The sequence below is a fragment of the Quercus lobata genome, chromosome 11 (assembly GCF_001633185.2).
Source record: "Quercus lobata isolate SW786 chromosome 11, ValleyOak3.0 Primary Assembly, whole genome shotgun sequence".
Lineage (NCBI taxonomy): Eukaryota > Viridiplantae > Streptophyta > Magnoliopsida > Fagales > Fagaceae > Quercus > Quercus lobata.
In genome coordinates, this window is record NC_044914.1 from 53,760,320 (window position 1) to 53,832,408 (window position 72,089).

The 72,089-nt window shown below is 32.0% G+C and overlaps 3 protein-coding genes and 1 pseudogene across 7 annotated transcripts; 3 read left to right on the forward strand and 1 right to left on the reverse strand.

The window, feature by feature from the left end:
* Positions 1 to 6,643: 6,643 nt before the first annotated feature.
* LOC115967769 (F-box/kelch-repeat protein At3g23880-like) lies at positions 6,644 to 13,664 on the forward strand. 5 transcript variants are annotated; one of them, XM_031086909.1, is made up of 3 exons: positions 6,644 to 9,806; positions 12,126 to 12,274; positions 12,386 to 13,664. In XM_031086909.1, the coding sequence occupies exon 1, from the start codon at positions 6,790 to 6,792 to the stop codon at positions 7,939 to 7,941; it is 1,152 nt and encodes a 383-aa protein (XP_030942769.1). In that variant the 5' UTR covers positions 6,644 to 6,789; the 3' UTR covers positions 7,942 to 9,806; positions 12,126 to 12,274; positions 12,386 to 13,664. The 5 variants fall into 4 exon arrangements, with proteins under 5 accessions (XP_030942769.1, XP_030942772.1, XP_030942768.1 ...); XM_031086912.1 differs by having other exon boundaries at positions 6,644 to 6,890; positions 7,347 to 9,806; positions 12,126 to 13,664; XM_031086908.1 differs by having other exon boundaries at positions 12,126 to 13,664.
* On the forward strand, positions 12,555 to 13,432 carry LOC115967154. Its single transcript, XM_031086226.1, has 2 exons — positions 12,555 to 12,864; positions 12,981 to 13,432. The coding sequence occupies exons 1-2, from the start codon at positions 12,555 to 12,557 to the stop codon at positions 13,430 to 13,432; spliced, it is 762 nt and encodes a 253-aa protein (XP_030942086.1).
* Positions 13,665 to 16,367: 2,703 nt separating the features above from the next.
* LOC115967155 lies at positions 16,368 to 24,483 on the reverse strand (annotated as a pseudogene).
* A 36,273-nt stretch (positions 24,484 to 60,756) lies between these two features.
* LOC115967771 (cycloartenol-C-24-methyltransferase-like) lies at positions 60,757 to 68,106 on the forward strand. Its single transcript, XM_031086913.1, has 14 exons — positions 60,757 to 60,837; positions 60,962 to 61,066; positions 64,175 to 64,241; positions 64,722 to 64,795; positions 64,882 to 64,966; positions 65,050 to 65,105; positions 65,671 to 65,725; positions 65,984 to 66,031; positions 66,315 to 66,398; positions 66,538 to 66,654; positions 66,789 to 66,872; positions 66,956 to 67,081; positions 67,257 to 67,353; positions 67,742 to 68,106. The coding sequence occupies exons 2-13, from the start codon at positions 60,984 to 60,986 to the stop codon at positions 67,308 to 67,310; spliced, it is 933 nt and encodes a 310-aa protein (XP_030942773.1). The 5' UTR covers positions 60,757 to 60,837; positions 60,962 to 60,983; the 3' UTR covers positions 67,311 to 67,353; positions 67,742 to 68,106.
* The last annotated feature ends 3,983 nt before the right edge of the window (positions 68,107 to 72,089 follow it).

Genomic DNA, 72,089 nt, shown 5'->3' on the forward strand with positions numbered 1-72,089 from the left:
CAACTAGTGTGCGGAAAATGAACAAAAACTATAAACTGAATTGGTAAACAATTTAAGCCAATTAAAATCACAACCACAGCAGATAATAAAAGGTAAAGATAAAAAAGGAAGGAAGATGCAAACATAAGGACAACACACGATGTGTTATTGAAGAGGAAACCGAAGCCCTCGGCGTAAAACCTCTCCGCCGCCCTCCAAGCGGTAAGTAATCCACTAGAAAATGTAGTTGGGATACATTAACAGAAATAGACCCTCCAAGCCTAATCTACCCAGTGTACCTAAGCCCTCCAAGCTTCTTGCTCTAATGAGGTTGCGCCGAACCTATTTTTTTTTTAGCTTCCTGAATTCCGCTACTTGACCATAGCATCAACCAATGTAGATTGGTTCCTTCCTAACTACTTCCTAGAACACCAAACAACCTTCTCACAGTAATGGATATGGTATGAAAAAGTTTTGGTAAAAAGACCTCTCAAGGGTTTAACAATGGAGAGGAAGAGAGTTGAAGAATTTGAAGAGTCTCTTATGTGAAGATTGTGGATGAATCAATCTTGTTTTACTCTAGAGTTTCTCTCTCAAAATTCTCTTTGGAAGTTCTCTTTCTTTTGTGGGTATAAGGGGTATTTATACTGGGGTGAGAATGGAATGTGAAGAGTCAGGATTTTCAAAACAGGGCTGGCTCGCGGCTTGACTGAGTCGCGAGATCCAATCGCGAGATTATAGAACGGCCAATTGTCCTATTTTGTCCTGTAGTGCTCTAGCTAGCATGACGCTTCAACTTCTGGCATGCTTGGCACATGTGTTGCTTTTGGCAGCGAGTCACCTGCGAGATCCAGTTGCGAGTCTCTGTTTTCTTGCACACTCTTGAACATTTCAACACTCTATCTCACTCACTACCCTTACAACAATCCCACCTAAATACAGGGTTACTAAATGCTGAAATACAAGCAAATTTGGCACAGAATAAAGCTAACAAGATGATTGATTAAATTCAACCTTACAAATAGGTTATGCTTACTTCACTATTTTTAACTGCTTGCATTGAACTTCACTTGGACAATGATCTTGCTACAAATATAAAACCTTGGTTTTCTTTCTTGATTTATTTCTCTCTTAGTTTTTCTTTTACAACATCGGCTACTTACATGTGGAGCCTTCATGGCACTATTATCATTGATTAAAACAATTTCAGAATTCAGATGGCTCTAGTGGCATGTTAAACTCATATAAGATCCATATAGAGCTTGGTTTTTCTTGCTTCTATCTGATCTTATAGAATTCTCAACTACTGCTTCACAAAATTAGTTGCACCAACTTCATTGAGTTCGTATAATACTACCCTAATATATGTACATTTACTACATATGCTTTGTAATTGTAGAAATTCGGTAGGATGTAATTATGCTTTTATTTTTTGTCATCCTCAACTAGTTTTGGGACTTGAATGGACAAACACTTAAATCCTAAATTGGAATGAAAAGAAAAAATTGACAAAGAAAAACAAAAAGGCCTTTTGAGTTTTGAGTGTCTAGTAGTTACTTTTTTCTTGGTTGGTGTTGAACATGTGGCTATGACTCTTAAGTAAAGGTGGCCCTAAATTTTATCATAGTTTCAAAATAGATGGCCTTAAATTTGAACCCAGTCTTTAGAATCTCCACTCTACTTCCCATGTAAGAAAGATGAGTGATGTTATAATTCTTAAGGAGAATTTAAAATTAGCAACCCAAGTTTAATTACGACAGCACTCCCATGTATATTATCACTTGTCACGGTATTGTTTTTTACTCATTTCAATACAACTATTTTGGATGGAAATAATAACCTAATGATTTTTATTTCCCCATATTTTTTCTGGGAATAACATTGTGACCAAACAATATATTTTGTCTTTTCAGTTTTGAAAACTTGTTTTCCAAATCGGTTCTTAAAAAAAAAAAAAAAAATTTGTGTTTTGAAAAAAAAAAAATTCAAATACAAATTTTAAATAACAGTTCTAATATTAGCAAACGAAAAACAAGGCTCTAAAATGTCTGTGGTTGGATATTAAACTTGGGTTGGGCTGATGATGGATGGTAATAGGAGACTGTCCTATTTTGTAGATATTTTAAGTGGAGTTAGAGAAATATTTTTACCAGGTTGTCTTCAAAAATTTTTCTTTATTAAACATAAGGTTTAAAAGTATTTCTGGACTATATAAAAGTCCAGTCCAAAGAGAAGAATTCTTTTATAAATAGTATAGATATCACAATCAATTATATTGCAAAAAATTTCAATATTATGAAATCAAAATCACCCACTCTTTACAATCCAACCTATAACATTTCAATCAATGTGGCTTGAAAATTCTAATTTTACAATATACACTCCTGCCACAATCAAAATCCACTTAAACCACTACATTGGGCTATATACCATAGGCTTCTTAATCTTAATTACTTTTTAGGCCCAGAACACCACAGATCAAAGGCCATGAATTTTCAACTTTGGGGAAATTAAAAAAAAAAAAAAAAAAACCCTGGTTGGGCTTTCTGGTCAGGCTTAGGTTATAGGTTTCCACTGACCAAATCTCCATCCTATTTATAACCTTAAAAACCCTAATCCTTTATCTTTTCCAAACATAGTAAGACACTGATGTCTCTCAAGCGTGACTGAGTTCCAGATTTGGAAACGCACTTGAATCGGCTAACTGTGAAAAAAAAATCCTTGAATCCGATTCGGGTGCGTTTCTAAATCTGGTAACTCAATCACCACCAATCCCATTTTCATTAACAAACACTTCAACCTCAACCTTAACCTATCCGAATCATTAACTTCCACTAACACTTGTGCTTATTTTTTTCACTATGTTTCCTTTCATTTCGTAATAATGATTAGCTTTTATTTGTTTGTTTGCCTGATTTCTTTCTGTATTGGGTTTGTTTAGAGTCTCAAATGTTAGCTGTTTTGCTGTGTTTTAGCACTGTATAATGTATATAGAAAGGAGGATTAATTGTTTAGCTGTTTTTGTCTGGGTTTTGGTGAAAGTAATTGTGGGTATCAAATGGGGTTTGGGGAAATTTTCATTGAGTACCATCTACTTGTTTTGTGTAGATCTGGTTATTATTGCCTGGAATATCTAGAAATTTTGTGTATATTGTAGGTGTTATCAATGTTACAAGTAGCAACTAGATCAGCAACTAGATCGGGGACGGAGCTAGGATTTCGAGTGAGGGGTGCGAGATACACTCAAACCCAAATGCATATAAAATTTGTTATAGCCTAAACCTTCATATTGTAGCTCTAGATTAACCAAAGACAACCATGTTTTTTTTTTATCCGAATTACTTATAAAAGAATATTTATGTGTGTGTTTGCTTCTTTGGGGAATTTCATCAAACACTTAAGCTGCAATTGGGGAATTTCATCAAACACTTAAGCTGCAATTATCCTGTGATAATGTTTTAAGATAAATTTTCATAAATAATTTAGAGCCCAGACAAAAACTCGCAAAAAGAATCAAAATTGAATGAAAATGAAAGTGTACTTTTTGTGAAAACATGAAAGTATTGAACAAAAATATAGCAGGACATTTCTAGCCTAGTATGCAAGCATTTTGTGAAGTTATTGAGTTCAGCATTTGATATTGAATTTGTTCCTTAGAATCTGTAATAAAATTATGCCTTACTCTGTGCTACTGAGCTGAATATGGACTTTGTGCCATGCCATTTCAGAGTGTGAAATGGAAGAAAAGCCCTCAGGTTGTCCTATTTTGATACATGGATACTCTTTCCTGTATGAGTAGCAAAAAACTTGGTTGGGGCTCCACTTGTAAACAGCTTTTTAGTCTTTTTGGTCAGTTGTTTATAACTTTATAAGACGGAATCAAAGCCTGGTTAAATTTATTTGGTTCAAATCACGCGAAACCCCTACTGGGGATGTCTTTGGTCTATGTGTGCAAGACTCATAATTCGTTCTCGACTTTAAAGTAAACCATTGTTTTTGTAGAGCAATTGGCAGATGGTTTAAGCACCAAAACAAGCAGAATAAATCTTGTTGATCTAGCTGGTTCAGAGCAACAAAAGTTAACTGGTGCAGCAGGGCCAAGTTCAAAGCAAGCTAGGAATATTAGTAGATCACTTTAACAGCTTGGGTATGGTCAAACGTATATATATTCTTTCATGTGAAAATGCATTTTCTTTGCAGTTTACCAATTGGTCAATATTGCTGTATGTACAAACCTGTCAAAAATGTCTATGATCAATTAGGTTTAATATGGCATAGCACATGTTTGAGTTCTCTATTTGAAGTCATCATATGATTGATACATCCACCTTTATAATTATTTCAGTAATCCTATTGATACAGAATGGGTGAATGGAGTTTGATATTATGTTATTTGAATGCTACATTGAATGAGATGAGACGTCAAAGGAATGGAAAATAATGGAGAAGAAAGATTAAAAACTTCTAATGATATAATTTTTTGTTCTACCAAAAAAAAAAAAAAAAAATTTTGAAAATAAAAATGAAACAGTGTAGAAAGAAGGTAACACATTAAAGTGTAAGCTCTAAAAGATGAAGTGAATAGTGCAAAACCTCCTGAATTTTCGGTCAAAACAAAACTTAACACTAGCTTCTAATTTGAGAAATACCCAAATTGATCCTTAATTTAAGGATCTAAATCTAAGGATTGAAGTGCATATGGAATAGGTTCAGCTCATTGCACTCTTTTCAAGATTTATGCAGTTGCCCATTCAAGTCTCATAATTAATTCAGGATATCAAAAAATAAAAGAAAAGTGAATTCCTCTAAATACAGGGGAAAATACAAGGTGTTTCTGGAGCATGCATCCTCCCACTTACATAAGGGTGGGTCCCATACTTGTGGGGTCTACTCTCATGTGAGTGTAAGGATGCATGCATCTGAAACACCTAATACCACCCCTAAATACAGAGCAAATGTGGTGAATGCATTATATGACTCATTGAAGTTGGTGCAATTGAATTTGTACAGTAGGAGCATTGAGAATTCTATAAGATCAGATAGTTGTAAGAAAAACCATGATCTGTATGAATCTTAAATGAGTTTGACATGCAAGTCATCAGAATTTGTTTTAGTTAATGATAGTTTCATGCAGACTCCACATGTAAGTAGTGGGTATTTTAGAACAAAAACTAATATATATCAAGTTAAAAAATCAAGAGAAAATTTTTTTTTTTTTTTTTTTGAGAGAGAAATATATTTAGAATATAAAAGCGTTATATTTATGGCAGGACCATTAATGGTCCTGCCATTAAATGAGGGATGAAAGGAAAAAATTGTCTCCAGGTGAATATCAATGCAAGCAGTAAATGGGGGATGAAAGGAAAAAATTGTCAAAGAAAAGCAAAATTCTTTTGTGTTTTCCAATACACAAAATTGAACATGTGGGTATGACTTGAAGTAAATGAATCAACAAAATGAATTAGGTAGAGTTAAAACAAATGACTACAACTCCCATGACTCAAATGGAGGTCTCTTAGAGTCATGATTCATGACATTACGTAATGTCGAGAATTATTAAGGAGAAATATATTCTTAGCTCATCAAATGGAAGTCATTGAGGTCAAGAAATATTTTCTTAGCTCATCTATGCATAAATTTCTAAACAATTACCAAGCAAAAATGTGAGGGATAATTCGGCAAACAAGGAAAGAGCTTGTTTTTGATGGAGTTTCTGCTGCCATGTCCAATTATATGCCTTTGGCCATTTTTAGCAAAATCATATCCCGTGGGGTATTATTTTTCCTTTTGCCATCTGGAATCTTTGGAAACATTGTCATAGAGTCATGTTTGATAATGCTCCCCTTAATCTCAATCTTCATAGCTATTGTCTTGCCCAAGTTGTGGAGTTTTTTTGTTGTGTTGGTACTATGAGGAAAGCTAAACAGAGAACTATTGTACAGGTGAAATGGTTCAAGCTCCCTGTTGGATGGTTTAAACTAAATTCGGATGGGGCTTCATATGGAAATCTAGGCAAAGCGAGAGGTGGTGGTATTATAAGGGATTGCAATGGGTTGTGGATTAAAGTGTATGCGAGATCTATTGGATACGCTACCAACATTACTACTGAGTTTTGGGCATTAAGAGATGGGTTGAAGCTTGCCTTGAATGAAGGAATCCAGCGATTGATTATGGAGTTAGATGCGAAAGTGGTGGTGGACCTTATTAAATCTAATGCAACCACTAATAAGCCATATACCCCTCTCTTATATGATTGCAGGTGCTTGCTGACAAGGTTCATTTAGGTTCAAGTGGTTCATGTGTATAGAGAAGGTAATCGTTGTGCAGATGCACTTGCGAGATGGGGTAGCAACATGGCGAAAGTTTTTGCTGTTTTTGATAATCTACCAAGTCCTGATGTTGTGTATTTAGTCAATATGGATAATGTTGGCATGTTTGTTAATAGGATAACTGAACTTGATCTTGACTCTACTCTGAGATAGTTTGTTATTTGTATTTCCCCTTAACCAAAAAAAAAAAAAAAAAAAAAGAGCTTGTGTCAAAAAAATATCATTGGGCTTTTGGGTAAGGCTTAGCCGCCTAGGCCCAGGACACCACAGATCAAATGCCATAGATTCACTTATCCTTATTATGTCTTCATTCTTCTCCTCCCTATGTATGACAACATAACATAAACCCTTGTTCTCAAAAAGGGAAAACAGACAGAAAATCCTAAAACCTTAAACCCTAAAACTCTTCGTGAATAAGAATAATTCACGTGGGGTATTTGGGCTTTAAACTAAAATCGTGGTCCCTTCGTGAATCTTCCTGATGTCTCAGAACAGTACAACATCAACATGTGAGCTTCTTCCAGAAGACGTCCTGGAAGACATCCTGGGTCATCTACCAGTGAAATCCTTAACCCGCTTCAGGTGCGTTTCTAAATCTTGTGACTCCATCATCACTGACCCCACTTTCATTACCAAACACTTGAAGCTAAACCTTAACCAATCCGAATCATTAATATCCAGAAACACTCACAGTGGGTATTTGCTATACACTACAGAGGATAAGAATAATTCACCATCTTCCAAACAATTGTGTACGGTTGATTGCAACAACGACCGCACATTGACCCAGGTTTCTAGGTTTGAAATGCCCTCTTGTTTTGACGAATGCTACATAGTTGGTTGCTGTAATGGCTTGTTCTGCATTGCTGACGATGATCTTAGTCACATTATATATCTGTGGAACCCAAGTATTAGAATATTTAAGAAGCTTCTAGCTACTCCCTTTACTGATGAGTACACCACCTCCGTTATTGGACTTGCTTATAATTCTCAAAATAATGACTTCAAGATTCTTAGAATTGTGTCTTTTTATTGTAGACAAGAGGCGAAAGCCGAGATTTACAGCTTGAGTACAGATTCGTGGAGAAAGGTTGTAATATCGATGGAGTCCTTAAGAGGGTATGAACCCAAGTTTTGTACTATTGCTTATGTTGAGCCACCCTGTATATTTTTGAATGGAGCTTTGCACACAGTAGCAATCACTAGTCGCCACCGTTTCATTCTGTCCTTTGACGTCAATGATGAGAGCTTCCGTGAGATAATGTTGCCTCCTAATCACTTGGATGGAGTGCCTGTAAATTTCGCCCAGCTTGCAGTGTTCAAGGGATCCCTGGCTGTTTTCGTTTTTGTTCATGGTAGTCGGGGTATCTTATGCCACATATGGGTTATGGAGGAGTATGGTGTGGCTGAATCTTGGACTAGAAAATATATGGTACCAATGATTTGGGTTTGGGAAGGTTATTTCTTTGGCTGCACTGATAACGGTGAACTTCTAATTGAGAATGCTACTGGGCTGGTTTCAATTGACCCTGAGAGTCCAAATCAGAACATTCTTGCAATTGAAGATGCTGATTGGATGGGTTTTGCAGCTAATTCAATGGAGAGCTTGATTTTACTTGATGGGGGAAAGTAAATGTGAAACTTAACTTTAGCTATTATATCGCTTACAGAGCTGAGAGCTTCAGTTTTTCCATCATCATTGTGAAAATTAACTTTATCTATTATAGTTTTATATGTATTTAAGTCTATGGAAACTCAAAGCTTTTGATGCTGAAACTAAGGTTGTAATTGTTTCCATCCTTGCGTTCAAGAAATATGTCAATATGAATGGGTGAAGTTGGCTGAGTTACATTTAAGGATTGATAGTTCAAAGTGCTCAATTGAAGTGAATCTTATTAGTTTTGTTTTTCTCTTTTCAATGTGCATTTCTTATAAGCAAATTACAGCTTGAGAATGCTATGCTTAGGGTCTTTGGCCCTGTTCTAATATTCCTAGGTGATTTCAACCCTGGAGTTAAAACTAACACTTTTGCTTATTTTTCGTTGTTTCTTTTCTTTTCCTTAGATTTTTTAGCAACCAAACAGTGACTCTGATTAATTAGGATTGTGGAGACAAATTCAATAATGATTAGCTTTTTTTTGTTTCCTTGATTTCGTTCTGTACTGGCTTTGTTTAGAGTCTCATTTTGTTTGGTTCTTTTTTCCCTTTTAAGCCTCTGGTAGGTTGCTAGAAAAATGGAAGGAAAATGATTGTTAAGTCAGTGTTAATATTAGTTTTTGCCCTACCATTTTTCAAATTAACATCAGTAGTGGCTAGAGAGAATGCAATGATTTCAAATAGTAATAGTTCTGCTGTGTTTTTGTACTATATAATGTATATAGGAAGGAGGATTATTTAGCTGTTTGTGCCTGTGTTTGGTGAAAGTAATTGTGGGTGGCAATGCGTATTTAGGTTTGGGGAAATTTTCATTGAGTGCCATCTACTTATTTTATACAGATTTGGTTATTATTGCTAGGAATATCCAGAAATTTTGTGTATATTATAGGTGTTATCAATGTTGCTAGTAGCAACAAGATGCTTTAAGAGTATTCCATAGTAGTATAGTGCTTAGCAAATCCGAAATGTGCTCAAACAATTGTGTACAGTTGTTTGCAACAACGACCGCACATTGACACAAATTCCACTCTTTGTTTGACGAGTGCTACATAGTTGGTTGCTGTAATGGCTTGTTCTGCATGGCTGACTATGGTCTTAGTCACATTATATATCTGTGGAACCCAAGTATTAGAATGTTGGACTTGCTTCTAGCTACTCCCTCTACTGACGAGGACACCAGGTCCGTTATTGGACTTGCTTATAATTCTCAAAATAATGATTTCAAGATTCTTAGACTTTTGTCTTTTTTTTGGGGACAAGAAGCCGAAGCCGAAGCCGAGATTTACAGCTTGAGTACAGATTCGTGGAGAAATGTTGTAATAACGATGGAGTCCTTAAGAGGGTATGAACCCAACTTTGGAACTATTGGTCAGTTTGATCCACCCTGTATAATTTTTAATGGAGCTTTGCACAGTGTAGCAATCACTAATCGCCACCGTTTCATTCTGTCCTTCAACGTCAATGATGAGAGCTTCCATGAGATAATGTTGCCTCCTAATGACTTGGATGGAGTGCATGTATGTTGCACTGAACTTGCAGTGTTCAAGGGATCCCTGGCTGTTTTCATTTACACTGATGATCATTGGGGTGTCTTATGTCACATATGGGTTATGGAGGAGTATGGTGTGGCCGAGTCTTGGATTAGAAAATATATGGTACCAACGATTTTGAATAGTCATTTCTATGGCTGCACTGATAATGGTGAACTTCTGATTAAGACTGCCACTGGGCTGGTTTCAATTGACCCTGAGAGTCGAAATCAGAGCATTCTTGCAATTGAAGATGCTGATTGGGTGGGTTGCACCGCTAATTCAATGGAGAGCTTGATTTTACTCGATGGCGGTAAGTAAATGTGAAAATTCACTATAGCTATTCTATCACTCTCAGTTTTGCCACCATCATTGTGAAAATTAACTTTAGCTAGTATTGCTTAATTTGTATATAACTTTAACTAGTAATTTTGGTCCTGAAACTAAGGTTGTAATTGTTTCCATCCTTGAGTTTAAGAAATTTCTCAATATGAATGGGTGAAGTTAGCTAAATTACGTTTGAGGAATGATCAAATGGGGATTTCAGATGGCTAAGCCATTCTGTTCTATTGTGCTTTTGCCATTGACCATACCAAAACCCTTTAGTCTAATTGGCCTGCTTAGCAATATTTAGTTCCATGGCTATTTGTGATAGAATATAGTTGTCACTTGTTCTCAAGTCCAACAACTAGCAGTAGCTGAAATTTTGCTTCCTTTCCGACGTTTAAAAGTCCAATATGCATGTGTTGGACTTCAGATATAAAAGTGGCCTCTCATTTGAAGTATCTCTCATGGCTGGAGATGTATCCAATACGGTCTCCAAAGAGTATCTGGAGATTATAAAATGTTATAAATTTTGGATACTGTCTGATATGTTGTGGATGCAATCAAAGACACAGCCTTGATACAATCTTGATTCGAGAGTTGCTTAAATTGGGGAAAAAAAAAACTAGTTGGTTTCACTTTGATCGAGTCAAAACCCTTCTCTTGTTTTTCAATAGACTCTCTCTCTCTCTCTCTTAGACACACACACATACACTTCGATCTTATACCACTCATCAATTGATCATGATTTCCTGGTCATGGGGGTTGATGAATATTGTTTTTAGGAGTTGCCATTTCTCTGTATGCTTACTGTATCTTGTGTTGGTATTGATGCTACCTTAGATTAATCTGAATCCTGGTGCTGATTGTCATTAAGTTTTGTATGGGTGAATGCTGCCTTAAAATTCTACTCCTGCACCCTAAATTACCTATTAACAATAGGAAAAAAAAGGGGGAAAGAATTGACTGAAGTTAGGGAATTGAACATGGTGATTCAAGGTTCTTATCCCTGATTAAGGAGTTGTATTGATGCAGAATATTGCTGTAGTGTTATGTTAAGAAGCTTAATACTTAAGATTTATATTAATTAAAAAGAGGTAGTGGAGATCTCAGGGTTTATTTTTGATGATATTAAGTTAGTTTTAGACCCAAGGGGGAGGGGAAAGAATGTCAAAATTTTGATTGGAAGGTTGTTTTTTTTTAAAAAAAAAACATATCTTTGCTTCATCACTTTGAGACATTGAAGGATAAAAACTTAAAGTGCCCTAGGCCCCAAGCTTTTAAGTGCTCGAATGTCCAGGTGTAGGGCTCAAGCATCTTAAGCCATAAGCTATATTTCATAGAATAGATTAAAACATAAAAATAAGGTTAGGTTAACATCATGTCTCACATTTGGATTCTTTACTCTTCTATGAGGTTTATGCATAAGGCTTGCCATTTGCGGGATTAATTAAAAAAAGAGTTGTTATTTAGAAAGAGTATTTGAAGCTAATAGCTCCTACTTTTCATAACTTGTTCCAATTATTCTCAAAGATTGTATTAATGTTAGGATTAATGGTTAGAGTTCCTGCTCACATGCTATTTTTACTTTTGTTGAATCCTGATGCAAGTTAAATGCTATCCATGTTTGAGAATTATAGATGATTGGGTCATTAATTGCTATTTGCTATTTTTTGGCGTATGAGTCAGATTTTTTTATTTTTTTATTTTTTCTGTTAGAGGGCTTAAAATGTAGATTTATAAAATATGAAAACATGGGGCTTTTCTAGCCTAGTAAGCAGGCATTTTGTGAAGTTATTTAGTTCAGCATTTGATAATGAACTTGTTACTTAGAATGTCAGAATGTATAACAAAATTCTTCCAAACACTGTTTGGTGCTATTGAGCTGGGAATGTGCTTTGTGCCACGCAGCTTCAGAGAGTGAAACTAAGGAAAAGCCTTCGGTCATCAATTTTTGGTACATGGATACTCTTTCCTGTCTGACTTGAAAAACTTGGTTGGCCTACTTTCAAACACCTTTTTTCTTTTTGGTTACTTGTTTGTTAAAATGGAATCAGAGCCTAGTTAGATGTCTTTGGTTCAAATTATGTGAAATCTCTAGTAGGGGTGTCTTTTGGTCTATCTGTGGAAGACTTATAATTTGGCCTCGGTTGTTAGGCAGGCCAGCCTGGAAGGGGGTGTGTTACATCACCCTAATTAGCATATATTTTGTACCCACTATCTTACTTATGTGTATTTTGGATTGGATGCTTTAACAAACCAAACAAACTGTAAATACCTCTGTTTCTTTGTTGTTTCTATGCCACAGACTAGCAAGGCTGATGGTTTAAGCACCTGCAAAACAAGCAGAATAAATCTTGTTGATCTAGCTGGTTCGGAGCAACAAAAGTTAACTGATGCAGCAGGGCCTCATTTAAAGCAAGCTGGGAATATTAGTAGATCACTTTCACAGCATGGGTATGGTGAAGCATATCTTCTTTATTGTCTTTAACGTGAAGGTGCATTTTTGTTATAGTTTACCAATGAAATCCTGGGTCAGCTACCACTGAAATCCTTAACCTGCTTCAGGTGCGTTTCTAAATCTCGCGACTCCATCATCACCAACCCCACTTTCATTACCAAACACTTCAAGCTCAACCTTAACCAATCCGAATCATTAATGTCCACAAACACTCACAGTGGGTATTTGGTATATACTACAAAGGATAAGAATAGTTCATCTTCTAAATAATTGTGTATGGTTGTTTGCAACAACGTCCGCACATTGTCCCAGATTTCAAGGTTTGAAATCCCCTCACTTTTTGAGAAATATAGTATAGTTGGTTTCTGTAAAGGCTTGTTCTGTCTAGCTAGTCGTGACAATGATCTTAATCACATTATATATTTGTGGAACCCAAGTGTTAGAATGTTTAAGAAGCTTCTAGCTACTTCCTTTACTGACAAGGACACCACCTCCATTATTGGACTTGCTTATGATTCTCAAAACAATGACTTCAAGATTCTTAGACTTGTGTCTTTGGACAAGAGGCCGAAGCTGAGAATTACAGGTTGAGTACAGATTCGTGGAGAAAGGTTGTAGTATTGATGGAGTCCTTAAGAGGGTATGAACCCAACTTTGGAACTATTGCTGATGTTGAGTGACCCTGTATATTTTTTAATGGAGCTTTGCACACTGTAGCAATCACTTGTTGCCACAGTTTTATTCTGTCCTTTGACATCAGTGATGAGAGCTTCCGTGAGATAGTGTTGCCTCCTAATCACTTGGATAGATTGCCTGTAAATTTTGCTGAACTTGCAGTGTTCAAGGGATCACTGGCTGTTTTCGTTTTCGTTCATGGTCGTCGTGGTATCTTATGCCACATATGGGTTATGGAGGAGTATGGTGTGGCCGAATCTTGGACTAGAAAATATATGGTACCAATGACTTGGGTTTGGGATGGTTATTTCTTTGGCTGCACTGATGACGGTGAACTTCTAATTAAGAATGCCACTGGGCCGGTTTCAATTGACCCTGAGAGTCCAAATCAGAACATTCTTGCAATTGAAGATGCTGATTGGATGGGTTTCACAGCTAATTCAATGGAGAGCCTGATTTTACTTGATGGGGGAAAGTAAATGTGAAACTTAACTTTAGCTATTATATCGCTTACGGAGCTGAGAGCTTCAGTTTTTCCATCATCATTGTGAAAATTAACTTTATCTATTATAGTTTTATATGTATTTTAGTCTATATAAACTCAAAGCTTTTGATGCTGAAACTAAGGTTGTAATTGTTTCCATCCTTGAGTTCAAGAAATATGTCAATATGAATGGGTGAAGTTAGCTAAGTTACATTTGAGGATTGATAGTTCAAAGTGTTGAAATGAAGTGAATCTTATTAGTTTTGTTTTTCTCTTTTCAATGTGCATTTCTTATAAGCAAATTACAGCTTGAGAATGCTATGCTTAGGGTCTTTGGCCCTGTTCTAATCTTCCTAGGTGATTTCAACCCTGGAGTTAGAACTATCACTTATGCTTATTTTTCGTTGTTTCTTTTCTTTTCCTTAGATTTTTTAGCAACCAAACAGTGACTCTGATTAATTAGGATTGTGGAGACAAAATTCAATAATGATTAGCTTTTTTTTTGTTTCCTTGACTGCGTTTTGTATTGGCTTTGTTTAGAGTCTCATTTTGTTTGGTTCCTTTTTCTTTCTTTTTTCCCTTTTAAGCCTCTGGCTGTTTGCTAGAAAAATGGATGGAAAATGATTGTTAAGTCAGTGTTAATATTAGTTTTTGCCCTACTAGTTTTCAAATTAACATTAATAGTGGCTAGAGAGAATTCGATGGTTTCAAATAGAAATAGTTTTGCTGTGTTTTTGTACTATATAATGTATATAGGAAGAAGGATTATTTAGCTGTTTGTGCGTTGTGCCTGTGTTTGGTGAAAGTAATTGTGGGTGGCAATGCGTATTGAGGTTTGGGGGAATTTTCGTTGAGTGCTATCTACTTATTTTTGTACAGATTTGGTTATTATTGCCAGGAATTTCCTGCAATTTTGTGTATATTATAGGTATTATCAATGTTGCAAGTAGCAACAAGATGCTTTTAAGAGTATTCCATAGTAGTATAGTACTTAGCAACTCCGAAATGTGCTTTTGTAGTATCTGTTCTATCGTGCTTTCGCCATGACTAAACCAAAATCCTTTAGTGTAATTGGCTCGCTTAGCAATATTTAATTCCATTGTTATTTGTGATAGAATATAGTGGTCAGTTGTTCTCAAGTCCAACAACTAGCAATTGCTGAAATTTTGCTTCCTTTAAGTTCAAAACAATGGAATCCTGTTTGACCATAATTAACAGTGTCAAAAATAAAAAATTGCATTAATTTCACTAGTAAGTGTTGATGTAAGAATGAAGTAGGACAGATTTGAAGTACCTCCCATATGAATGTGTTGGACTCTATTATTATTATCAGCAGTCGGCAGCCGCCACCACAGCGGTTGGCATCATCAGCAGCGGCAGCAAGGAACTGTGGGGTAGCAGTATATCATTTGATAAGTAAAGAACTATTTTAGTGCAACAAGACTACATTATTTACAAAAGACATATAAGTATAAAGAAATACAGAACGTTAATAGTAATATGAAATTCGTAATGAGATGCTGTTAGTGAAACACCATGCCAGAGATTAATCAAATAAAGAACTAGTAAACATAGCTAACAATTGGGGTCATGGCAGTGACAATTCCACCAAAATCAACATATCGTAGGCTTGAGTTTGGTAATCAACCTCTCCCAAAATAATTGGGGATAAGACTGCTTGCTAATCACCTCTCTAAGTTTTTTGTATAGTAGGTATGACATTTTTTTTTTTTTTTTGGTTAAGTGTAGTAGGTATGACCTTTTATAAAGGTTTTAAAGGGGTGAGAAGGGATGTTATTTGGGAGACAGAGAAGAAGAGATATTTTTTCTCATAACCTAAGCCCTAGGGTTTGGGCTTTTGTTCCATTTTTTTCAATTACCGAGATGATTTGGATCTACTTATGTGTTAGTTTACTGATTGAGAAAGTGTAAAACTGGTATAGTCATGCATTTTCTTCATGTTTTTGAATTTACTACATTTTTTCGGAAGTTGAATATAGTAACATTAAAATCTTCACTGGTTTGTGGATAATCTTGTGACAGACAACAATGCGCTATAAATACAATCATACAACAAATTTCACAATTTGTTGAGTTAGTAGATAGTGATCAGTATAACATCATTTTCATTGGGACCACCACTAACATCACTATTATTATTGTATACCAAATTACCAATCACAACCTTATACCTCATCAATTGTGAAAAATGCAATTAAATTTGTTGTGGCATTAGATTAATTGTGTGACAAAATGATTAGGTAATAGTTTGAAATGTGGTCACCACCCAAGGACAGGAATGGAGGTGATCTGACAATTAAGATGATTTCAAGTAATTCATTATCAATTAAGGGATGACCCTATGAATTTATTTGACTTAGTTGCTGACATTGAAGCAACAGGCGAAATCCCTATCAATATGATTGTTTTCAGGTTGGAATTGAATGATTGTTGGTAAATGCTAAATAAATATATCTTATTTGCAGGAAGATAATATCTTCCAGCTTGTAGGAGAGAGACCCTTGTTGAAAATTATTTGGCTTGATTCAATAGTTCTGTCTTTTTATATGGACAGGTATTGTTTAGATTGCTTTTGTTTCTTTTCTATTTTGTTAGACAGGAAGCAAAAATACTTAAACCATTTGGGGTCTGGCCAATACCTTGTTGGAAAAAAAAAAATTATCCAATGATCAAGGCTTAATCCCTTGTGTTTTTGAGAGACTCTTTGCCCGTACAAATGAATCTCTTATGTATTGATCTCATTGAAGCTTATATCATTTTATTGAACTATAGTTCAATTTTTTATTTTGTTTTTATTTTGTATCATATTATTGAACTATCAAATGTCACAATCAAATATATTACAAAAATTATCAAAATTTAGGAGTTAGAATAACTTACTCCTTACTATCCAACCTATAATATTTCAATTAGTGTGGCTTGAAAAATCTCACCTCAATACCAGTGACAATTACAAAATACACTCCTGGCACAATCAAAATCCCCCTTAGAGCCATTCCAAACAACCCTCGTGTCGAATTAAACCACCACATTGGGCTATATGCCTCTGGTTTCATAATCTTAATCTACATAAAACATGGAAGAGCTAAAGTTAGAGGTAATGAGAAGCCTCCACTAAGACATTGAAGTTGGCTTCCATAAAATGAGATGGTGACGGCTGAAAAGAAGCAGAAGAACCCAAAAATGACTCAGGAAATTGCTCAAAACCACCATGGACATGGCTGCTTCATCCTGCTTGTGTATATATACTCTATGCCATCAAATATTGGCATGCCATAGAGTTGGAAGGAGCTTAGAACACTAAGTATGAGCAATATGCTTAGTTAATCCTACAACAAGTTCTGAAGTTTCATGCCGGTGGAACTTGAACAAAGGCTATTAACATGCCCCCTTGTTTTGGTATCTGTCACCGTGATCGAAAATTTAATTCTTTAGTAAATATACTTAAGAAAATTAATTGAAGAGAAGGGAAAAACTGGGATTCAAAGAAAGATTGTTAGTATAAATTACTAGATATAAATTTAACACATAATGATTTGAGTTTGAAGATTTTTCTCAAATAAAACACTTGCGATATTATGAATTTTAAATAATATCTTACTTTTAATCATTTCGAATCCACAAATCAATAAAACTTAATTTTATCCATAAATTTCATCAATAGAAAAAAAAATTGTCATTTCATCTTAACTTGAAGTTATTTAACTAAAAATTGAAATCTATATCTTTCTCTTTAAATAACCATTGATGAACTGTTAAGGTGTAGAACAATCTGAGAATTTTGATTTTGTAAAACAATTATAGGGATATATGAAACAGAGAAAATAAATAGTACCATATTTCCATAAGACCAATAGCCTCCGATTGCAAGGGGAAATAAGCACATTACAATTAGAAGATACGCTGATTTGACACCCTTCCACATTGGCACTTGTTATGGATTCTTTTCACTTGAAGGCATGGAAGCCTGAAAAAATTCCAATTAAAAAAAAAAGTCCATTTTCCCACAGATATACATTTAAGCCCAATAATATCTGTGTGTGTGTGTATGTGTGTTGTAAGTCGACTCATCAATTTAAAAGACTTTTATGAAGTAAAATTTATGGTATCGGTAGCGTCATAATATGTGTATCTCTAGTATAAGATTGTGACCTCTAAAGGCCAAAGCAATGAACCCAAACGCATTAACAACACCCAAAATCCTAGAAATTTTGGGTATATGGGCTTGATATCTACTGTAAGTGGTTCTGTACTTCTGTCTCTGCTCAAGATATCTACTGCCATTGAATAAACCATAGAAGTACCTTTAAAATACTAATGAGATATAAAAAATAGTTATATATCTCATTAGTATTTTGTGAGTTTGGCAAAGTCTTTTCGGCTTATACACTATACAGCATGGAATGCTTACCAAATGTAGCTCGGCAAAGATGAAAGTATCGATCTACTGTAACTTCCAGTTTTAGCTGATTCATGGAGTTGTACTAGCAAATAGATGGTGTAAAGTTGCCACATGAATATTAGAGTCAAGCATATGATACCCCATGTCCTGTACCACCAAATACAAAACAATAAGCCAGACAACTTTTTTTTTTACTCCACAGTTTGAGTTGAGTTGGTAAGTTATCAATAGTAGGCAATAAAATGGTGACCCGGCAAATATGAAAATCAATAACAATTTATCAACTAAGCAAGTTTTAAAAAGGTCGTGTCACTAGCATTACACCATAATTATGTAAAACACTTCTTCAGAAAGTTTGTTTTGAAAAGGTTTGGATTTAGATAGCTCTTGTGACCCCTTGATCAAGTATGCTATACCAAACTTATGCACCAAATATTTGCTTACCACCCAAGGTCTATGAAGCCAATAGGCAGCATAAGGGCTTGAATTCCAGTTCCAGAACATAGAGTATGGAAAGCAGCATAGTAAGCATTTCCATTTCTTGACTCAGTAATTGGAAGCCAAGCATCTTGGGGGTTTAGCTCCATAAAGTGCACAGCCCTGCGGTTTACTCTCTTTTGTTGCCCGGAGTTTTTCAAGTTGGGATCTCGTTTGTGTACTTGAAAAATACTCAAATTAAAAGCTAAATGAAAAACGAATTGGAGAACATGAGACATGCATCAATTGACTACCCCTACTTCTAATCCAGACTTTTTTTAGGAGTAAAAAATAAGCTTTGGCAAAAAAAAATTAAAAATAAATAAATAAATGAACCTGCTCGATGGGACTCAGTACATGCTTGCACAATATCTTAACAGTCCAAATTCACACACAAATCTACACAATATGAGGGTATAAGATTTTCTAATGCTAAAATATATTTGGCGTCTTTGTTAAAACTTATTGATGCTTGTTTTGGAATCCCAGTAGCAGGAATAAGCCCAACAATATGGGCAGAGTAGAGTTAGTGGATTAATAGAAAAAAACTATTAAGCCTGAATGGCAGGAACAATAGATTATAAAAAGGTCATGTCACTAGCATTACACCATAATTTTGTAAAACACTTCTTCAGAAAGTTTGTTTTGAAAAGGTTTGGATTTAGATAGTTCTTGTGACCCCTTGATCAAGTATGCTATACCAAACTTATGCACCAAATATTTGCTTACCACCCAAGGTCAATGGAATGCAGAATAATGGAGAAGAAGAACATTAATTTCAAATAATAAATTTTTTTTTTTTGAAAATAAAAAATAAAACAGTTGAGAAGGAAGTTGGTAAGAAGGTAACACATTTAAGTACAAGCTATAAAAAACAAAGAGAATGCTGCAAAAAACATCCTGAAATTTATGTCAAAATCAACCTAAACCCCTAATCTTCTAATTTGAAATTAGAAGCCACCGAACTTTGAGAAACACCCAAGATGCTCCTTAATTTAAGGATCTAAATCTAAGTATTGAAGTGGTTATGGAATAGGTTCAGCTCATTGCACTCTTTTTAATTGCTTGCACTGATTCTCAAAAAAAAAAAAAAAAAAACAAAATTTCTTGCATTGATGTTCACTTGGACCATGGTCCTACCACAAATAAAAGTCTTTATTTACTAACTCAATATATTTCTCTCTTGATTTTCTAACTCGATATATATTAGTTTTTTTTTTCTTCTACAATACCCACTACCTACATGCGGTGTCTAGATGAAACTATTATCATTGACTAAAACAATTTTAGATGGCTTCAGTGGCATGTCAAACTCATTTAAGATTCATACAAATCATGGTTTTTCTTGCATTTTCTTGCATGTATCTGATCCTATAGAATTCTCAATTGCTGTGGCGGCCCAACAAACTTGGAGGCATAAGACGATATATTTAAATGATGCATTTTTGTTATTACTTAAATAATATTTAACTAATATTTAATATTATAATTTTTTTATAACATAAATCCTTTTTTTTTTTTTTTTTTTGTGTGGTAATATGCTTTTTCCTTTTGAAAAAAATGCTAAAGTTGTAACAAATTTTACTGAATGTGATTAGTAAAATTTCAAGAAGATAATAAACAAATATTTGAATGGATGATGTTAGGGATATAAATTTTATTACATAAGGCTTGTATCACCAATCACAAAGAGTAATTTAAAAATACATTTAATAGGTTGTTGACTTTCACAAATCATATTAATTAGCAAATCAATTTATAAAAGTTTTGAAATAAAATTTATAGTATTTCTAGCATTTTCTTATATGAATTATTTCTTGTGATTAGTGACAAATATTTGTAAGATTCATGTATTTAAAGTTGTATTATCTCTAGCATTACTCAATTTTTTGAGACTTCGTAAAATTAGAGAGAGAAAAAAAATGTAAAACTATGTTTTTTTTTTTTTTTTTTTTAAATATCAAATTTTGCCCCAAAATTTTATGGCTTTTCTCTATTAGGGGGCCCTACTACACAAATTCAGTTGCACCAACTTCAATGAATTCATATAAATTATAATGCTACCCTAATATATGCATATTCACCCCATTTGCTCTTTAATTGGAGAAATTCAGTTCTCATTTATTTTTGATATCTCGATTCCGAATTAGTTATGGGACTTGAATAGACAACTGCATAAATCCTAAATTGGAATGAAAGGAAAAACTTGACAAAGAAAAACAAAAGAGTCTTTGAGGGGCCAATGGTAACTAAATTCTTTTGTATTTTCCAATGCACATAATTGAACATGTAGGTATGATTTTAAATAAATGAATTAACAAAATAAACTACGTAGCGTTACAGCAAATGGCTACAACTCTCATGACACAAATGGAAGTCACTTAGTGGCATGATTCATAATTTAGCGTCAATTGTCCAATGACATTACATAATATTGAGAATTATTAAGGAGAAATATATTCTTAGCTCATCAAATGGAAGTTATTAAGGTGAAATATATTCTTAGCTTATCTATGAATAAATTTTCTGTATAATTACCAAGCAAAAATGAGAGGGATAATTCTACAAGCACAATTTTTGAACCTTTTTAAATTTTAATGGAGTTTCTATTGTCAGAAGTTGAGATTATTACCATTGAGCTGTGAAAATGCTGAAGTTTGAAGATTGATGATGAGAGAGTTGGGAGAGTAGGAATTAGGTGGGGTAGGAGAGATAAAAAAAACAGGGTCAGTTTTGTCTTTTTTTCCTAGCAAGCATTTTTACGCCTTTTTTCTCTCCATTTCAAACAGACAAGTTTTGTGTGGGCCCATGTGAAAAATGCTCAGGCCTCATCTAAAAATTTCCCCCCCTCCCAATCAAACAACACACAAACCCATTTTTTCTCCATTATTTTCTATCCACCCTATTCCACTTCCAACCATACATACCCTCATTCCACGTAAAACAAGGACACAACTTGTTTTTCTTGGGCCACTTACATCAATTTTTACAATGCTTGTGTCAAAAAATATATTAGTGGGCTTTTGGGTTAGGCTTAGGCCAGGATACCACAGATCAAATGCCACAGATTCAATTATCCTTATATCTTCATTCTTCTCCTCCTTATTTATGACAAGTTGACAACATAACATAAACCCTTGTTTTCAAAAAGGGGAAACAGGCAGACAAAATCCTAAAACCTTAAACTTGGTCCCTTCGTGAATCTTCGTGATGTCTCTGAAGACTACAACAACAATGCGTGAGCTTGTTCCAGACGACGACGTGAAGACATCCTGGGTCATCTACCAGTGAAATCCTTAACCCGATTTAGGTGCGTTTCGAAATCTTGTGACTCCATCATCACTAACCCCACTTTCATTACCAAACACTTCAAGCTCAACCTTAAGCAATCCGAATCATTGATATCCACAAACACTCATAGTGGGTATTTGCTATATACTACAAAGGATAAGAATAGGTCATCATCTTCCAAACAATTGTGTACGGCTGTTTGCAACAACGGCCGCACATTGACCCAGGTTTCCAGGTTTGAAATCCCCTATTTTTTTGACAAATGCAAAATAGTTGGTTGCTGTAATGGCTTGTTCTGCATGGCTGACTATGATGTTAGTCACATTATATATCTGTGGAACCGAAGTATTAGAATGCTAGTCACATTTTGTTCTTGCTACGAGGTCCCCATATATATATATATATATATATATATATTTTTTTTTTTTTTGGTTAAAAGGAAATACAAACACAGACAAACTCACACTAGAGGTGAGCACAGTTTCAGTTATCCTATTCACATACATGCCAGCCATATCTAAGTTAACTAAATACAAAATATCAGAGCTTGGTGGCTGATCAAACACAACAAAAATTCCAGCCATAGAACCACCCCATCTAGTAAGCGAATCCGCACATCTATTGCCTTCTCTATACACATGAGTCACTTGGACCTGGAGAAATCTTCTCATTAAGCTCCTGCAATCAAACAAGAGAGGGGCATATGGTTTATTAGTGACTGCATTAGACTTAACAAGATCAACCACCACTTTCGCATCCAGCTCCACAATCAACCTTTGGATTCCTGCATTCAAAGCCAGCTTTAACCCATCCCTTAAAGCCCAAAACTCAGCAATAATGCTGGTAGCAAAACCAATGGACCTCGCAAACCCTTTAAACCAACTCCCATTACAATCCCTTATAAGTCCACCACCCCCCGCTCAGCCTGGGTTCCCACAAGAAGCCCCATCCGTGTTTAATTTGTACCATCCATCAGGTGGCTTAGACCATTTCACCTGGATAATGGATCTCCTATTCACTTGTATCACCTTACCAACACAAAAGAAAAATTCCACAGCTTGATTAAGGCAATAGCTATGAAGATTAAGATTAAGAGGGGCATTATCAAAAACAATTCTATCACGATGCTTCCAGAGGTCCCTATATTTAGGTCTAGCAAAAACTTTGAATAGTTATATAATATAATAATTTAGTATGTACCATGAAGAGTGGAATTCTTTGTTTGTCTCAATTTCATTTCAAAGGTTATGAAATCAAAGAGATAAAGATCATTTAAAAATAGATCTAGTCGCTACCATGATGCATCTCCCTTTTGCTACTTGACTAGTAAGAGAATCAATGCTTATGCTTGAGATTTTTTTTCCAAGAATAAGGGTATCTAATATTTAATTTGTTCTTAAATTTTTAGAAATATTAAAGTTATTACAAATTTCATTATAAAAAACTTATAAATTGACAATGAATGTGATTAATATGTTTAACAATTAATAAATAAAATTTTTTTGATAAATAATAAATAAATAAATATTTTTATTATCACTTTGTAATCCATGAAACATTACGTAGTAATTTTTTTAATATCACCTATATCAGTCTAACTTTTATACTTAAGTTATATATTTTTAAGGTAATGGTGGCCGAGGAGTATTTGACTAAACGATTCGTTATGGTTTGCCATGTCAGTAGAGTTACGTACACTTTTTTTTTGGACAAAGTTTAACTATAAAATTAGTGGTAATCTTATGATACAACCTTATTAAATATATTTTTATTGAAAGTGAATTTTGACAAATCCACCATTGGATTATATCTTCTTCTTATATCCTCCTTACTTACAAATTTTTTAGAAAATTAAAGATCAATAACTATGTCATTAATAAATTGTTTAAATTGCAAATTTTTGTAATTTAAAATTATTTATAAAATATAAGCTTATAAATTACATAGTAAATAATATCTGATTGACACAAAATTTGACATGTTTATTAAGAGTGTAAAAAACATGCAATTTAACAGTTAAATTTTCAAAATTGTAATAATGTTTATTTTATTAAATAAGATTGTAGTTTTAAACTATAACCAATTTTGTAACTAAATTTTGTCATTTGTTATTATTATTATTATTATTTATTTTTTTGGAGAGAGGTCTACCCATGGTTTTAAAAATCGGAATGAATAAGAACTGAAAAAAGGATCAATCGTTGGTTTTGTGGTTCGACTACGGTCATACTATTGGTCGAACTAATGATGTTATAATTAATATTATTTAAATATTTAAGTAATTTTTATGTGAATTTTAATTTTTCATAAACTATATTAAGAAAATATAAAAAATAGAAAGAATTTTTTGGCATACAACCTTTTTTTTCTAATTAGAAAATATAGTTTGCCTTTTAAGTTTCATATTTTTGTTTTTATAAATAATAGTTTAATAGTTTAAATTTAACTTTTATTTATTTATTTTTTTAACAAAATAACGCTAGGGTCACAATATTTTTTTTAAAAAGTAATATTAGTATTACAACATATTATACAATTTTTTTCGTGGCAACCTAGTAAAGTACGGTCAAAATTGTATAAATTGAATTCAAAGGCCAAAACATCTACATGACTAGACAAGTCATTCCATCCCAGTCACTCGTTTATTCTTCTTTTCTATTCTGATTTTTTTTTTTTTTTTTTTTTTCCTCCCTTAAATCTATCATCACCAAGCACACGCACACGTTACCACCAGTACCACTGCACTTACCCTCGTTCATATCAAATTCAAACTTTTTACCTTTTAGTTGTCTTCTTTAATTCCCATACTCTTTCGTCAAAGCCAGGAGGCATTCTCCTCCTCCTCCTCCTCCTCCTCCTCCTCCTCCCTCTCTCTCGACAGGTTCTTTTTCAAAATATAATTCCAGTCAAAGCTCTCTCATGCATTTCATCCATGATCCAACACAAGTATTTCTTTAATTTTATTTTCACTCACAGATCTGAGATTTCCTCCAAATCTCATTTCAGTACAGATCTAATATGTTTTCACAATTTGGTTATAGCGTCTTTTTTTTTTTTTTTCAATAACTAGTTTAACCGCACAAGTTCCGGTTTTTCTTACTTTTTTCTTAATGGGAACCAGTCACCAATTCGGTCCAGTTTTTAAGATCATGGGTCTACCTAAAGTTTTTTTTTTTTACTCTGTTTTTGGCATGCGTAGGTTGGGTTTGGGTAATGAGTACTTTAAGTTTAAAAGTTGTTTATCAAAACAAAAACAAAAAAATTCTAAAAGTCACAATTTTTTTTTTTTTTTTTTTTTTTTTTATCTTTTTCAAAAAATATTTCGTAATCAAAAAAATTACAAATTGTAAATGGTAGAAAATAAAATAATATTAATAATTGGGTCCATATAAAGATCAATGACATCTTGACAACTTAAATGGTTGATGGATACCATCCAGGTTATTATAAGGAGAAATCTCATGGGGGTGGCAACCCTAAAATATTAGTAAAAGATTTCAAACCCAAGATATCAAGAATATCATATAAGAACTACTAAACCAACCCCTTGGGGTTTTGATTTTGGTTCTTAAAATCCTACAATCCTATCCCCTACAAATGATCTAATCGATGTGGAATCTTTCATGGGGTAGGATCAATATGAGACCACAATCCTCAATGATGGAACATAAGATCCTATCATCCTACTTTATAGAATCCTTACAATCCTATCTCATAGAATCAATTTGAATTGGTGTAAAATCGTTCATATAGTTTCTAAGCAGTGTAATCAACATCTGTTGAAATTATTAAAATTATTTACAATTATGTTTCTCTACGATGAAATTAGGATTGTCCAACCCTATTAATTAAATTATAAAGGGTTTTAAAGAGCTTGACATTTCTCATTATATTAATACAATTGAAATATTTACAAAATCTTTATAACATTGGAATGAGAATGATTTTCCTTTTGTAGCCAATGTCAGATTTGTTAATTTGGAATTTTATGTATATTTTTTTATATTGAAACTTGTAAGTTCAAAATTTGTCATTTATTCATGTATTGGTAATTTGGTACTAGTACATTTTTTGAGTAAGTTAGGCCACATTTAATTTTGTTATTATAATTCTTTAACATGTATTATTGTTACTGATTTTTTTTTTTATTTTATAGAAAATTAAACTTATTATTCCCAATCCGATCTACAAAACTTCTCATCAGTCCCACATAAGATCATAATCTTTACTACCTTGAGATTGTCAATAGCACTGCTCTTTGTGACTGTGAGTGAGAGATAAAAGAAAGAGATAATAATAGAAACCGCGGAGTTAAAAAAAAAAAAAAAAAGTTTCTTTTGGTCTTATTCAGTCCTCTTCAGTCTTATTGGTTCTATTTGGTCTTATTTAGTCCATTCAATCCTCTATGGTCGTATTCGGTCATGTTCGGTCCATTCGTTCATGTTTAGTCCTATTTTGTCTTATTTGGTCCTTTTCGCTCTTATTAGGTCCTTTTTTCAGTCCATTCATTCCTATTTGGGCCATTCAGTCCTATTTAGTCTTATTCAATCCTATTTGGTCCATTCGGTCCTTTTCAGTTTTATTTGGTCCTGTTTAGTCCATTCATTCATATTTAGTCCTATTCTGTATTATTCGGTCCTCTTCAGTCTTTTTCGACCCTCTTCGGTCATATTTGGTTCTTTTCGGTCTTGTTCGGTCTTGTTCGGTCTTATTCGGTCATGTTTAGTCTTAATTAGTTCTGTTCAGTCTTAATCAGTTTTGTTCAGTCTTAGTCGGTCCATTTGGTCTTCTCCTATTCGGTCCACTCGTTCTCATTCAGTCCTATTCTGTCTTATTTGGTCCTCTTTGCTCTTATTAGGTCCTTTCGGACCATTCGTACCTATTGGTCCATTTGGTCTTATTCTGTTATGTTTGGTCTTACTCAGTCCAATCAGTCTTAATAGTTTTTGTTCAATCTTATTCAGTCCTTTTCAATCTTATTCGGTCCTACTTAGTCTTATTTAGTCATGTTCGGTCCTCTTCGCTCTTATTATGTACTTTTTTGATCCATTTGTTCCCATTCAGTCTTATTTGGTCCATTCGGTCTTAATTAGTTCTATTCGGTTCTTATTTGGTCCTATTTAGTCCATTCGTTCATGCTCGGTCTTATTCTGTCTTATTTGGTCCTCTTTGCTCTTATTAGGACCTTTTCGGTTCATTCAGTCTTATTCGGTCATATTTGGTCCATTCATTCGGTCCTCTTCGATCTTATTTAGTCTTGTTCGGTCCATTGGTTCATGTTCGGTCCTATTCTGTCTTACTTGGTCCTCTTCGGTCTTGTTCAGTTCAGTTCTGTTTTGTTTGGTCCTCTTTGGTCTTAAGCGGTCCTCTTCGGTCCATTTTGTCTTTTTAACAACCCTAGCTCTTTGGCTATTTTTCAATCTAAGCCAACCAACGAACTTGAGTTGAAAAATCTTCAACCCGACCTATTGTACCTTTTTTTTTTTTTTGAGAAAAGACCTATTGTATCTTTAAAACCAATTAATTGTAAGGTCTTTTGATTGGGATAATATATATATATATATATATATATATATAAATATATATATATATATAAATATATAAAGTCAAAATTGAGAGAAAATCCAATTAAATTATAAATTGATTGGTTTTTAATTAAGATCCAATTTTGCACCACATTTCCTATTCAAGATTTTAACTTTTTGTACCAAATTAATTACTCATTGAAAAATATGAAGAGATCAGTATTAAATGAAGTATATAAAAAACCAAATACACCTAATCTAATCATTTTATTATATAAATACAAATGATCTAAACCACCTTAAGATTGATCTTGGGATGATTTGTGGCATTTCATTGATCATATATAGTATGTTATAATCATCACGTGGGAAACTGATAAGTTTCATTTTAATATATAAAAAAATGATAAATATTTGTTATTGACCAAATTATAAGTATATACAAGTTGTGAGTTCCAGTTAGCTCAACTAGTAAAGTCTCTGATGGTTGTATAAGAGATTTGGGGTTCAATCCTTGCCTACACCAAAAACTGATTGGTGTCTTGGTCTGATGATAAAGGGCTATCATCAGGAACGGACGCCATAGGTTGAAACTCTCTCCCAAAAAAAAAAAAAAAGTATATACAAGTTAGTTAGGATCAAAACACCTACTTGTAACTATATGATTGATTTTTTTTTTTTTTAAGTGCTACCAAAAAATTACATGAAATTATCATGGTTTAAGTTAAAATAAAAAATACAAACCTAAAAATATTAAAATATGATAGCTAAACATATGATCTTCAAATCTTTTATTTTTTTGGTAAAGAATCTATAGATCTTATTGTGGGTTACATGCTAGTCTATATATATATATAATAATAATAATAGGTGAAGCTAAGAGAAACTCAAATTAGAATTCCAAATTGAAGTTCCAATTTTGGGTAAAGAATCTATAAATCTTATTGTGGGTTACATTCTAGTCTATATATATAATAATAGGTGAAGCTAAGAAAAACTCAAATTAGAATTCCAAATTAGAGTTCAAATTTTGCGCCATCTGTCCTAAATTATTTATTTTTAAAGAGTTTTATTTCTTAATTTTTGAATCAAATGTGGGACCACATCATAAATATTCATCCAATTGAGTTATTAAATACAAAAACCAAAGAGTCTAGAATAAATGAATCGTAAAAAAATAAATAAATAAAAAGTGCTTCACAATAAAAAAAAATGAAGGGATAATTACACTTTACCCACCTATGGTTTGCCTCTAATTTGATGTGCCTACCCGTGGTTTAAATTTTAACACTTTACTCACCTGTGATTCCCACCGTTACTGTGCCATAACCCACCTCTCCCTCAGCCGTTACTCTAACATAGAATATGTAAAAAACAAAAACCCAAACAGATCAAAAAGTAAGGGTTTCTGTCTTCGCCGTTACATTAAAAAAATAAAATGGATATCTATCTTCTTGTTTCCTTTGAATTTATCAATCAAAGCTCAGAGGACAAATGAAGATGAGGGTATTTTTCTATCTTCTTGTTTCCTTTGAATTTATCAATCAATTGGGTATCTGTCGAATTTTTTCTCTCTTTTAATTTTATAATTAAAAAACATTTCTTAATGTTCTTCAACTTGTTCTTCATTTTACAACGGTTCTTCGAATTCTTCATGTTCTTCTCCAAGTTCTAACACAATCAACACCAAATTCTCAGCAAATCAAACCCATAAACCTAGTAAATAAACCAACTCAGATCAAACCTAGATCAAGAAACCAGTCACAACAAACCCAGAAAAACACAATCAAACCCAGATCAAACCCAGACCAACACAATCAACCCAGATCCCACCACCACTGACCAACACAATCAAACCACCACCACCCCGCCGACCAAACCAAAGATCCACTGCATCAACCAGTCACCAAACCCACCGATCAGTCAATAAACCCATGCCAACAAAGTAACCAAACCCACTACCACCATCGTTGATCAAAAAAGAGAGAGGAAGAGGGATTTTGCAATCATCAACGAACCGGGTGAAGGCTGAGATCGAGCTCCATTTTGGCCGAGGTGGAGGCCGAGACTAGGATGGAGGCTAAGATCGAGCTCCATTCTCTCTAAACCACTGTTGGCCCTCTTCCTAGATCTGCTCCAAACCACCAAGACGGAGGCTGAGACCGAGATGGATGCGAGAACGATGGAAATTAGATGAACCCATAACCAAAACCACAAAAAAAAAAAAAAATGAAACCCATGAAGCAAGAACAAAGGAAAATAAAACCCATCGCTGTGGTGGCCAATGTCCTCCTTAACTCCACCATCAGAGAGAGAGAGCAAAGAGATGAGAGAGAGAATGTTGTAGAAGAATAGGTGAGAGGAAAGAGACACGTAGAGAAGGAAAATATGATATTAATAGTGGTTGACTTAGGTTTGATTTTTCTAGGCATATGTTCTCATAGAAGTTCTTAAGCAATCAAAAACCCTAACTTTTTGATCTGTTTGGGTTTTTGTTTTTTACATATTCTGTGTTAGAGTAATGGCTAAGGGAGAGGTGGGTTGCGGCACAGTAACGGTGGGAATCATAGGTGGATAAAGTGTCAAAATTTAAATCACGGGTAGGCACATCAAATTAGAGGCAAACCATAGGTGGGTAAAGTGTAATTATCCCAAAAAAAAATGGACAATTTACATTTTATACCTAATAATATCCTTACAATTTTTTTTTTTAAAGAATTAACAAAATATAAAAATGACTATCAATAGTATTTATATTATATATATATATATATATATATGAATTATATTATGCATCTTATTGTATATCTGTAAGTGTATCCATGCATATGCATGGGGTTACAAGCTAGTTTTATATTAAACTAAAAGCTAAAAGAAAACCCAATTAGATTATAAATTGAATTTCAATTATAGGCTAATTTTGTGCCATATGTCCCAAAAAATTTCTTAATTCTAGTGCCAAAAGGTGGAGAATGGAGACCGCAATAATAATACTTACTTATATAAGATAACCTTATTATTTCCCCCCATCACTCTCAATAAAATAGTTATTACTCTAATTATTATTATTTTTTATTAAAGGATTGTCTATATATATAGACGACAAAATTTGCCATTTAACATCATTTTAGAAACTATTTAGTTAGTTAGAATGTTTCCTAAACATTTTAGCAAACTAGCATCTCGAATCTTAGAGACTTGAGTTCAAAGAAGGAACTTGGGTTTCTAAGACTCGAGTTCCAAGTGTTGGCAGTTTGGCGTGGAAAAAATTACATGTGGAACTTGAGTCTTAGAGATTCGAGTTCCACAAAACAAAACCAAAAGACCAGATTCACTTTACCTTTAGCTCCTCACCTAACAAATGTACCATCGGATTCACAAAGCTCCTCACCCAACAAACGCACTACCTCATCCTAATCACAAACTGTAAACCCAAACCCAACAAACTCATTTGGATCAAAACTTACAAAGAGAGGGAGAAAATTCCAAGAGAGATAGGGAATGAGATTGAGAGATATGGAACAAGTTTGACGATGAGTTCTTTGGCTGACAATCAAGAGAGCTGCCTCTCTCTTTCTCTCTGTCTGTGGTGGAGGAAAAGAGAAATGTTTAAGAAAGGGAAGAAAAGGAAGAATACTGTATGAGATATTATGAATCCGTGGGGTTGATTTTGATTTGGGTCTAGGGCTGTTTTTAATTTGGGTTTGGAGAAAGAAGAATGAAGGAAGAAAAGGAAGAGTGGGGTTGTTTTTGATTTGGGTCTGGAGTTGTTTTTTATTTGGTTTTAGAGAAAGGGTTTGGAGATGGAAGAACGAAGGAAGAAGAGGGAGAACATGAAAAGGAAGAACAAGAAAGAAACTCGAGTGTCTAAAACTTGAGTTCCATGTGGATTTTAAATCCACCTCAGCTCTGCCAGCACATGGAACTCGAGTCTCTTAAGCCCGAGTTGCTATAGTGAACTCGAGTCTAGAAGACTCGAGATGCTAGTTTGCTAATATGTTTTGAAAACTTGCTAAAGAACAAAATTGTTCCCAAAACAGTGTTAAATGGAAAATATGGCGCATATAGACAAATAGAGACAACTTCATGATGACTTGTATTTTAGTGGTTCATTCATTGAAATTCAATTCCTTCTATATTTTTATTTATTTATTTATTGGATGGTGCTATGTAGTGAAATATTAAAGTACTCGCAAGTGTACAAACCGTACCGAAGTATAGTTTGACAAGAACAAGGTCGAACCCACAAGGACTTGAATAAATGTAGGAAAATTAATCAAATCTTAACCAAATTAATCCTAATCAAGTTTAATAAAAATTGGTTGTTTGCAATTAAATCTACTAAGAAAATAATTAAACTAAGCAAAGATATAATATAAAGCAGTAAAGAGATGTAAACAATCTAGAGAAATGAATTAATGTTTTGGAATCCGCCTTGTAAGTCATATCAGTATATATTTATGATCATTAATTTTTCTCAACCACTACATGATAATCTAGAAATCAATCTTGTTACCATGGAAAATATTATCTTTAAAACTTCTATTTAAATATCTAAAGCATGCTTTTCTTTGCTTCCTAAGTATAAAGCCAAATCATCAATTGTATCCGTAGCCAAACAAATCACAAGAGATATCCAATTTTAAAATCAAGAAATAATAAACCAAGCATTCAATTAATTAAGAAAAATCCTAAATCATGAGAAAAACATGATTGAACTCATATCTAGAATCTCATCTTAGTCAATTGATATGAAGCAAGAACAATTTAAATTATTAAAGAACAACTATTGTGGGAAAAATCAAATCACATAAACAATACTGATAATCCTTAACCAGGTTTTATCCTCAACCTTAATTATAAATTTAGCTACTCATAGTAATTGAAAGAAAACACAAAAATAAATTACTAAGCATCAAACTAGACAAAATAAAATAGAGAAAGAAATAGTCACAATGCTGTCATGGAGAAAAGCTACAGAGAAGCCACATGCAGCACTGCCTCTTGCTCCAATTTTCTGTTTTGCATTCCAGCCCTAGCACTAGCCTTCTCCGAATTTTTCCCTAAATAGCCTTTAAATAAGTCAAGGAATCCTATTACAAGTTGAATTCCCGTTTGGAGAAAATTCCAGATTTTTAGGCTTCATTTAACCGATGATTTTGGCCCATTTGATATTATAATTTGGACTTTTGGTAACAACAAATTTGTATCCCTTTAAGTTGACTTTCCAGCGCAACTTGAATCATCTCGATTGGACGTCTGAGCTGAAAGTTATACTAAAAATACTAACTGATGTGCAGGTTGGAATCCTAATCCGAATTGAACTTAGATTTGGTACAAATTTCCCTTGATTCCTTGTTCCAACTAGACTTAAATTTAATTGGGTTAGCCTTCTTTAACTTCATCATGGTCCTTGTAAAAGTAAAGTCCATTAGTTTTCTTCTTTGCACAAATCCACTTGTTTAATTCCATTCTCTCACAAAAAACAAATTCACGCAATAAAATTCAATTAAGCACAAAATTGATTATTCAGCATTATTTCAAAACCAAATATAACATGCATGAATTAACTCAAAATAAGTATAATAATGCTTTCTAACAATGATATAAATATGCAAAATTAAGTTATTATCAATGCACATCATGCTAAGTCTACTGATAATGATTCTTGCTTTACTCTACATCCATGGACAATGTTGACATTAGTGACTTAACATGTATGTATTATAAAGAAAGGGTAATTATTGAGTACTCTTGAAGTATCATAAATGCGTACTCCCCCCTCTCACATAACTATGTTCCACTAATTAAATTTATCGTGGGACTCATAATTCATGTGAGAGGGAGGAGTACCCATTTATGGTAGGGGTGAGCAAAGTGATACCGGAGCCAACAACCGACTGGCACCAATCAAACCGTACCATCTCTGACACCAACCGACTGAGCCGAAGTCAGCGATCAGATGGAGAATCCCGCTTCGACGCCGGTGCGGTGTTGCCATTGGAACTGCAACTCCAAATCGAGTTGGTTACCGAACCGACCGATATGGCGATATTTTGTTTCGTTCTGTAGGCGTTTTCATGTTTTGTGTTTTGTTGACAAAACGATTCGTTTCACTTAGTAATTAAAAAACAAAATATTTCAAAACGACGTCATTTTGAGTTAGGGTTGCTGATTTCTGCCTAGTATAAATAGCATTTTTCTACTCTCAGCCGCTTAACTCTCTCAGACGCTCTATCTTAGTATCTCTTGCTCTCGCCTGAGTTCGTGGATTGTGACCAACAACTGACTGTAAGTCACTGAGTCGCCTCTTGCAGCTTGGCAAGCTCACCATTCATGAGTCACGACCAGGCTAGCTACTGCACTTATGGAACCTTCAAAATTGGCCAAGTTAGTAATGAGGTGAACCTAATATCTTACCATGTTTGTACGATTCTATATTTGTAAAGTGTGTCTTCATATTGGAGAAAGTCATGTTCTGTTGTCCCATACGTGAGAATATGTAAATTTCAAGTCAGTTGAAGAATATTTCTTCTATGTGTTCCTTATTCCTGTCTTGAGAAAGCATAACAGGTGAGAGCTTCGGCAATTGAAGAAAACAACTACATTGGGTTTGCAATAGGCTATTTTAAAGGTGTTTCCAAAGAAATGGCCCATAACCTAGCCGCCCAATGGCTCATAATTAACAATTAACACTTTAATTGTTAATAAAATCAATTATAATTTTAAGTCTGCTAACTTCTTCTTTTTTCTGCATTTTGATTGTTAGGGAGGGGAGACTGAGATTGAGAGAGTTCTCTCACTCTTCATATCTTTACTTCTTTGACTGGTCTGGTAGATTGGTTCAAGTGCTAGCCAAAGTATAAAAAGAACAAGTTAACACAAAGTACAAGAGCCAATAACTACTAACTATATTATCAATATGTTTTTGGGCATATCAATCCGTTTCTGAGCTAATTGCTTATATATCAATTTGTTTATATATTTGTTTCTGGGCATATTTCTTTAATGCTTATATATCAAATTATCAATTGTTTTAATATCAATAAGTTTTTGGGCATATATATCAAATTATCAATTGGTTGAACATATAATTTTTTAATAAAAAAACGAATAGAATTTTTAGAGGCTATTTGGATGAGTGATTTCCATAACTTATAACTCTGTTTCCATAACTCATAACTCAAAAATGGTGGGACCCATAGTTGAGAAGTCCGTTTGGCACCACATAACTCTATTTCCAGTATTTTGTTTCCATCACTCAATTCTCTGATTTTTGAATTATGAGTTATGGAAACTGAAAATACATTTTAGCTGTTTTCAGTTTCCATAACTCTGTTTTCAATGGTATTTTTGTAATTAAACACACATGGAGGGACCCACTATCAGGGTCAGCCGCAACTTTTAACCATTTTTTTTTCTTCTCCACTTTCTCTGTTGGCTGGGTTCTTTCTTTCTTTCTTCTTCTTCTTTCACTGGTTTCCGTTGGTTGGATTCTTTCTTTTTTTCTTCTTCTTCTTGTTTCACTGGTCTTTGTTGGCTGGTTTTTTATTTTTATTTTTATTTTTATTTTTTATTTTAACTAGGTTCAGTGAGTTTGGGTACTAAGAAAAAAAAAAAGCTGCACCAAGTGACAGGTATGGGGCTCACAAACAGTGTGAAAAATATTGAGTGATGGCAACTGAGTGATGGTGCCAAATAGGTAGGGTATTTTAACGTGACGAGTGATGAGTGATGAGTGACGGAAATTGAGTGATGAAAAAAAAGCATCCAAACAAGCCCTTAATGTTTCAAACCGACCAAACCGATTAAACTGACTGCAAAAAACTGAACCAGGTATGCATCAGTTTCAATTATGAGAAAACCGATCCCTATCGGTTTAGTAACAAATTTGAGAAAAAACCGAGTCGACCGAACCGCGTACACCCCTAATTTATGGTACTCCTAGAGTATTCAATAATTTTCCATAAAGAAAATAATTATTGAAACCTATAACAATACTAATAGGCTAACAATAAGGAGTTAGCTTAAGGAATTGACAAATTGTTGAAATTAATTGGTACAGAGAATATTATAGGTGATAATTTTTCCAACTGGTTGACGAAAACTTGGAAAATTATACAACATGACCCTCTTTGTAATTTCATTTATTAAATAATGGTATTTTAATCCAAAAAATTTATTCAAAAACCTTTAACAAGGTTTGATATTTACTATTGATTTTTTAAATATTAAGTACAGAATTTAACAATTATGATTTGTGATATAAAATATAGGGAATATTAAAGTTACTATCAATTTTATTATAAAATCATTTACAAATTACAATGATAACGAATGTAATTGGTGACCCATCAAGGACAAAATAAATCAATTTTTTAGTTTATTTCTTTATTGAGTTTTAAAAGTTCAATTTAAAGTTAAGATTCCTTTCAATTATACTATAATTCTATATTAGTTATATTTTCATGCAAATTCATTCATCTAAACCTCAAAAATATAAAAAGGCTTAATTTAAATTTATTAATCTTTTATGTAATTATATGAATATGTACAATCCGTTACTTACTAAGGATGAAAAAATATTTTGTATTAAATGATACCACGTCATCCATATCAAAACATAATAAACCAGAGATATGTGTGTAAAAATAACTACCTACTAACACATGTTTTTCATTTGTTAGTGGAGTAGTTATTTTTTACTGACATATCTTACATTTATAAGGTTTTAATACCGCTAGCATGGTATCATTTGATATCAAATACCTTCTCTATTAAGCATATGTATAAGATTATAAGCTAATTATCATAATTTACACAATTAGGAGTAATATTTCAATTTCTTCATAACCAAATTTCAAAATGTCAAAGTAAATCAAATTAATAATTTTTGTGAAACTCACTAGCCACTATAAAGTATTAACACTATTTTTTTTAAAAAAAAAATCTAATATAACAAACCATATAAAAGATTGTGAAAACTTAGGAAAAATTGTGAATCTCAAATTTATTTCAAAAATAAAATATAAATAACAATTTTTTCCCAAAAGTAATAAAAAAGAAGAAGAAGAAATTTTTGGTAGATTAAATAGGCAAAAAAACCACAAAAAAAAGTCATACGCTTTTTGCCTTTTGTTCAAATTTTTTCACAAAGGGGAAATCTAAAAATCTAAAGTTGACTCAATTAGGATAAGGTTGACAGTGAGGCCCGCTAGCAACTCATACGATTACAATCTCGGAATCTTTTAAATACACACGGGTCCATTCTCCAACACCACAGGCCTCATCACATTAGTGAGTATAATTTGGATGCTTCAACTAATTTTTTTGATTGGGATTGGGATTGGGATTGGGATTTGGATGCTTCAACTAATTTTTACATTAGTGAGTATCCAATGAGTTTTAAACTGATAGACTATCATTATCAATACTTATATTGTATTTTATAAGGTACGTAACATTTTCTATGGAGTAATAAATTAATAAGATTTTTGTAAAAGGAAAAGCTACTGAAAAGATCCTAAAATTTAGTAACTACACATCCATGTTTTTTTTTTTAATTTTTTTTTCCTTTTTTTTTTATAACCTTTTTGGTGTTGTTGATGTTGTTCTTTTTTTCACATCTTATGTATGGAATTTATCATATTTTGTCTAATCGAAAATGTAGGTTTTTAATCCTAAAATTTAACCATTTACTACACATCCATAACATAAGTAAATAAAAGCTTAAATTGAAAATTTTATGGCAAGAGATACACGTTAATTGTATAAAACCACAATTGTATTTTGAGATATTTTTTAATAAAGTATTAAATGGTGCTTTAAACTTAACAAAAGGCTAATACAATTGGGAATTAATAATTCGAAGTATCTAGAAAAAAAATTGTATAAAAACTTCATGATTGTTTGTTGAGAAGAAAAAAAAAATACTATAAAGTATTATTAAAGGTGGTATAACAAAAACCCAATGGGAATAATAATGTACTTTTATTTTAATTCTTTAATGCTGTTCTTCTAAATTTTTTATTGAACAAAAGTACACTAAGTGTAGTTTAAGTACATAGCAGTAGGAATAGCATCCAAATCCCAATCCTAAATTTAGTTTACTAAAGTTACGACTTAAATTCTCACGTTTAAGTTTATAGCAGTAGGAACAGCATTGTGCTCACGCGTGTCAAAGGCTCAATTTTTTGTCTAATCCTAAAATGTAGTTATTTAATACTAAAATTTAGCCATGGAGGAATTAAAATAAAATTATTTTCTATCATTTTTTTTCTAATCCTAAAATTTAGCCATTTACTACACATCCATAACATAAGGAAATAAAAGCATAAATTTAAAATTTTAGAGCAAGAGATACACGTTATTTTTGGTGGTGTTTTTTTTAAAAAAAAAAAAAAAAATTAATAACATTTTACAATTCTTGTTTAATCCAATAATTTAGTTTTTTAGTCTTAAAAGTTAGCCATGTACTACTACACATTCATAACAAAAGTTAGAAAGTGTTTGAATTTCAAATATATTAACATTTTTTTTAAGTCGTACATTTTATCCAAAAAAAGGTACCGCTATTTTGAAAAAAAAAAAAAAAAACATAAAATTATCCCATGTTTAAAAACTACACGACCACCCTTTTTTTTTTTTTCTTTTTCAAATTCAAGTTTTCCTCTTCTTCTTCTTTTTTCTTTTAAATCTCTTCCATATTTTGGAAAAAAAAGGACTCCCGACTATAAAACTACTAAGATAACTTCTCCATCCATATCCTTATATTTAGGCACTAAGAAATCTGATTTTGAAAGAAAATAAGAGGCTAAATTTTAGGGAAATTTAAAATATTAAGGTGGGGAATTGGTGTGACCGTATACTTATTTAAAAGTTTATAAAAAAAAGAAAAGAAAAACTACACGTTTAAAAAAAATCCCATGTTCTATCCATGTACTATTTTAAAAAATCCCACTTTCTATCCCACGTTTAAAAATTACATGACCACCCTTTTTTTTTTTTCAAATTCACATTTTCCTCTTCTTTTTTCTTTTAAATCACTTCCTTATTTAGGAAAAAAAAGACTCCTACTATAAAACCACTACTATAATTTCTCCATCCATATCCTTATATTTGGGCACTAACATATCTGATTTTGAGAGAAAATAAAAGGATGAATTTTAGGGAAATTCAATAGATTATGGTGGGGTATTGATGTGACCCTATCCTTATTTAAAATTTTATCAAAAAAAGAAAAATTACACGTTTAAAAAAAAATCTCATGTTCTATCCATGTACAGTTTAAAAAAATCCCACTTTCTATCCCACGTTTAAAAACTACCCAACTACCTTTTTTTTTCTTTTCAAATTGACATTTTCCTCTTCTTCTTCTTTTTCCTTTTAAATCTCATCCATATTTTTGAAAAAAAAGACTCCTACTATAAAACCACTACTATAATTTCTCCATCCATATCCTTATATTTGGGCACTAACATATCTGATTTTGAGAGAAAATAAAAGGATGAATTTTAGGGAAATTCAATAGATTATGGTGGGGTATTGATGTGACCCTATCCTTATTTAAAATTTTATCAAAAAAAGAAAAATTACACGTTTAAAAAAAAATCTCATGTTCTATCCATGTACAGTTTAAAAAAATCCCACTTTCTATCCCACGTTTAAAAACTACCCAACTACCTTTTTTTTTCTTTTCAAATTGACATTTTCCTCTTCTTCTTCTTTTTCCTTTTAAATCTCATCCATATTTTTGAAAAAAAAGACTCCTACTATAAAACCACTACTATAATTTCTCCATCCATATCCTTATATTTGGGCACTAACATATCTGATTTTGAGAGAAAATAAAAGGATGAATTTTAGGGAAATTCAATAGATTATGGTGGGGTATTGATGTGACCCTATCCTTATTTAAAATTTTATCAAAAAAAGAAAAATTACACGTTTAAAAAAAAATCTCATGTTCTATCCATGTACAGTTTAAAAAAATCCCACTTTCTATCCCACGTTTAAAAACTACCCAACTACCTTTTTTTTTTTTTTTTTCAAATTGACGTTTTCCTCTTCTTCTTCTTTTTCCTTTTAAATCTCATCCATATTTTTGAAAAAAAAGACTCCTACTATAACTTCTCATCCGTTTAAAGCCACTGCTATAACTTCTCCATCCATGTCCTTATATTTAGACAGTAACATATTGATTTTGAAAGAAAATAAAATGCTAAATTTTAGGGAAATTTAAAAGATTAAGGTGGGGAATTGGTGTGACCCTATCCTTATCCTTATTTAAAATTTTATCAAAAAAAGAAAAACTGCACGTTTAAAAAAATCCCATTTTTTATCCATTTACTATTTAAAAAAAATCTCACTTTCTATCCCATGTTTAAAAACTTACTAGTATTAACATCAGAATTTATATGACTTGGTCTAGCCTCAAAGTCATTTGCCATTAAAGTTGGATAGGTTGGTGGGAGACCTAAATTTAATATTATAAACATTGACTTATCATCCATGTATACATTAACATACAACTAACAAGCCAAAAGCTATGGATTTTCTCAAAATAATAAGATTCCAAGCAATGAAGAATGTTTTAAGATACAAAACTATAATCTCACCACTGACTTCTTGCATAGCCCTATGCTCAACTGGCATATTGCATGCCAAGTTATGGATATGTGTAAACCAACGACTTCGTCCAGCCTTGTGATTAGGTGGTATTAGTGATAGGTTTGCTGATGTTGAATTAGAATGTACAACATTTTCTTCATTTAAATTTGTTGGGCCTCCCACTTAAATGTGATCATCACCCAAAGTTTGTTGTCTTTGTCTTGAGTAATTAGCACGACGTCTTGCCAATCGAATATTTCTACTTTCATTGTTTTCTCAAGCGAGCATAATATCTACATCGTTCTCGACGATGTTCTATGTCATCTGTATTCACCATTGCTGTATATTGCGAACTCATTTCTTCATAAAATTAAATTAAATTTATGGTGGTGGTTGCACATACATACACAATAATCAATAGACTTTTCCTTGTCACAAATAGGGTGTATTAAAACCTCAATAAAGTGAACTAATATTGAAAAAATTAATCACATGTAAGAATTGTAATAATATGTGTAATTGTAATAAATTTTTAGTGAAATTGGAGAAATAAGTTACACTTATTAAAATGATTAAATTATTATTTTATGCAGAAGTTTTGAGAATATATTTGAATTTAGGTTATGAATTGTTAGATCAATATGACGAAAATATAATTTAGAAAATGTTTACTTTATTTCACAAAATCATTTATAGTTAAAATTAGATTAAATTTGCAGTACTCATTTCACGCACTTTAAAACAAAACCATGCCATTTTGGTTAATTTGGATGAGAAAATAATGTGTTTGTTTGTAACTTTGTGTGTCTTTGTGTAAGTGTAAGAGAGAGAAGAAGTGGCTTAGTGAGTTTAGAAGTTGAGAGTTGTGGAGGTGATGAGGAAGAAAGCGTTTAAGGGTATTTATAGGATTCGAATGTACATTTAATTTCTCACTTTACCGGATATAAATATAATACAAAAAAATACGCAAAGAGGCGCAGAAGTTTGAAAAGAAAAATATTGTTGTTTTACGTTAAAACATTTTAAATCTCTTCTTTACTAAAGTACACTTAGTTATCCATAAAAAAATACCCTTAATTACGTGGGACATACTAATGCATGGCTTGCATTTTTGGATTGGGATTTGGAAGCTTCAACTAATTTTTAAATTAGTAGTATCCAATGAGTTTTAAACTGACAGACTATCATTATCAATACTTATATTGTATTTTATAAGGTACGTAACATTTTCTATGGAGTAGTAGATTAATAAGATTTTTGTAAAAGGAAAATGTCCAAAAAAGATCCTAAAATTTAGTAACTACCCATCCACCCTTTTTTTTTTCCTTTTTTTTTTTTCTTTTTTACCATTTTGGTGTCGTTGATGTTGTTCTTTTTTTCACATTTTATGTATGGAATTTATCATATTTTGTCTAATCCTAAAATGTAGTTTTTTAATCCTAAAATTTAACCATTTACTACACATCCATAACATAAGTAAATAAAAGCTTAAATTGAAAATTTTATGGCAAAAGATACACGTTAATTGTATAAAACCACAATTGTATTTTGGGATATTTTTTAATAAAGTATTAAATGGTGCTTTAACCTTAACAAAAGGCTAATACAACTGGGAATTAATAATTAGAAGTATCTAGAAAAAAAATTGTATAAAAACTTCATGATTGTTTGTTGAGAAGAAAAATAAAATACTATAAAGTATTATTAAAGGTGGTATAACAAAAACCCAATGGGAATAATAATGTACTTTTATTTTAATTCTTTAATGCTTTTCTTCTAAATTTTTTATTGAAACAAAAGTAAACTAAGTGTAGTTTAAGTTCATAGCAATAGGAACAACATCCAAATCCAAATCCTAAATTTAGTTTACTAAAGTTTCAACTTAAATCCTCATGTTTAAGTTCATAGCAGCAGGAACAGCACTGTGCTCACGCGTGTCAAAGGCTCAATTTTTTGTCTAATCCTTAAATGTAGTTTTTTAATCCGAAAATTTAGCCATTGAGGAATTAAAATAAAATTATTTTCTATCATTTTTTGTCTAATCCTAAAATTTAATTTTTTAATCCTAAAATTTAGCCATTTACTACACATCCATAACATAAGTAAATAAATGCTTAAATTTAAAATTTTATAGCAAGAGATACAAGTTATTTTTGGTAGTGTTGTAGTTTTTTTTAAAAAAAAAAATTAATAACATTTTTCAATTCTTGTTTAATCCAATAATTTAGTTTTTTAGTCCTAAAAGTTAGCCATTTACTACACATCCATAGCAAAAGTTAAAGAGTGTTTAAATTTCAAATATATCAACATTTTTTTAAGTCGTACATTTTATCCAAAAAAAGGTACTGCTATTTTGAAAAAAAAAAAAAAAACATAAAATTATCCTATGTTTAAAAATTACACCACCACCTTTTTTTTTTTTTTTTTTTCAAATTCAAGTTTTCCTCTTCTTCTTCTTTTTTCTTTTAAATCTCTTCCATATTTTGGAAAAAAAGGACTCCCGACTATAAAACCACTAAGATAACTTCTCCATCCATATCCTTACATTTAGGCACTAACAAATCTGATTTTGAAAGAAAATAAGAGGCTAAATTTTAGGGACATTTAAAATATTAAGGTGGGGAATTGGTGTGACCGTATACTTATTTAAAATTTTATCAAAAAAGAAAAGAAAAGAAAAACTACACGTTTAAAAAGAATCCCATGTTCTATCCATGTACAATTTAAAAAAATCCCACTTTCTATCCCACGTTTAAAAATTACACGACCACCCTTTTTTTTTCAAATTCACATTTTCCTCTTCTTTTTTCTTTTTTTTTTCTTTTAAAAAATCTCTTTCTTATTTAGGAAAAAAAAAAGACTCCAACTATAAAACCACTACTATAATTTCACCATCAATATCCTTATATTTAGGCACTAACATATCTGACTTTGAGAGAAAATAAAAGGCTAAATTTTAGGGAAATTTAATAGATTAAGGTGGGGAATTGGTGTGACCCTATCCTTATTTAAAATTTTATCAAAAAAAGAAACACTACACGTTTAAAAAAAATCTCATGTTCTATCCATGTATAGTTTAAAAAAATCCCACTTTCTATCCCACGTTTTAAAACTACCCAACCACCTTTTTTTTTTTCTTTTCAAATTCACGTTTTCCTCTTCTTCTTCTTTTTCCTTTTAAATCTCGTCCATATTTTTGAAAAAAAAGACTCCTACGATAAAGCCACTGCTATAACTTCTCCATCCATATCCTTATATTTGGGCACTAACATATCTGATTTTGAGAGAAAATAAAAGGATAAATTTTAGGGAAATTCAATAGATTATGGTGGGGAATTGATGTGACCCTATCCTTATTTAAAATTTTATCAAAAAAAGAAAAACTACACGTTTAAAAAAATCTCATGTTCTATCCATGTACAGTTTAAAAAAATCCCACTTTCTATCCCTCGTTTAAAAACTACCCGACCACCTATTTTTTTTTTTTTTTTTTCAAATTCACGTTTTCCTCTTCTTCTTCTTTTTCCTTTTAAATCTCATCCATATTTTTGAAAAAAAAGACTCCTACGATAAAGCCACTGCTATAACTTCTCCATCCATATCCTTATATTTAGACAGTAACATATCTGATTTTGAAAGAAAATAAAATGCTAAATTTTAGGGACATTTAAAAGATTAAGGTGGGGAATTGGTGTGACCCTATCCTTATCCTTATTTAAAAGTTTATCAAAAAAAGGAAAACTGCACGTTTAAAAAAAATCCCATTTTCTATCCATTTACTATTTAAAAAAATCTCTTTCTATCCTACATTTAAAAACTTACTAGTATTAACATCAAAATTTATATGACTTGGTCTAGCCTCAAAGTCATTTGCCATTAAAGTTGGGTAGGTTGTTGGGAGACCTAAATTTAATATTATAAATATTGACTTATCATCTTTGTATACATTGACATACAGCTAACATGCCAAAAACTATGGATTTTCTCAAAATAATAAGATTCCAAGCAGTGAAGAATGTTTTATGATACAAAACTATAATCTCACCACTAACTTCTTGCATAGGCCTATGCTCAGCTGGCATATTGAGTGCCAAGTTATGGATATGTGTAAACCGACAACTTCGTCTAGCCATGTGGTTAGGTGGAATTAGTGAAAGGTTTGTTGATGTTGAATTAGAATGTACAACATTTTCTTCATTTAAATTTGTTGGGCCTCCCACTTAAATGTGATCACCACCCAAAGTTTGTTGTCTTTGTCTTGAGTAATTAGCATGACGTCTTGCTAATTGAATATTTCTACTTTCACTGTTTTCTCAAGCGAGCATAATATCTCCATCGTTCTCGATGACGTTCTATGTCATCTGTATTCACCATCGCTGTATTTTGCGAACTCATTTCTACATAAAATTAAATTAAATTTATAGTGGTGGGTTCACATACATACATAATAATCAATTGATTTTTCCTTGTCACAAATAGGGTGTATTAAAACCTCAATAAAGTGAACTAATATTGAAAAAATTAATCACATGTAAGAATTGTAATAATATGTGTAATTGTAATAAAGTTTTAGTGAAATAGGAGAAATAAGTTACACTTCTTAAAATTATTAAAATATTATTTTAGGCAGAAGTTTTGAGAGTATATTTAAATTTAGGTTATGAATTGTTAGATCAATATCACGAAAATATAATTTAGAAAATGTTTACTTTATTTCACAAAATCATTTATAGTTAAAATTAGATTAAATTTTTTGTACTCATTTCACACACTTTAAAACAAAACCATGCCATTTTGGTTAATTTGGATGAGAAAATAATGTGTTTGTTTGTAACTTTGTGTGTCTGTGTGTAAGTGTAAGAGAGGGAAGAAGTGGCTTTGTGAGTTTAGAAATTGAGAGTTGTGGAGGTGATGAGGAAGATGAAAGCGTTTAAGGGTATTCATAGGATTCAAATATGCATTTAATTTCTCACTTTACTAGATATAAATATAATATCAAACAAATACGCAAAGAGGCGTAGAAGTTTGAAAAGAAAAATATTGTTGTTTTTTGTTAAAACATTTTAAATCTCTTCTATACTAAAGTACACTTAATTATCCATAAAAAAATACCCTTAATTACATGGGACATACTGATACATTGCTTGCATTTTTGGATTGGGATTTGGATGCTTCAACTAATTTTTACATTAGTGAGTATCCAATGAGTTTTAAACTGACAGACTATCATTATCAATACTTATATTGTATTTTATAAGGTACGTAACATTTTCTATGGAATAGTAAATTAGTAAGATTTTTGTAAATGGAAAAACTCCTGAAAAGATCCTAAAATTTAGTAACTACCCATCCACGTTTTTTTTCTTTTTTTCTTTTTTACCTTTTTGGTGTTGTTGATGTTGTTCTTTTTTTCACATTTTATGTATGGAATTTATCATATTTTGTCTAATCCTAAAATGTAGTTTTTTAATCCTAAAATTTAACCATTTACTACACATCCATAACATAAGTAAATAAAAGCTTAAATTGAAAATTTTATGGCAAGAGATACACGTTAATTGTATAAAACCACAATTGTATTTTGAGATATTTTTTAATAAATTATTAAATGGTGCTTTAACCTTAACAAAAGGCTAATACAATTGGGAATTAATAATTAGAAGTATCTAGAAAAAAATTGTATAAAAACTTCATGATTGTTTGTTGAGAAGAAAAAAAAAAATACTATAAAGTATTATTAAAGGTGGTATAACAAAAACCCAATGGGAATAATAATGTGCTTTTATTTTAATTCTTTAATGCTGTGCTTCTAAATTTTTTATTGAACAAAAGTACACTAAGTGTAGTTTAAGTTCATAGCAGTAGGAACAACATCCAAATACCAATCCTAAATTTAGTTTACTAAAGTTACGACTTAAATCCTGACGTTTAAGTTCATAACAGTAGGAACAGCATTGTGCTCACGCGCGTCAAAGGCTCAATTTTTTGTCTAATCCTAAAATGTAGTTTTTTAATCCTAAATTTTAGCCATTGAGGAATTAAAATAAAATTATTTTTTATCATTTTTTGTCTAATCCTAAAATTTAGTTTTTTAATCCTAAAATTTAGCCATTTAGCACACATCCATAACATAAGTAAATAAAAGCTTAAATTTAAAATTTTATAGCAAGAGATACATGTTATTTTTGGTGGTGTTGTTTTTTTTTTTTTTTTTTTTATAAAAAAATTAATAACATTTTTCAATTCTTGTTTAATCCAATAATTTAGTTTTTTAGTCCTAAAAGTTAGCCATTTACTACACATCCATAACAAAAGTTAAAAAGAGTTTAAATTTCAAATTAAAAAGAGTTTAAATTTCAAATATATCAACATTTTTTTAAGTTGTACATCTTATACAAAAAAACGTACTGCTATTTTGAAAAAAAAAAACATAAAATTATCCCATTTTTAAAAACTACAAGACCACCTTTTTTTTTTCAAATTCATGTTTTCCTCTTCTTCTTCTTTTTTCTTTTAAATCTCTTCCATATTTTGGAAAAAAAGGACTCCTACTATAAAACCACTACTATAACTTCTCCATCCATATCCTTATATTTAGGCATTAACAAATATGATTTTGAAAGAAAATAAGAGGCTAAATTTTAGGGAAATTTAAAATATTAAGGTGGGGAATTGGTGTGACCGTATACTTATTTAAAAGTTTATAAAAAAAAAAGAAAAGAAAAACTACACGTTTAAAAAAAATCCCATGTACTATTTAAAAAAAATCCCACTTTCTATCCCACGTTTAAAAATTACACAACCACCCTTTTTTTTTTTTTCAAATTCACATTTTCCTCTTCTTTTTTTTTTTTTTTTTTTTTTTTCCTTTTAAATCTCTTCCTTATTTAGGAAAAAAAAAAAGACTCCAACTATAAAACCACTACTATAACTTTCCATCCATATCCTTATATTTAGGCACTAACATATCAGATTTTGAGGGAAAATAAAAGGCTAAATCTTAGGAAGATTTAATAGATTAAGGTGGGGAATTGGTGTTACCCTATCCTTATTTAAAATTTTATCAAAAAAAGAAAATCTACGCGTTTAAATAAATCTCATGTTCTATCCATGTATAGTTTAAAAAAATCCCACTTTCTATCCCACGTTTAAAAACTACCCAACTACCTTTTTTTTTCTTCAAATTCACGTTTTCCTCTTCTTTGTCTTTTTCCTTTTAAATCTCATCCATATTTTTGAAAAAAAAGACTCCTACTATAAAACCACTGCTATAACTTCTCCATCCATATTCTTATATTTAGATAGTAACATTTCTGATTTTGAAAGAAAATAAAATGCTAAATTTTAGGGAAATTTAAAAGATTTAGGTGGGGAATTGGTGTGACCCTATCCTTATCCTTATTTAAATGTTTATCAAAAAAAGAAAAACTGCATGTTTAAAAAAATCCCATGTTCTATCAATTTACTATTTAAAAAAATCTCACTTTCTATCCCACGTTTAAAAACTTACTAGTATTAACATTAGAATTTATATGACTTGGTCTAGCCTTAAAGTCATTTGCCATTAAAGTTGGATAGGTTGGTGGGAGACCTAAATTTAATATTATAAACATTGACTTATTATCTTTGTATACATTGAGATACAACTAACATGCCAAAAACTATGGATTTTCTCAAAATAATAAGATTCCAAGCAATGAAGAATGTTTTAAGATACAAAACTGTAATCCCACCGGAAAATTATTAGATACTCCCGGAGTACTATAAATGCATATTCCCCCCTCTCACATGAATGGTGAGTCCCACCATGAATTTAATTAGTGGGACCTACCATTCATGTGAGAGAAGGGAGTACGCATTTACGGTACTCCGGGAGTCCACAATAATTTCTCTAATCTCACCACTGACTTCTTGCGTAGCCCTATGCTCAACTGGCATATTGCGTGCCAAGTTAAGGATATGTGTAAACCGATGACTTCGTGCAGCCTCGTGATTAGGAGGTATTGGTGATAGGTTTGTTGATGCTGAATTAGAATGTACAACATTTTCTTCATTTAAATTTGTTGGGCCTCCCACTTAAATGTGATCACCAGCCAAAGTTTTTTGTCTTTGTCTTAAGTAATTAGCACGACGTCTTGCCAATCGAATATTTCTGCTTTCATTGTCTTCTTGTTGTCTACTCAAGCAAGCATAATATCTCCATCATTCTCGATGACGTTCTATGTCATCAGTATTCACCATCGCTGTATTTTGCAAACTCATTTCTACATAAAATTAAATTAAATTTATAGTGGTGGTTGCACATACATACACAATAATCAAGTGATTTTTCCTTGTCTCAAATAGGGTGTATTAAAACCTCAATAAAGTGAACTAATATTGAAAAAATTAATCACCTGTAAGAATTGTAATAATATGTGTAATTGTAATAAATTTTTAGTGAAATAGGAGAAATAAGTTACACTTCTTAAAATTATTAAATTATTATTTTAGGCAAAAGTTTTGAGAATATATTTAAATTTAGGTTATGAATTGTTAGATCAATATGACGAAAATATAATTTAGAAAATGTTTACTTTATTTCACAAAATCATTTATAGTTAAAATTAGATTAAATTTTCCGTACTCATTTCACATACTTTAAAACAAAACCATGCCATTTTGGTTAATTTGGATGAGAAAATAATGTGACTGTTTGTAACTTTGTGTGTCTGTGTGTAAGTGTAAGAGAGAGAAGAAGTGGCTTAGTGAGTTTAGAAGTTTAGAGTTGTGGAGGTGATGAGGAAGATGAAAGTGTTTAAGGGTATTTATAGGATTTGAATGTACATTTAATTTCTTACTTTACTGGATATAAATATAATATCAAAAAAAATAAGCAAAGAGGCATTGAAGTTTGAAAAGAAAAATATTGTTGTTTTACGTTAAAACTTTTTTAATCTCTTCTTTACTAAAGTAACCTTAATTATCCATTTAAAAAAAAAAAAAAAAAAAACCTTTATTACATGGGACATACTGATACATGGCTTGCATTTTTGGATTGGGATTTGGATGCTTCTACTGATTTTTACATTAGTGAGTATGCAATGAGTTTTAAATTGATAGACTATCATTATCAATACTTATATTGTATTTTATAAGGTATGCATCATTTTCTATAGAGTAGTAAATTAATTAGATTTTTGTTAAAGGAAATGCTCCTGAAAAGATCCTAGAATTTAGTAACTACCCATCCACGTTTTTTTTTTTTTCCTTTTTGGTGTTGTTGATGTTGTTCTTTTTTTTCAAATTTTATGTATGGCAGTTATCATTTTTTGTCTAATCCTAAAATGTTGTTTCTTAATCCTAAAATTTAGTCATTTACTACACAAGTAAATAAAAGCTTAAATTGAAAATTTTATGGCAAGAGATACACGTTAATTGTATAAAACCACAACTGTATTTTGTGATTTTTTTTAATAAAGTATTAAATGGTGCTTTAACTTTAACAAAAGGCTAATACAATTGGGAATTAATGAATAGAAGCATCTAGAAAAAAAAAATTGTATAAAACCTTCATGATTGTTTGTTGAGAAGAAAAAAATAATCATAATACTATAAAGTATTATTAAAGGTGGTTTAACAAAAACCCAATAGGAATAATAATGAACTTTTATTTTAATTCCGCAATGCTGTTATTCTAAATTTTTGATTGAACAAAAGTACACTAAGTGTAGTTTAAGTTCATAGCAGTAGGAACAACATCCAAATCCCAATCCTAAATTTAGTTTACTAAAGTTACGACTTAAATCCTCATGTTTAAGTTCATAGCAATAGGAACAGCATTGTGCTCACGCGCATCAATGGCTCAATTTTTTGTCTAATCCTAAAATTTAGCTATTTACTACACATCCATAACATAAGTAAATAAAAGCTTTAATTTAAAATTTTATAGCAAGAGATACACGTTATTTTTGGTGGTGTTGTTATTTATTTATTTATTTTAAATGATAACATTTATCAATTTTTGTGTAATCCAATAATATAATTTTTTAGTCCTAAAAGTTAGCCATTTACTATACATCCATAACAAAAGTTAAAAAGAGTTTAAATTTCAAATATATCAACAACCTTTCAAACTGAGAAAAAGGTACATAACATTTTTTTAAGTCATACATTTTATCCAAAAAAAGGTCCCCCTATTTTGAAAAAAAAAAAACATAAAATTATTCCATGTTTAAAAACTACCCGACCACCTTTTTTTTTTTTTTTCTTTCTTTCTTTCTTTTAAATCTCTTCAATATTTTGGAAAAAAAGAAGACTCCTACTATAAAACCACTACTATAACTTCTCTATCCATATCCTTATATTTAGGCACTAACATATCTAATTTTGAAAGAAAATAAAAGGCTAAATTTTAGGAAAATTTAAAATATTAAGGTGGAGAATTGGTGTGACCCTATCCTTTTTTAAAAGTTTATCAAAAAAAAGAAAAACTACATGTTTAAAAAGATCTCATGTTTTGTGGGGCTAGAGAATTTGTGGCCCCGACCCACTTTATATTAGGGCCCAAGGCCTGAGCCGAGGAGAACTATTGCCGAGGACGCATAATGAAAGTTCAAAAAAGGCCTAAGGATATGGCTGAGGGCGATCTTATGCTCGGCACCCCATAGAGCCCCTAAAGGAAAGGATGAGCTCAGTGCAGGAACAGGTCAAGTGAAAAAACTGCCAATATTGCAATAAAAAACTCTACGTCTGACAAGTCCATGCTCTTCACCATGCTATTCAACTTTTACAACCACCCCCAACCACTCTAGTTATGGGTTGATGGGACAAGTCTCAACTCCAGAAAGTGGAGCTTACACGTGGGCACTGGAAGGAGGGTAAATGTTAGTATAAAAGGGAAAAAGAACCAATGGAAAGGGGGGTCTCCCAGACCATGAAGTCCTAAAAAAGGAGAATAAGAAGAACACGGAGCTCCTCAGACGAGGTCTAAAGACCGGAACCACTCATGCCCCATCAGAAGAAGGTCTTGTTAGACATGTCAGGTTCACCTTCATGTAAATTTCCATAGAAACCATGGCAAACCGCTGTTCGGTAACCCAAGCCTAGCCTTTCAAGCCCACTCTCTACAAATGATATTGTTTGGGCCCTTAAACGTACGAACCCAATATCATTTTGGGGTTGCTACAAATTGTGTCCTTACATGTTCTATCCATGTACTATTTAAAAAAATCCCACTTTCTATCCCACATTTAAAAACTACCCAACCACCATTTTTTTTTTTTTTTTTCAAATTCACATTTTCCTCTTCTTTTTATTTTCCTTTTAAATCTCTTTCATATTTTGGAAAAAAAAGACTCCTACTATAAAACCACTAATATAACTTCTCCATCCATATCCTTATATTTAGACACTAAAATATCTGATTTTGAAAGAAAATAAAATGTTAAATTTTAGGGAAATATAAAAGATTAGGTGGGGAATTGGTGTGACCCCTATCTTTATCCTTATTTAAAAGTTTATAAAAAAAAAAATTACATGTTTAAAAAAATCCCACTTTCTATCCCACGTTTAAAAACTACTCGACCACCTTTTCTTTTTTCTTTTTTTCTTTTTTTTTTTTTTTCCAAATTCGAAGTTTAAAAACTACATGTACTATTTTAATTCTAAAATTTAGCCACTTACTACACATCCACAACAAAAACAAGACTCCTAATATAAAACCACTACTATAACTTCTCTGTCCATATCCTTATATTTAGGCACTAACATATCTAATTTTGAAAGAAAATAAAAGGCTAAATTTTAGGGAAATTTAAAATATTAAGGTGGGGAATTGGTGTGACCCTATCCTTTTTTAAAAATTTTATAAAAAAGAAAAAAAAGAAAAACTACATGTTTAAAAAAATCTCATGTTCTATCCATGTACTATTTAAAAAAATCCCACTTTCTATCCCACATTTAAAAACTACCCAACCACCTTTTTTTTTTTTTTTTTTTTTTTTTTTTTTCAAATTCACATTTTCCTCTTCTTCTTCTTCTTTTCCTTTTAAATCTCTTCCATATTTTGGAAAAAAAAAAAGGCTCCTACTATAAAACCACTAATATAACTTCTCTGTCCATATCCTTATATTTAGGCACTAACATATCTAATTTTGAAAGAAAATAAAAGGCTAAATTTTAGGGAAATTTAAAATATTAAGGTGGGGAATTGGTGTGACCCTATCATTTTTTAAAATTTTATAAAAAAAAAAGAAAAAGAAAAACTACATGTTTAAAAAAATCTCATGTTCTATCTATGTACTATTTTAAAAAATCCCACTTTCTATCCCACATTTAAAAACTACCCAACCACCTTTTTTTTTTTTTTTTTCAAATTCACATTTTCCTCTTCTTTTTCTTCTTTTCCTTTTAAATCTCTTCCATATTTTGGAAAAAAAAGACTCCTACTATAAAACCACTAATATAACTTCTCCATCCATATCCTTATATTTAGACACTAACATATCTGATTTTGAAAGAAAATAAAATGTTAAATTTTAGGGAAATATAAAAGATTATGGTGGGGAATTGGTGTGACCCCTATCTTTATCCTTATTTAAAATTTTATCAAAAAAAAAAAAAAAAAATTACACGTTTAAAAAAATCCCACTTTCTATCCCACGTTTAAAAACTACTTGACCGCCCTTTTTTTTCCAAATTCAAAGTTTAGAAACTACATGTACTATTTTAATCCTAAAATTTAGCCATGTACTACACATCCATAACAAAAGTGAAAAAGAGTTTAAATTTCAAATATATTTATTTTACGGTAAAAGGATCAATAATAGTTAGCCACTTACTACACGTCCATAACAAAAGTTAAAAAGAGTTTAAATTCTTAACATATCAATTACCCTTAAAACTAAGAAAATGTACGTAACATTTTTTATGGAGTAGTGAATTAATAATTATATAAAAAAAATGTAAATTGAATTTCACATAGAATTATACAAATGATAAATATAATTTATGTTACAAAAGAAATTTTTTTACAACAATTTCTTAGATAACAACCACTATTAACATGATACATCAAATATATAATAATACCTTTAAAAAAAAAGTGGCGTAAATTACATTTTTTTAAAAAAAGTGTAAATTACATGGAAAAACTTGTTAAGATAATACCTCTAAAAAAAAGTAATGTAACTTACATTAAAAAAAAAAAGTAGCGTAAATTACCATTTCAAGCAGCTTAATCTATAATAATAATAATAATAATAATAATAGGTAAAGCAGAGAGAAAATCCAATTAAATTTCAAATTGGAATTCAAATAGAGTCTAATTTTGCGCCATGCGTCTCATCTAATCTAAATTGTCTCATCTAATCTAAATTTTATAATTTTGTGCCAACTGAGTTAATTTAGTGTAAAAATTTATTTTCAATTAGAGTTTAATTTTGCGCCACGTGTCTCATCCAATCTAAAATTTTAAATTGTGGTGCCAAATTAGTTAATTTAGTGTAGAAAACGAAGAGTCTAATATAATAAACCATAAAAAATATAATTATATAACTAAAAAAATTCAAATTTATAATAATAATAATAGGTAAAGCAGAGAGAAAATCCAATTAAATTTCAAATTGAAATTCAATTATAGTCTAATTTTGCGCCACTTGTCTCATCTAATATAAATTTTAGAATTTTGTGCCAAGTGAGTTAATTTAGTGAAAAAATTGAATTTCAATTAGAGTTTAATATTGTACCATGTGTCTCATCTAATCTAAATTTTTAAATTTTGTGCCAAATTAGTTAATTTAGTGCAAAAAAGAGGAGTCCAATATAATAAACCATAAAAAACATAATCATATAACTAAAAAAAATTTAAATTTATAAGTCATCTATATATATTAATAGGTAAAACTTAGAGAAAGTTAAATTAGAATTTGAAATTATAATCCAATTTTGCACATGTCTAAATTTATGTGGGGACTACATCATAATTATCCACTTAAGCATGTGCCATGTGTTTACTTAAGTTTTTTAATTTTTGTGTCAAGTGAGTTAATGAGCACAAAATACTAAGAATCTAATATTAAGGAACTATAAAATTAAAAAAAAAAAAAAACAATTACATATACTCAATAAAAATCACCACATGTTTCTTAAAAAATAAATAAAATAAAAATCAACACACGTTCTATCTTATTAAAAATTAGAAGAAAAAAAATGATCATAAGTAATATTAAATTTAGGTAAGAATTTTAATATGTGACTAATTATATTTACTTTAAAAAAATAATGGGAAAAACACCATTTTGGTCCTCACATTTTAGGGTTATAGTCAATTTGGTCCTTACATTTTAGTAACAGTCAATTTGGTCCCCGTTATTTTCACATTGCAATCAATTTGGTCCCTACTATTAACTTACTCGGAATTGCTTATGTGGCAAACGGTGTGCACTGTTGGCATACTTGAAGATGACGTGACTAATAAAATAATAATAAAAAATTTTATTAGTCATTAAAAAATTCCATGTCAGTATTTAAATTGTAAAAAAAAAAAAAAAAAAAAAAAAATCTCAAGAATAAAAAATTAAGATCGTCCTCAAATTTTCTTGTATTTTCCTGGTAACCAATCACAAAACTCAAACTTAAATTTGTTCCAAATTTGATTTTCTGCTTCTCTTTATTTGTTTCTCTCTAAAACAGTAAAACCCAGATTTAATCCCTCTCCAATATCTACCCCCCTCTCTCTCTCTCTCTTTCTTTTATCTCACAATCTCTGAAATCTCGCAGCAAACTCACAATCAAACTAACAGCAACAAAGACACGTATTCAAATAAAGAATACCCAGAAGACCAATATTTCAATTCCTTTTTTATATTTTGTTTTGTTTTTGGACAAGTAAAGAGAAAATGGTTCCAAGGAAAGAATTGAAGGAAGGAAGGTGTCTAAGTTTGTGTGTGTGTTATCTGTTATGGCCAACATCGTGTCTAATGGAGTTGCAGCGGTCAATGGCCGCGGAGGAGAGCAAAGACATTTTCTCTGGCAATCAAGCGACGGTACTGCTAGTAGTAAATGCTAGAAGAGCTTAAGGACTTTGGCCATGGAGGCCGATCTATGCTTCAGCCATGGAGGATTGAAGCTAGGTTCAGTTGTAGACAAGTGAGAAAGAGAGATAGTAATATAAAGAGTTTGAGAGAGAAGAATAGTCAGATATGGTACAAATTTGTTTTTGAGTTTCGTGTTTTGGTGTTTGGCTGAAAAGAATGTAAAAGGAAAATTGGGAATGGTCTAAAATTTTGTTTTTCTATCTTTTTTTTTTAAATGTTAAAAAAAACTTATTTAAATTTTGTTAATTTAAATGCTGACACATTGTAATTTTTAATGTTTATTAAAAAACTTTATTTTTTTTATTAGCCATGTCATTTTTAAGTATGCCAATAGTGCACGCCATTTGCCACATAATCAATTCCGTTAGTAAGTTAACGGTATGGTTTGCCACATAAGCAATTCCATTAGTAAGTTAATGGTAGAGACTAAATTGACTACAAGGTGAAAATAATAAGGACCAAATTGACTGTTGCTAAAATGTAAGGACCAAATTGACTGTGCCCCAAAAATGTAAGGATCAAAATGGTGTTTTCGCCAAAAATAATTTGACTAATTAGCTATATTTTATGATAAAAATTGTGTTTAATTTTAAATGTATCTATATGTATGCATGAATGCATGTGTTACATGTTTTTTTTTTTAAATAATAATTTGACTAATAATTTATATTTTTGTAATAAAAATTTTGTTTAATTTTAAATGCATCCATGCGTTTGCATGGAGTTACATGCTAGTTCCCTTAAAACCCAACACCAAATTGACCAATCATGCACACATTCGCTCCAGCCTGCAATGCCTCCATAAATTCCTTGGTCCTAGACCTTGCAATTGGACCCAAATTGTTCACCAAATCTATAACCCAAAAACCTGGAAAAGTGTTAGCAATCTAAAATCACATTAAATATTAAGTTCTTGGACCAAAATAGAGAAGAATAATATATAAGTACCTGCATGCATAAATAGTGAGAGTCTTGTTGAATCGAATCTTATCCAATACCTACACACAAATGCAAAACCAATCAGACTTAATTCTCATCCAAGTAGTTTAATTCCCTTAATAAAAATACCGTAAATTAAAAAAAAAAAAAAAGGAGTTTACCAATATTCTTTTTCAAGCAGCGAGTTCAAGCACAAACCCTCCTAAAAAGCCACTGTGAAAATATAGAACCTAAAAAGTTGTTGGAGCCTCTGACAGTAAATGTCTTCAATCTAAAAAAGAATGAGAGATAGAAAGTGAGATAGAAACTGGCAGTGTACGTGATTTGTGGCTCTTAAAGTGTAGGAGTTTTAATTTACATATTTATCCCCGTTAGTTGAAAATTTGTAAGTGGGCCTGATGAGGGTATTTGGGCAATGTATTAGTGAGAGTTAGAGTTACATTTTTACCGGATTATCCTTTAGTTTTGTCTCTACTTAAATATAGGAGTGTAGGGACATTTTTGAACTAAAAAAAATGAGGAATCCAAGTAAGAGAAGCCCCTTAAATAGTAGAATAGATACATGCATGTGCAAATTTGACGTGGCAAACACCACTTATTCTTGCGCACTCATTCATTGTCATCAACCAAAAAGACACCCTCCTCCACCTTGTCTCTCTTGAGAACTTGATTCCACCACGTGATTTGTTCACAATTTTATTAAAAGGCTTTCTTCTGTTTAAAATTATTTAAAATACTTTTATTTTTGCGCGCCCGTTGTCGTCAACCAAAGACACACACTTCTTCATATTGTCTCTTGAAAAACTAAGCGACAATTAAAATAAGGCATTTTTTATATTCATGTATTAATTAAATTAATATTTATTTAATATTTTTATAAATTTTTGTATTTAAGTTCTTCTAACATCTCTTTTTCAATCAATAATATAGCTAATCTACTTAATCTTTCTTGGGACAATGTCGATCTTAGATATGATTTTATTAATTTTAATTTTAAAAAACTTCTTTCTGCAGAAACAATTATAACATGTATTGTTAGTAAAATTCTATAAGCAATGCATATATTTGGAAATGAATATAACCTTTTTATATAATTTAGTATGTCAATTGGAGTATATTCTTTTATTTGTAAAATTTCTTTTAAAACATTTAATCCTAATCAATATCATAATAAATATCATGTTTGTGAAAAGATTCAAGATGAAGATAGTATTTTTGCAAGCTATCATCATCTCGTATTTTTAGACTGGATTTATATTTTATCCAGTTGAATTTTGATTTGTCTATAGGTTAAGGATGATATTTTTGGGATAATTGATTTTGTTTAGACCAAATAATTTTTTGGGCTACCAATGTTTACCAGAATGTACCATATTTTTTGTTCATTGGTCATAAGAATGTATCAGATTTTTTGGACTTGCATTTGAAATTTTTTTTTCCTACTATCCCTACTTTTTCAAAATTTTGGGGTCCCCTTCCACTTGGTGGCCCTAGGCAATGGCCTAATTGGTCTAGTGGAATGGCCGGCCCTAAGACCATGTTATTTATCTACCATTCAACTAAAAGACTTCTACTTGTTTAAAATTTTTGAGTCAGTTTATGATTAAAAAAAATCAAATAGACTTGTTAAATTGACTAACCAATTTTGTCTTTTAGTGGAATGGTAGAGGTTCATAATGAGGACTTAATAATTTCTCCTCTCATAGTTGTTTTTTCCTTTTCAACTTGACAGGAACATAAAAGTTAACACAATTTTTGCTGCACAGTTAGACGTAATAAAGTTGTGCGTGGTCAAGAAAAAATAGTGAATTCATACAGATCCACATCTCCATCACTTATAACTTACTATGTAACGAGTTATAATGAAAATTATGTAATTTTTTTTTTTGGTACTAATATTGCTCCTTCCACTTGGAAAATAGAAAATTGAAAAAAATATATCTAAAGAAAGCAGCCTAGAAATAATCTTTGTTTTATTAAGAAAATGTATAACTATTTGTACCCTTCATCAATCATGGTTGCACCTTGTGCTTAAAAAAGTTGTTTCCAGTTCATCACAGAGTAGGAAGAACCAGACAAGGGTGAAAACGGCCAAATACCACCATTTTCAGAAATTTGTAGCAAAAAAGCACTGTTTCAAAACTTATTAGGGAAATGCCACTTTTATGGTACTCAAGTTTGCCAAACTCTAGTACCATTTAGAACTTGAGTTTCTTAAACTCGAGTTCCTAGAAGTTTTGCCACTGTGGCATTGCTGAGGTGGAAATTGGGTGATTAAAAAAAATAATGTGGTAATCGAGCTTGGTATACTCGAGTACCATGCAACACAATACTTGAGTATACCAGACTTGAGTACCTTTTATAAATAAAATGTTGTTTATTTTATTTCTACAGTACTCGAGCTCATAAGCTTGAGTACCATGTAACTTTTTTTTTTTTTGGATTATCGACGAATAAACATAAACATAAAAATAAGTAGCTTTTTTATGTTTTTATTTATTTAAATAGAAGCATTGTAAAATATAGAGATTTTAATTTAAAAATATGAATTTAATTTCTACATTAAGTAAAATTGTTCATTATTTTCTCATAAAATTTTTTCACTGTTTTCTGCATAAACTATTTCTAACATTCTGCATAAAATTATTTTCTGTTCAGCATAATTTAAAAACTTGTTTACTCTCTTTTTTGCTTAAATTATTTTCTGTTCACTATTTAAAAAATTGTTCCCTGTTTTCTCATAAAACACCTAATGAAATCGGGTTTTCTAAATTTAAAAGCCAAGTCTGAATGCTTTTTCATGTTTAAATTTCACAATGAACGAATTTGTTTTTCTGCATTGATAAATCTGTTTCTACATTAATAAAATTTGCTCTCTGTACATCATGTTTACTGTATATTCGAATCTGCTTACTGCATTCATAAAATCTATTTTTTGCATTAAGTAAAACTGTTCATTGTTTTCTCATAAAAATTGTTCACTGTTTTCTATATAAACTGTTTCTAGCATTTTGCATAAAATTATTTTCTGTTCAACATTATTTAAAAAATTGTTCACTCTATTTTCTACGTAAATTATTTTCTGTTCATTATTTAAAAATTGTTCACTGCTTTCTCATAAAACACCTAGTGAAATCGTGTTTTCTAAATTTAAACGCCAAATTTGAATGCTTTTTCATGTTTGAATTTCACAATAATCGAATCTATTTTTCTGCATTGATAAAATCTGTTTCTACATTAATAAAATTTGCTCTCTGTACATCATGTTTACTGTATATTCGAATCTGCTTACTGCATTCATAAAATCTGTTTTTTGCATTAAGTAAAACTGTTCATTGTTTTCTCATAAAAATTGTTCACTGCTTTCTACATAAACTGTTTCTAGCATTCTGCATAAAATTATTTTCTGTTCAACATTATTTAAAAAATTGTTCACTCTATTTTCTACGTAAATTATTTTTTGTTCACTATTTAAAAATTGTTCACTGCTTTCTCATAAAACACCTAGTGAAATCGTGTTTTCTAAATTTAAACGCCAAATCTGAATGCTTTTTTATGTTTGAATTTCACAATAATCGAATCTATTTTTCTGCATTGATAAAATCTGTTTCTACATTAATAAAATTTGCTATCTGCACATCATGTTTACTATATATTTGAATTTTCTTACTGTATTCATAAAATCTATTTTTTGCATTAATTAAAACTGTTCACTGTTTTCTCAAAAAAATTGTTTACTGTTTTGTGCATAAACTGTTTTTAGCATTGGCATAAAATTATTTTCTATTCAGCATTATTTTAAAAATTGCTCACTCTCTTTTCTGTGTAAAACTTCTAGGAACTCGCCCAATTTCCACCTCAACAGTGCCATTGTGGCAAAACTTCTAGGAACTCGAGTTTAAGAAACTCGAGTTCCAAATGGTACTCGAGTTTGCCAAACTCGAGTACCATAAAAGTGGTATTTCCCTAATATGTTCCGAAACAGTGCTTTTTTGTTACAAATTTCTAAAAATGGTGGTATTTGGCCATTTTCACCACGAGACAAGTCCCTATTTAATTTTAGTATATTCTTAATAAAAAAAAGGGAGAAAAGAAATTCAGGATATTAGCACCTCACTGTAAAACTTAAAAGTCTATCTTTGGAAAAATATTACTATTTATGCTAATCTATTCACATGATGAAACTAATCTCACACGTCACAACTTATAAATATTTCCATAATGCAAACTTGAACAACCAAGATCCATGGGCATTCTATGAGGGGAACGAACTTGGTATAATTTATCCTTTAAAAATTTATAATCCTTAGTTGTCATAGAAAACAATTTATCGCTCGGTCAAACAAAAGGTATAGTTATGTTTTTTTATTTTTTTTTAATTTAAGAGTTTGACTTATGTTTAGTGTGTGAATGTATTCCCTTTTCTCATCCCCTTTCCCCATATATATATGTGTGTGTGTGTGTGTTTCTCAAATAAAAGAAGATACTCAGTGTTGTAGAGCTATCCCACATTGGTAAGGTGTGATATTGAGAAGGGGTTTATCACTTGCTCCGCGACGTTAACTGCCGCATGCAGTTTTGGTGTTGACGTGTGAGTGTATTTTTTTATCTCATCCCCCTTCCCCATATATATATATATATGTGTGTGTGTGTGTGTGTGTGTGTTTCTCAAAAAAAAAAAAAAAAAAAAAAGACTTATGTTTAGTGTTTCTTAAAGGAAAATGATGCTTATATAAAAAATTTATTAGTATTTTAGTCAAATGGTAAAAACTAAAAAGCTATCGATAAGAGATCCTAGTAATACCATCAGAAACTCCAAACAAATAATTTGCATTGATTCAAAGATCCTAATAATACCATCAGAAACTAAAATAAATGCTGGAGATTCAACGCTAAAAAAATAAAAAATAAAAATAATGTCTGCTATGTGTATATATATATATATCCATTTTATTCAACATACCTAAGATTTCTCACTTCTATCTCTCTTCCTCGTAGCCTCCACTCGAAAAACCTCTCTATTTCCTATCTGAGATCCTCTCTCCTCCTCCTCTTCCATGTAAAAGATTCACACACTAAAACAATCTGCATTATATTGCAACAACAAAAAATTGAAATAAAATTCTAATGCTTTTTTTTTTTTTTTTGCTTTTTGTGTTTCTGTTTTTGTTGTTTTTGAGTAGTGTTATTTTTGGGAAAATCGCGATGTCGAAGTCAGGAGTATTGGATTTCGCATCGGGTCTCGGTGGAAATATCGACAAAAATGAAGTTCTCTCCGCTGTTGATCAGTAACCACCATCTCTGTTTTCATTGTGTTTCTATTTCTCACTCTAGAATTTCGTTGAATCTGTTTTCTCTCTCTCTTTTTTTTTTCTAGAATTATGTGATTTTTTTGATATCACTGTTTCTCTCTCTAGGATTGTTATTGTTGTGAGAGTTTCAACCTGGTTCTCTCTCTAGAATGATGCTTCAGAACCTGATTCTCTCGCTGCATTGACAAGAATCTGATTTTTTTTTGGGATCACTCTTTCTCACTCTAGAATTTTTTGGAATCTGTTTTCTCTTAGAGTTATGTGATTTTTTTGATCACTGTTTCTCTCTCTAGAATGATGCTTCAGAGCCTGATTCTCTCTCTAGAACTGCGATACGTGGATTTTCAATCCGATTCTCTCGCTTCAATGACATTCGAATCTCTCTCTCCAGGGCTCTAGAATGTTTCTCTCTCTCTAGAATTGTGGTTGTGAATTTTCTTTTCTCAGCCTGTTTCTCTCTCTAGAATGATGTTTAAATCGCTCTTTCTCTCTCTAGAAGCATGTTTGGATCTTTCGCATCTCTCTCTCTACATCTGGGATCTTCATTCTCTCTCTCTCTCTCTAGAATGATAGATGTTTTAAATGCTTATCTTCATTCAAGTACTGATTTTGATGTTTGCGGGCTAATTAAGTTCTAAAATTCAAATAATCTTAATTATTGATGCTTAACACGCACTTAATACGATTTTGATCTTTGTGGAACACAACAATGGTGGGGATTGATGGATTCAATTCAACGACTTTTTTTTATGGGAATGTTAGGTTTGGGAAAAAAATAGTGATGGCTAAATTGAAACCATCATGTTTGTTTGGTTATGCCCAGTGGCTAGTCCTAAGTTATACTTGAGCTAGTGATTTAAGGTATAGTTGTCAGTATCGTATGATATGCGATACGTATTATACGATATGTATCATATCATGTGGAAAAAGTTCTGTATCGTATTGGCATATTGTAAGTGCTCATGAATCGTACGATACAGTATGCGTATCGTATGAATTGTATCGTATCGTAAAATCGTGTATGAATCATATCGTATCGTAAAATCGTGTATGAATCGTATCGTATCGTAAAATCGTATGTATTATACGATACATAGACAAATGCTTTAAAATAAGATTTTTTGTTAAAATTTGTACTTTTATTTGAATCTAAGAAGTTGTTAGACTTGTTTTTAGCAAAAAATTATTAGTTTACTTAATTTAGCCTACTAAAATAACATATTCATAAGTTTTTTTCCTCTTTTTCCTACAATTGGACTACACAGTACACACTTACTTTTCACTTTAATATTTAAAAAAATTTAATTTTTTTTTTAATTTTTATCATTATTGTTATAGGTCCAAGAAACTAGAATGCCAAAAAAAAAAAAATTATAAAAAAATTATTAAAATAAAAAGAAGAATAAGAGATGGTAAATGTTAATGACGAATAACGATGAAGAAAATTTTAATGAAGAAATAAATTTGCGAAATTATAAACATAATGATAGCATTGACTTAGATGGGGTTGATAGGCAATTTGATGAATATGATGAAAATAAATTATTATTTTTGGGTCATTTGTAATATATTATCATTTTTGAATTTAAGTAATTTGAATGTGTATGTTATAAACACATGCTAGTTTGAATTATTTAGTTAGATTGTTAAATATCATTACATAAGTGATGAATAAATTAGTCATTAGTTGAATACATTCAAAATTTATAATGAATATACCCTTTATATATGTATATTTATAATTTTTTATAAATTTTATTAAGTGTTTGTGTATCTTACGATACACAATAAGACACGATATATGATACGAAAAAATTAAAAATTGATTCACGATACGATTCACGTTTTGACAACTATGATTTAAGGAAATGGGTGAGGCTTATCAAGAAAAAATATGGGGCCTTGGAACCTTGACTAAGAAATAATCGTTGGGCCCGCTTAATAACACGGTCAAAAGGTCAGATGTGTGGGCATAGGTTTTATTAGTTCTACTTTGGATACTATTCTTGACGAGAAAATATACCATGTATCTGGTGCATGTATGTCCTCTCGTATGGGGGTGGACCCCACATGAGAGGAGGGATACATGTATTGGATGGTATGCTGTAAGTTATGAATGTAGCCATTGAGTTTTGACTTTTGAGTCTACTACCTTGGTCTATGTTGAGTACTAGAGAGTTGAGAAGAAAATTTTATCTGGGAATTCACAATAAAAACTGATTTTTTACTTTTTATTGAGGTTGTGTTTTTCTGGCTTTTTTTGGGGTTTCTTAGGTGAACTTCAATGGAATCTGAATTCATGGTAAATTTGTGTTTTAGTGAATTAAAAAAAGAAAAAAAAAACTTGGGAAGCTTTGTGGTTGTTAGAGGTTGGAATAGTTGTTGTGAGGTTTGATTTCCATTCTGTATTTTTCTTCCTCTTTTACCCTTGATAGTACAACTGGAATTTCAAGCTCTGTTGTTAGAGGATATGAAGCTTTTTCCATCGTACCAATAATTTATGAGTAAATGTAACGCAACAAGGAAAAAAATTATATTGGATCCGTTGTGTGTTACATTGATTGTAAAGTTAGTATGCAATGCAACTGTAAAGTGTCTGCATAACTGTGGATAAATGAGCGGCCACCCAGCCTTCTAGTATCTTTAGTCATTATTGAAGAATTTTGTATACCATGAGCTCAAACATATATGCATGGCCTGCCTTTTTACTTGAATGTGGAATCACAAGGAACTGGCAGCATGTTTCATAATTTGTTGGGCTAATCGATTAAATATTAAAACATCAATTTTCTTATCCCAGTGAGCTTTAACTCAAGTGGCACATTGTCCACTTGTACGGGTAAGGTATAGGGTGAAGTTGTGAGTTCAAGACTCACTAGTTGTGTTTGTGTGATTTCCAATTAGAAAAAAAAATGGAAAAAAGAGGACAACATCAATCTTCTTATGCTCTGTAAATGTTAGTATTTCTAGAAAATCTTCTATGATACCCCTGGTGTGGCACACATAATGATGTGACTTTTCTGTCATTGACCATTTGTTGGCATAATTGGTTTTTGTGGTAAAAGTTTTGATTTGATGATTTAGGTATGAGAAGTATCATGTCTTCTATGGAGGTGAAGAGGAAGAGAGGAAAGCTCACTACAGTGACATGGTGAGAGCTATTCCCTTTTTAATGGTCTTTTTATTGAAAAATCAAGGTGGTTGTGTAAAAAGAATTAACTGCCCACATATTCCAGCAAAAAAAAAAAAAAAAACTGCCCACTTGCGGCATGTTCTAAGCAATGCCATTGTATTCCTGCCTCTGGAATTGTTCTGTAATAAGCTCTTTTCGTATTAGCTTTCTAAATCATGTTATAAGGTAATTTGACCAATGTGATGATAAAGCCTTGTACTGTATGTATAACGATGTTCAAGCTAGCAACCTGAGGGACTAAGTGATTGAGTCAGATTTATTCACGAGTTTTTGTTTGTTGGCAAGGTTGGCCATTGTTATGCTTATATTTGAGCATGAATCTTTTTTCTTTCTTCATTGCTTTATTGGTTAAAATGAGGATTAATGTTCATTTTCTATTGGATTTAAAATCTAACACCTTCTGAATAAGAAAATTGAGCTGTCACATGTGGATTTCAGGTAAATAAATTCTATGATCTTGTTACCAGCTTTTATGAGTTTGGATGGGGGGAGTCTTTTCATTTTGCACCCAGGTGGCCTTTCAAGCTGTGTAGTATAAATTCTTTTCACGAACTTTGCTAGTCAAATCTAATGATGTACATTACTTTTGTTCTTAAAGATGGAAGGGGGAGTCTCTTCGAGAGAGCATCAAGCGACATGAGCACTTCCTTGCTTTACAACTAGGCCTGAAGCCTGGACAAAAGGTTTATTTTTCAGTAAAAGGTGGAGAAACTGACAATTTAGAGATTCACTGTTCAGATTTTGACATTTTTATTTGACATGATAGGTGTTGGACGTAGGATGTGGAATTGGTGGACCACAAAGAGAAATTTCTAAATTCAGGTGAATGGCAATTCATGTATTTACACTCTTTCCTCCCTTCTGGTTTCTAGTATTTGATTAAACAAGAGTTTTACGGAGCTCCATCTTTCAACTTGTTTGTAGTTTTCATGTGCATTCTTGGTACATTAAAATCAGATTGGGTTGTGCTTTGTTGTTCTGGATGAATATTCAGTGGGTTACTAACAATAAAATAATAATATCAATCAGATTTTTGAGAAGAGAAAAGTGCATTGGTTGGGTTTTACTAGTTTGTAGGATTGAATTTTACAACCCGTTTACAAATTTCAGTTTTTCCTTTGAAGAAGCACTGTTACCAGACCTTTTGGACTGATATCTAATTTTTTTAAAGTTATGTTCATACTAATTGTTAGTGTTTTAAGTTGCTAAATTAAACCTTTTGGCTCATCCTTTGTGTACTTCCTGGGTACTTGGGTTGCGCCCCTTTCTTTTGATCATTTTTTAATGAATTGATTATATGCGTGTGTATGTAAGTTTTTATATTTATTGAACTTTTATTTTTAAGAAAGAGCCTTTTGCTTATGTTTGAAATTGTGATTTGTCGCAGCTCAACATCAGTCACAGGATTGAACATCAATGAATATCAGATATCAAGGGGAAAGGTACATATTGATCTTTGAGTCAATGATATAAAGATCAATTGCATTTAGAAATACTATTTTTACCTCTTGTTTTTATCATTTTATGATTTGATTAGTTGTTCAGAAACCCTGAATAGTGGTATAGTTTTTTCTTCCCTTTGGCAATAGGCTATAAGGACTATGCTCGGACTTTCCTCTATAGGCTTTGTATTTATGCCCACTAACATTCTAAAATTCTTAAATTAGCAATGACACCTGCAAGCTTCTGTTGCTCCACAGGAACTAAACCGCATTGCTGGAGTGGAGAAAACCTGCAACTTTGTGAAGGTTGGTCATATTGCAGGCTAAGTACATGTTTATGTAGTGCATTCCTTTACTTCCAAATGCTTTTGTCATTTTATATCATTCTTCTGTAAGTATTTTATATTTATTTTACAAATGGGTTTATGGTCCAATGAGCTCTAACTCAAATGGCACCTTCTTTCCTTGCAAGAGCAAGGTTGAGAGTGATTAGTGCATTCAAGATCCACTGATGTGTGTTTAACTTACCAATAAAAAATGGGGTTTATGGTGAAAGATCCGTGATTGTTATTGATGCTTGATGATGCAGGCTGACTTCATGAAAATGCCATTTCCTGACAATAGTTTTGATGCAGTATATGCGATTGAAGCTACTTGCCATGCACCGGATGCGGTATGTATTCCTTATTCTAATATATTAAAACCTTGGCTAGGATGGCACATCTATTTACACCTTTTGTAATCTCTCTCTCCCTTCTTCTCCTTTTCTTTCTGGTTCATATTGGTTTAAACTTAGTTCCTTATCTGGATAGTATGGATGCTACAAAGAAATACATAGAGTATTAAAACCTGGACAATGTTTTGCTGCATATGAGTGGTGCTTGACTGATTCTTTTGATCCCAATAACCAAGAACATCAAAAACTAAAGGTAAGATATGCTTGAAGCATGAAAAAGCTATTTTTTTTTGGGGGTGGAGGTGGGTGGGGGGTGTTGAAATTTTATCATGAATCTCATCTTAGGGAGTTATATTTTGTGAGTGTAACAGAATTTCATTGAAACAGGCAGAAATTGAGATTGGTGATGGCCTTCCTGACATCAGGTTGACCGGAGAATGCCTTGAAGCTCTGAAGCAAGCTGGTTTTGAGGTGAGTGCTAGTTACGATTCTTTTTTCTGAATATTTTCTTGTGATTTGCACAAGTGACAACCCATTTATTTATTCTGCCAAAGGTCATATGGGAGAAAGATCTTGCAGTGGACTCACCTGTCCCCTGGTACTTGCCTTTTGATCCTAGTCACTTCTCACTGAGTAGTTTCCATCTAACCACTGTTGGGCGTTTCATCACAAGAAACATGGTAAGATTTGTTTCATTCTAATGTTGCATTAGTGTTGTTAGCTCCCTCTTCCCAAACTCTAAGTTTGTAAAAGCCATGCTTTTGGCTGGAATTGTATTTTGACTTTGAGATTTGAGAGAATTTGTACTTGTGCAATTCTAGAAAGGCAGTTGATAAGTGCTGATTTTTTTGTTAGCTCAAGACCTGGAATATGTGGGACTTGCCCCAAAGGGAAGTCAACGTGTCCTAAGTTTTCTAGGGCAGGCTAGGAAAGGGCTACTTGGAGGTGCAAAGTGAGTGTTCCCACTATCATACTTATTTTCTTGAGCTCCATGCTAAAATTTTTATATATTTTTCCTGAGTAACATAAAGTTAGCAAGAATTATATTTTTATTGGGGAAGTTTGTGGCCTCGTGCACAAGCTGTAAATCCAGCATTATATCAGATCCATCTATGTAGGGTTTATTCCTGTAACTAGTGCAAGTATGTATTTTGAGCTAAGTCAATGGTCCTAAAATTTAAAGTGCACCCAAAGCTTGAAAGGATAGTGAGAAGAAATGGTGTTTGAAATTCTTATCTTGAAGTTGAATCATAGTTTCTTCTTTTTGAGTCATTGAGCTAATCTGTTAATATACTTGTGTACACACGAGCTGCTCACATCTTTATATTTCTGTCTTTCAGGAAAGAGATTTTCACACCAATGTATTTCTTTTTGGCCCGGAAGCCGCTTTCAGATAATCTGTAATGTGGCAGTGTAAACTAATTATCCTGATAGCATAGTCATGGAAATTTCCCAGGAATTCTGTCAGGTAGAAATGTATGTTAGAATTTGGTTTGACCATGTTAATTGACTTTGTGATTTGTATCTTCCTGAGTTTTGAGTTGCCATTTGAAAGTTGTTTGTCTGTGTTTAGTTATCTGTGGGTTCATCTGTACACCTCCAATGGCTTGAGCTATGAATTAGCCTTCAGCTTTATTGGGGTAGTGACTTCTATTTTATCTATCGAATGAAAATTTGGAGGTGCACATTTTTTGTTGTTGGTAAATGTATATGATCACTGTCATTGCCTAGATTACAAGGAACATGATCCTCTCTATTCCCAAATTACTTGCAATAGAGTCAATTTCATGGTTAAAATTTCATTTCTTGGATTTAACAACGTATATAGGGTGCCAAGTCAACATTTAATTTTAAATGATGTGGCACTTGATATACCTTTAGATTTTGTTTGGAAAATTTGAATTTGAATTTGAATTTGGATTTGGATTTTAAATCAATAAATTTAAAATGTCTTGGTTTCAAATCCATTGATTTTAGATATCATTGAAAATCCAAAGATTTTTGAAGATTGGATCCGTGGGGTTGAGTAAATTGAAATTCTTGATCTTTTAAAATTATTAAAACTGGTATTTGGATTTTAATTATTCAAATCCAAATCTAAATGTCCAAATCTTGTTATCCAAATGAATCATTGGATTTGTAATATTTAATCTAAATCATGAAATGGATCCATTTCAAATGGAGAGGATGCTAATACAAATTCCAAGAGCTGCCTTGTAGCATAATGGATTGGGTCCAGCAGCATGTGACAAATAAATTGTACGGTTCTGCTAATTAAAGAACTAATACCTTGTTTCTTGAACATTCTTATGTTTGCACATTTCTGGATATGATTAGTTTTGAGTCTTTCGACAATGTATCCTCATTGATGGTACTTAGCATGATGGGAAGAAAATGAATCATTAATGGTACTTAGCGTGATGGGAAGAAAATGGTTTGTGCTGCGATTATGTTGTGCAAGACACATCTAGACAAGACATGGAACAACCAGAGTCTGTCTTTTATGGGTGCCGGAATATGCAACATTATTTGTATCTTATTTCCCTCTATAAATTTCATAAACACTATTACACACCTTGCTTTAAAAATCAAAGGATAGTTATTGGTTTGCCCCTTTCACCTCTCTTATTTTGTTAATTGTTGACAGTAGACTATATCTAAGATAATTTGAGAAGCCTCTTACTTGAGTGTGATGGTGTAGGTAGCCATAACTAAACAATAAGGAATACAAGGTAGAATTAGCAATTTTTTAGCCCTATAGTATTTTATTAATTCTCTGTTGCAGCCAACCTGTTATGACAAATGACCAAACTGTGAGTTCTGAAAGTATATATTCGCTGTCAATTTTCTTATTCAAATATTTGTAAAAAAAAAAAAAAAATTAATAAAAAAGATTTTGAAGTGTTAGCTGTAGTTCATGTGAAGGCAAAGACACTTCTTTATTTTAGAGGATTAAGCAATTCCATGTCGTAGGAATATACTCTTTGAGATTGACACTTCTTTATTTTAGATCACAAGCATCGAGAGAATTTATAAAATAAAAGGAAATGTGTAATCCAAATCCAAGTTTGTATGAAGACATAGTTATAGTGGTGGCCAATGGCTATCTCTAATACTTTACCTAAACCAATTATTGCTAGAAGCCAGGAATTGGCTATGGCAAAGCTTGGATTCTCCAAGACCCTGAAAATGAAGGATATAATGATAGTAAAATTCCTTGTACTATGAGAAATGCTATGTTGTGCATAACCGGAAAAAAAAAAATGATCTCTAATATGAAAAGCTGAACAAATGAAAGAGAAGCTAATGTATCAGCCTACAATTGTGATGAATGGACTATGACTATTTCATTTTGTGAGTCACATGTAAGATTTGAAACTAAGTTGTAAGATGTCTTTTCTTGAAAAATTCAGACTTCAAAAGAAAAAGAAAAAAAAAAAAAGGAAGGAAATGACGAATTTGAACAAAAAGCATCAAGAAATCAAAGACTAAAAGAATATCCGTGACTTGCACCCAAAAAAGGAAGAAGAAGGAGAAGAAGAATATGCTTGAAGGAATAAGGCAAGGGAACCATCAAATTTGGCTTGGTTATTGAAGCTAGAAGCTATAAGCATTTGACTCTTTTACATTTTTATATGAAAGTATATTTCACCCTTCTTGCCAAAAAAGAGAAGCGTTCCCACATGTTAGTATATAGCTTAGACTAGTTTAGCCCATTGGGCTTAGCTCAGTATACTGTACTTGTAGTTTACTCCTATTACTTGTTCTACACACATACCTAGCCTATATAAGGCTCTCTATTGTACATTGTTATTTACACACATCAATATTCAAACTATTCAGTCTTTCTCTCACACTTTATATTGTTAACATGGTATCATAGCCATTCCTCTGACTTTCTGGTTCATGTGGACATCTCCGGCGTTCTTCCGCTGTCCTCGCCTTCATCCAATAGTCACTGTCAGAAGCGAGTCATCGTCATCACGCCCACAGTCCCAGCAACTCTCGGATCTCATCATTTTGCTCATTCAACTGTCAAAGCAAAGGCAAAGAGTGACAGAACAGACAATCCCGAGCAAAACCCAACCAAGAAAGGCCAAAAACCACCTCACACGCGCCCCCATACGCCGGCTAAAGTTTCTGCCTCATGAGCACGCGCTCCACACGCCGCCACGTGCCGTCCGTATCCCTCACACGCCAAGACACACGGCCTCCACGCGCCACACGTGCTTGCTCCGCTTCACGTACTACAATGTCAGCCCTATGGTGACGTCACACTGCCACGTCATCACACGTCATCCGTTGACCGTTGACTTGACCAGACTGTTGATCGTTGACTTTGACCAAGTCAAAATATTTCAACAGGACCTGTCTTGCTCAATTTTTCGCGTAGATTCTGATTTTGGGCTTTGTTTTTGCATTTAGGTCTCTAAATCTCACTTTTTGGTTATTTTCTTCATTATGGCTCAACAAAATGAATGAGATATCATACGTCCTATCACCATTATGTTGGATGGTCCTACTAGCTATCATGCATGGTCTCAGAATATGACTGTCTTTCTCAAGAGTCGTAAACTATGGAGATATGTGACTGGTTCAATTCCTAAGCCAGTACCAAACCCTAAGTCCAAAGCCACAGCTGCTGAAGAGTCTTCCAAGACTGCTGTTACAACAGATGATTATGAAGAACGCCTTGAGGAATGGGAGAGTATTCAGAGTAAGATCTTGTCTTGGTTTATCAATACCTTTATTCCCTCCATTCATAATCTTCTTCCTCATCTTGAAACTGCTGAGGCTGCTTGGAAATTTTTGGTCGATCGCTATAATTGCACTAATGATTCAAGCTTGGAGTTCCACATTGAATCAAAACTTTATCAAATACGCCAAGAGACAGGTTAGTCTATTTCTGATTTTTATTCTCAGACTTATACTATGTGGGAACAACTCTTTGCTGCAGATCATCCACTGGTGTGTTCTAAGGACATTGAGCTCTTTATCAAATATTGAGACCGCCGTAAATTTATGCATTTCATGATGGGTTTACGTGAGGATTTTGAGCCTACTAAGGCTTCTCTGCTTAGCCGGTCTCCTACTCCTTCTCTTGATACTGCAGTAAAGGAGCTCATTTCTGAGGAGAATCGTTGGCCTACTTATCACATGTCATCATCTGATCATGTATTGGCTACACCCTCTCCACAGCCTCCCATTGTTGCATTCACTGCTCCTCCACGAATAAACTCCGAGCGTCCCACCTCTCAGTCTTCCAAAGGTACTTACTGTAAGTTTTGCCGTGCCAAAGGCCATGACATCTCTGTTTGTCACAAACTACAGAAATTTGTGCAAGAGCATAATAAAACTTCTCTTCCTCAGGCAACTGCTGTATGTCCTTCAAATCCATTGGCTTCCTCACTTACTACGGTTGATATTGAGGCAGTTGTTCAACAGGTTTTATCCCACACTTCCACTGCCCTTTCTGTCACCTCAAGTAAACAACCTTGGTTTTTTGATACTACATGTTGTAACCATATGACTCCTGATGAATCCCAATTTTCTGATAAGGCACCCTTAGAACATCCAATCACCATTTACACTGCTGATGGAACTCTTATGCCTGTTAATCATAAAAGAACAATCTTTTCTCCTTGTTTATCCCTTAGTGACACTTTTCATATTCCAAAGTTATCCCTC

Coding starts and splice junctions, on each gene's coding strand:
- LOC115967769 (XM_031086908.1), top strand. CDS start 6,790: ATGTCTCAGAACAGTACAACATCAACATGTGAGCTTCTTCCAGAAGAC.
- LOC115967771 (XM_031086913.1), top strand. CDS start 60,984: ATGTCGAAGTCAGGAGTATTGGATTTCGCATCGGGTCTCGGTGGAAAT. Junction 64,242..64,721: donor AAGCTCACTACAGTGACATG/GTGAGAGCTATT, acceptor TGTGGATTTCAG/GTAAATAAATTCTATGATCT. Junction 66,655..66,788: donor AAGAACATCAAAAACTAAAG/GTAAGATATGCT, acceptor TCATTGAAACAG/GCAGAAATTGAGATTGGTGA.
- LOC115967154 (XM_031086226.1), top strand. CDS start 12,555: ATGGTTGTTTGCAACAACGTCCGCACATTGTCCCAGATTTCAAGGTTT. Junction 12,865..12,980: donor GCCGAAGCTGAGAATTACAG/GTTGAGTACAGA, acceptor TTTTTAATGGAG/CTTTGCACACTGTAGCAATC.